Source organism: Cucumis melo, chromosome 9 (genome assembly GCF_025177605.1).
Source record: "Cucumis melo cultivar AY chromosome 9, USDA_Cmelo_AY_1.0, whole genome shotgun sequence".
Classification (NCBI taxonomy): Eukaryota; Viridiplantae; Streptophyta; class Magnoliopsida; order Cucurbitales; family Cucurbitaceae; genus Cucumis; species Cucumis melo.
In genome coordinates, this window is record NC_066865.1 from 20,725,718 (window position 1) to 20,795,847 (window position 70,130).

The 70,130-nt window shown below is 31.3% G+C and overlaps 8 protein-coding genes across 25 annotated transcripts in view; 4 read left to right on the forward strand and 4 right to left on the reverse strand.

Annotated features, from left to right (window-relative positions):
* Positions 1–8,772: 8,772 nt before the first annotated feature.
* Positions 8,773–13,496, forward strand: LOC103504590 (uncharacterized). Of its 10 annotated transcripts, none has more exons than XM_008468952.3 (7): positions 8,773–9,333; positions 9,692–9,840; positions 10,657–10,806; positions 10,882–11,451; positions 11,605–11,678; positions 12,214–13,095; positions 13,217–13,496. In XM_008468952.3, exons 1-6 carry the CDS (start codon positions 9,227–9,229, stop codon positions 13,093–13,095), a joined length of 1,932 nt encoding a protein of 643 aa, XP_008467174.1. In that variant the 5' UTR covers positions 8,773–9,226; the 3' UTR covers positions 13,217–13,496. The 10 variants fall into 10 exon arrangements, with proteins under 10 accessions (XP_008467174.1, XP_008467175.1, XP_008467176.1 ...); XM_008468953.3 differs by having other exon boundaries at positions 10,882–11,442; XM_008468954.3 differs by having other exon boundaries at positions 10,657–10,707.
* Positions 13,497–15,152: 1,656 nt separating this feature from the next.
* LOC103504591 (uncharacterized) lies at positions 15,153–15,823 on the reverse strand. The gene has a single exon (XM_008468959.3). The coding sequence runs from the start codon at positions 15,761–15,763 to the stop codon at positions 15,344–15,346; it is 420 nt and encodes a 139-aa protein (XP_008467181.1). The 5' UTR covers positions 15,764–15,823; the 3' UTR covers positions 15,153–15,343.
* A 4,024-nt stretch (positions 15,824–19,847) lies between these two features.
* LOC103504592 (uncharacterized) lies at positions 19,848–28,358 on the forward strand. 4 transcript variants are annotated; one of them, XR_007823505.1, is made up of 11 exons: positions 19,850–20,290; positions 20,421–20,498; positions 21,784–22,491; positions 22,680–22,782; positions 23,819–23,919; positions 24,094–24,268; positions 26,874–27,044; positions 27,121–27,221; positions 27,350–27,688; positions 27,909–28,088; positions 28,168–28,358. XR_007823505.1 is itself a non-coding variant. In XM_051089727.1 (9 exons), the coding sequence occupies exons 1-9, from the start codon at positions 20,021–20,023 to the stop codon at positions 27,407–27,409; spliced, it is 1,716 nt and encodes a 571-aa protein (XP_050945684.1). In that variant the 5' UTR covers positions 19,848–20,020; the 3' UTR covers positions 27,410–27,849. The 4 variants fall into 4 exon arrangements, 2 of the variants coding, with proteins under 2 accessions (XP_050945684.1, XP_008467182.1); XR_541112.2 differs by having other exon boundaries at positions 27,909–28,358; XM_051089727.1 differs by lacking the exons at positions 27,909–28,088; positions 28,168–28,358 and having other exon boundaries at positions 19,848–20,290; positions 26,925–27,044; positions 27,350–27,849.
* A 1,825-nt stretch (positions 28,359–30,183) lies between these two features.
* LOC103504594 (receptor protein kinase-like protein ZAR1) lies at positions 30,184–33,185 on the reverse strand. The gene is made up of 2 exons (XM_008468961.3): positions 31,422–33,185; positions 30,184–31,296 (listed from the first exon to the last, which is right to left on the reverse strand). The coding sequence occupies exons 1-2, from the start codon at positions 32,887–32,889 to the stop codon at positions 30,614–30,616; spliced, it is 2,151 nt and encodes a 716-aa protein (XP_008467183.1). The 5' UTR covers positions 32,890–33,185; the 3' UTR covers positions 30,184–30,613.
* Positions 33,186–37,474: 4,289 nt separating this feature from the next.
* LOC103504595 (uncharacterized) lies at positions 37,475–43,821 on the forward strand. Of its 3 annotated transcripts, XM_008468962.3 has the most exons (12): positions 37,475–37,828; positions 37,928–38,026; positions 38,908–38,992; positions 39,785–39,854; positions 40,640–40,700; positions 40,795–40,848; positions 41,473–41,629; positions 41,721–41,817; positions 42,080–42,189; positions 42,743–42,849; positions 43,204–43,314; positions 43,429–43,821. In XM_008468962.3, exons 1-12 carry the CDS (start codon positions 37,739–37,741, stop codon positions 43,543–43,545), a joined length of 1,158 nt encoding a protein of 385 aa, XP_008467184.1. In that variant the 5' UTR covers positions 37,475–37,738; the 3' UTR covers positions 43,546–43,821. The 3 variants fall into 3 exon arrangements, with proteins under 3 accessions (XP_008467184.1, XP_050945686.1, XP_050945687.1); XM_051089729.1 differs by lacking the exon at positions 43,429–43,821 and having other exon boundaries at positions 37,660–37,828; positions 43,148–43,312; XM_051089730.1 differs by lacking the exons at positions 37,475–37,828; positions 37,928–38,026; positions 38,908–38,992; positions 39,785–39,854 and adding an exon at positions 39,966–39,986.
* A 4,513-nt stretch (positions 43,822–48,334) lies between these two features.
* On the forward strand, positions 48,335–50,228 carry LOC103504596 (uncharacterized). The gene is made up of 3 exons (XM_008468964.3): positions 48,335–48,579; positions 48,672–48,877; positions 49,658–50,228. The coding sequence occupies exons 1-3, from the start codon at positions 48,487–48,489 to the stop codon at positions 49,965–49,967; spliced, it is 609 nt and encodes a 202-aa protein (XP_008467186.1). The 5' UTR covers positions 48,335–48,486; the 3' UTR covers positions 49,968–50,228.
* A 1,719-nt stretch (positions 50,229–51,947) lies between these two features.
* Positions 51,948–56,711, reverse strand: LOC103504597 (uncharacterized). The gene is made up of 6 exons (XM_008468965.3): positions 55,889–56,711; positions 55,208–55,419; positions 54,402–54,690; positions 54,204–54,289; positions 54,032–54,123; positions 51,948–52,950 (listed from the first exon to the last, which is right to left on the reverse strand). The coding sequence occupies exons 1-6, from the start codon at positions 56,210–56,212 to the stop codon at positions 52,718–52,720; spliced, it is 1,236 nt and encodes a 411-aa protein (XP_008467187.1). The 5' UTR covers positions 56,213–56,711; the 3' UTR covers positions 51,948–52,717.
* A 7,267-nt stretch (positions 56,712–63,978) lies between these two features.
* LOC103504598 (mitochondrial import inner membrane translocase subunit TIM44-2-like) overlaps positions 63,979–70,130 on the reverse strand; it is an 11,124-nt gene continuing 4,972 nt past the window's right edge. For 3 of the 4 annotated variants that reach the window (XM_008468966.3, XM_008468967.3, XM_051089728.1), the window contains 7 exons: positions 67,645–67,709; positions 67,329–67,397; positions 67,168–67,240; positions 66,881–66,985; positions 65,353–65,424; positions 65,199–65,261; positions 63,979–64,345 (listed from right to left, as the gene is read on the reverse strand). In XM_008468966.3, the coding sequence (XP_008467188.1) occupies positions 64,214–64,345; positions 65,199–65,261; positions 65,353–65,424; positions 66,881–66,985; positions 67,168–67,240; positions 67,329–67,397; positions 67,645–67,709 (579 nt within the window). In that variant the 3' untranslated portion in view covers positions 63,979–64,213. The remainder of the gene's footprint in view (positions 64,346–65,198; positions 65,262–65,352; positions 65,425–66,880; positions 66,986–67,167; positions 67,241–67,328; positions 67,398–67,644; positions 67,710–70,130) is intronic. The other variant, XM_008468968.3, reaches the window with a different exon arrangement.

Sequence of the window (70,130 nt, forward strand, 5' to 3'; positions counted from 1 at the left end):
CTTCAGTCCTTAACCTTAACCAGTAATCTTATCGTATTATATATTGTAGATAGTTTTTAAATTGTTATTATTGTACAAAAAAGAAAAAAAAACTAAAATCCTCTCCTATATTTGAATTAAATAAAAAATAGGTAAAATTTAAAAGTGTATGTTTTGGTCTCCGAACTTCCCTATCGTTAGAATTCGAAATGTGGAATGATGTCGTGACTTTCTATATTTTGATGATTAGATTCTAGATTCATCATATTAATTAAATTGATAAATAATCAATAAATTTACTAATTTATTCTATAAATATTTTATGCCAACATAAAAATATAATTAACTCTCTTGATCTAAATAAATGTGATATTTTTAAAAATAGTAAAATATTGAAACTTAAATCTCTCAATCTCCTCCCGATTCCCCAACCTTTGTTTATTTATTTATTTTCCAAATTGAAATCTTGAATCAAATTAGATGAACAACATTGATGTAGAATAAAAAAAAAATAGAATTGACCTATTGATATTTAATATCCATGACAATGACAATGTAAGATAAACTAGAATAATAAAATAATAATTTATAAGACAGTGACTTTTTTAGTTTTCCAATAAAAACATCAAACATTTAACTAAAAATTAAAACCATACATTATTAAAAATATAAAAGTTATCTCACCATTGTTAGAAAGTTACTGAAATTTCCTAAAATAAAACATAAATTAAAACAGATACTTTTAAAAGTTTAGAGATCAAAATAGAACAAGGTACAAAGTCTACCGCTAAAATAAGATTTAAACAAAAAAATAAATTTGGAAGATCCCACCAAAAAAAACTACCTGAAATTTATAAAGAATTGGAAACCTAAATATAATAAATGTAGACTTCAAAATTACTTAATTAGTCCTCTCCTTCTAATTTTAAATGAGCTTATAAACCATATTTATTTATTTTTTTTAATATAATAAATAAATTAAATATTTATAAAATATAATAAATATAAATAGATAGAACTGAAATTTTTAGCCATAAGAATCAACAAAATGTCTTTAAAAGAGTGAAAACCTATAATAATTCAATATGATATGAATTTGCATCATATGTTTTTTTTAGGACAAATAGAATAATTTAGTTCATATTATTATATAGAAAATGGAATATTCATTAGGTGAGGTAAAAAAAGTTAAGAGGAATTTTGAGTGGGGCCCGAAGAAGACCGTGGAAGGTCAGGTTGCGGTTATGGAAGCACTTGTTGATGATGATATCATGTTGCTTCTATTATAAGCTTTTAAAATAGAAAATGGCTTTTTATTTTTATTTCCTTTTATTGAAAGGCTTAAAATACAAGGATTATTTTTCTTGGTGTCGTCAGTTTTTCTTTTTAATATATATATATATATATATATATATATATATATTATTGTAAAAATTATTTTTTACATTTTATTTTTATATTGTAAAAATATACATCCCTAATTAACAAATTTATAACAACAAACTCATTTATTTTGCGAGTTTCCAATATATATATTAGTTTTGTTATTTACTGATATTTTTTAAAAATGTACCTTTCTAGTCAACAATTTTATAAGAACAAATTCATTCATCGCATGAGTTTAGTTTTGATATTTAAAATTTAAAAGAAATAGTTTTAAAGAATACAGTTTTTTTTATAAAAAAGAATCTCTAATTTCATATGGTTTGATGAACCTTATAAAGCTATCTTTAAAATTTTAGAGACTAAAGAAATATATTTAGAAAAATTGAAGATTAAATGAGTATATTCTTATAAAACTTAAGGATACTAAAAAGATATATTTTCAAAACTAAGGGATTAGTGGAATATTTTTAAAAAATATTTTGAGAAGTAAAAATGTAGTTATTGTATTTACTGTTAATTAGAGTAGATTAAGAAATAAGGGAGAGTAGGAAGATAATTGGGAGTTTGATTAGATTAGAGGAGATTTTTGTTGGAGAACAAAATGGAGTTTGCTTATGTATTACAACTTTAACAAACTTGGAATTTTTTTGTTGTTGTTCTCCTATGTTTTCTTATTTTTGTTTAGATCCCACATCTAAATCACACATCAAATTTGTTAGGTGAAATCTCTTTGGTTCATTCAATGATCTCTCATTTTAGGGTACCTTAATTTTGTTTATTTATTTATTATTATTGAATAATTGGCAATTGAATTACTTGGATAGTCAACACATACGGGCGGTCAACAGCCGATGACGAATCACAGAGGTGGCAATCATAAGAAGTTGGAAGGGGATGAGAAAATAGAAAGACTAGGAATATATATATATATATATATATATATATATATATATATTTCTTAGTTCTAATATATATATATACATACACTAAGAAAAATCATATAATAAACGTGTCACTTTAGCTCTTTCATAAGAATTTTTAACCAAAAAAAGAAAAGAAAAGAAAAAGAAAAACTTGTTAATATGTGTTTGAAAAAGGTTTATTATTGGTAGTGTAATGATAACATGTCTGGAAGGATTATAGTGAATAGTGTTATGATTTTTTTTTTAATGTATAGTCAATAAACATATTTAATATATTTAATTTTAATAAACATATTAGGAAGTAATTTCAACCATAAAAAATTATTTTTTTATCTTTTAGTGGGTCTTTAAGTTTTTTGTGCTTAGAAAATTCAGCATTCATTCAGTAACTTTCTATTTTTTAATAAAATTATTTTTTTTACAATTTTTAATAATATTTTATTAAATTTAATACTTATTTTTTTTTCAAACTTTCAACGTTAAATAATATTGAAATTTTTAGTTAAATTTTAATTTTAAAAATGAAAATAACCCTTTAATATATATATATATATATATATATATATATATATATTCTTTTTTTTTTTTTAGTTTTTCAACTTTTGATTAAGTAAAACAATAGTAAGAAGTAATAACAAATTATCAAGCTTGTGTAAGCAAATAATGTTTATTAACTTAAATTTAATTTTAAAAAATAAACAAAAAATCTTAGTTTGTTAATCATTTTACTTTTTGAAATTAAGTCAGGTTTCTTAACTACAATAATGGAATTAATAACTAAAAATTAATAATAATAATAATAACAACAAGTTTTTAAAAATTATATTTTTCTTCAAATTTCAATTTAATTTTTTAAGATATTTGTAAATTAGGTAACTAGTTAATAAAAAACATTCCTAATCTATTTTTTTTTATAAAAAAAAACAAAAGATAAAAACTAAATAATTATAGGTATGAAATGATCTAAATCTTTTACTTCATTTTTATAAATAATGTTATAAAAATTAATTTTCATAAGTTTTTTTTTTTTAATTTTACTGTCCACCTCTACTAATATTTTAAAATACAATACCGAATTAAAAAAATTAAAATTAAACTAAAATTTTAATAATTTTCTAAAGAGGAAAAATAAAATTGTATATCTTTTTTTAATCTTTACAAAATCACACAAATACAAAAGTAATAGAGTTGTAAAAATTTAAGAATAAATACAAAGGGGTATTGCAGAGAGGGTTATGGAAGGTTGAAATGGAATAAGGGGATTACCTAATCCCCGTCTTATGCTAACCCTCCTCCAAACAAGGAGTGGAAGATTGTGATAACTCTAATACTTCATAAACCTCCTCCCAAACAAACCTTCAGAGGGTTAGGGACAAGCAGTGACTTATAATAGTCTGGGTATTATAATTGTCTATAGATTATAATAGTCTGCGTTTGTGGTGCACATTATTATAATCTATGTTTGGGATGCAGACTATTATAGTTTGTATTAATATAAATACTGTGTTTGGGGTAAAGATTATTATAATCTGAGTTTTTCACTATTCTCTTTTCTATATATTATACCTGAAATACACATTTTTCTTCGATTGGTTTTATTAAATTTTGTTAATTATAATGTTCATTTAATAAATTTAATTTCAAAATTAGTTTATTTTTTTATGCTAAATCTTTTCATAAAATAGATTTTGAATGAAAAAATAAAATCGTATTTTTTCTGAAAATTATTCCTTTGATTTATTTAAAAATAAAAGCTAAAAAAACAAAAACAAAAACAAATTTTGATTAAATGGAAACACAATTATAGTTTCATTTTACCCCACCTAATTACCAATATTTATTTTTATTATATTTATTTATTTCTATAGCAAACATTGTCAAAAGTTGATAATCGTCTGGTTTGTTTTTTTTCTTTTTTGAAAACTCGAAATAAATTGATAAAACCGTGGATTACTATTTTTCCTAAGTTTAACACAATTTATTTTTCATATTATGTCTAGGCATTAACCGTTTAACACAATCTTTCTAAATTTTTGCAAATAAATTTTTTCTAAGATATTTTTCTAAATGTATTTTTAAGTAATTTTCACTACGTTATTTTTCAAATATATTTTTCCTAACAAGTCATATTCCTAAGTTATTTTTGCAAAGTAGATTTTTTTTTAATTTATTTTTCCTAACAAAATTCATTAGATGAATTTTTTAGTGGCATAATTAAAATTTGTAAAATATACAATAACCTTTAGAGGAGTGAGAAATAGTGATAAAAAAAGAAATGAGAGAATGAGAAATAGTGTAAGAGAAGAAAATAGAGAAGTGAGGAATAGTGACAGAAGAGAAATAGGGAAATGAGTATAGTAGTTCTATCCTAATCCTCGGGTTATAATTTTCTTTTGCTAAATTAAACTTTTTTTTAATGTTTTTCTAAAAAAAACTTAAAGTTCAAACATTATTATAATTTAACCCTTTTTTTCGAAAGGATAAATTTACATTTTTATTTATACCAAAAAGTAAATACAAAGTGATATAAATTTAAAAAGAGCTTGATAGATAGGTTATGTATTTACCTTTGATAAGATATTTTTATTTATACCAACATGTTAATGTCAAAATTTTGGATAGAGAAATACTAATACTTCTCAGTTTTACGAGCAACAATCGATGGTAAATTTATAGTTTGAGAAGAGGGGACATACAAAACAAAGAAAAATGTTCCGATGCTTAAGTCAACAAGAAAACTAAACAATAAAAAAGAAGTCAGAAGTTATTAGATATCTTATATGAAACTATAACGATAAATTTATAGAGAAAATAATTGACTTAGATTCTTTCTTAAGTTACCTTAGGTTGATTAAATAACTCAACAAGCAAAGGAGTGTTCATGATTTTCTGTTCGGCGGGGGCCGACTTCGACCTTGATTGAGGCTAAGCATCTTCCCCTAGGCCACTTTTTGTTCTCAAAATTATCTCATGGGTTGGGGCATTTGGCGAGGTTGAGCTATGATCGAGGCCCATTTTTTTTCAAGAAAAAGAAAGTTACAATTTCGAAAGCTAGAGAAAAGAAATTCGTGCAAGAGATGTGCTAAAACTTATATGTTTATTATTCTAATAGCAAACATGAGTTCAACATGGTAAATATCAATTATTATCTAAAAAAATCTTTGACCAAACAATTCCAAAAGAGAGTGTGAGGAGAATATTGAACATTTTGTTCTTCTTTTAAATGTTAGCTAGTGACGATGCATATTTTACCCACAAATCATATATTCCTTTTCTTTACATACCTTTTATATGCATTTTCTCAATCTCTCTTTTTTAATTTTAGATTACCTTTCTATTTAAACTAGAAAGAGAAACATAAGCATTAATCCAAAATAGGCTGAAGTTAATAATTCAAACTTCATCATTTAATTCAAATTACTTTATGTTAATTAATTGAATTATATGTGTAGATGGACCTATTTAATTAATTTTTGTATAACAAAATTCTTAAAAAAAAAACAATGGCTCATATTTTACAGTAAATTTGAGGCAAATCATTAATTATAGGATAAAGTATAAACAAGAAAATATTACTAAAAGAATTAATATTAAAATAATTTCTTAGGCTAAGATTAGAAATAAAATAGAATTGAATTTTGGTTTGGTTTTCATTTTCAAAACTGTTTGGTAATGTTAATCCATGTAAGTGGTTGTTGGAATTATTATGCATGTAAAGAGGTTAAGATATCTGCATGAGACAGCTAGCCAAAACTTCATCCATAAATAATTAATCTAAACTGTTATCATTTTCATTCATTAAAAAACAGTCAATATATACATACATGTGTGTGTGTGTGTGTCTATATATATATATATTAATATAAAAGATTCAGTCAGTGGTTGGGCAGTGTATGTTAGTTGCTTGTGATTATTAGAAATATTTTTTCTTTAAAAAAACTTCACTTTTTACCATTAACTTTTTAAAAAAAAAAAAAGTAAAAAAATACCGAAGTGATAAAATATTTACGTTTGGACACAACGTTGAATTTGAAAAAGGTTTTAAAAGAATTACGTAAGAATTAGGAAATTTACATAACATTTGGAAAGCTTGGAATTGATAATTTGGAGGCCGAAAATAAGTTGGTTTTTTATTCATACGTTAGGGTCGAACTTTGAGGGAGCAAACGAATGAGAAAAACTATTCGAATAAGATTTTTGAGAAATGTGCAAATAGTGAAAGATGAAAACGTTTGAAAAGTTATTTATAGCAATCGCCGTAAGTGTGACATAATATCTAAAATTTGTATATTATACTTATTAGGTATATTACAAATTTTTTCAATGACTAAAATGAGTACAACTCAATCGTCATAAAATTTGTATTGTAACTTTAAGATTAGAGATTTGATTCTCCACCATACTTTGTTGAATTATTTTTTAGAAAAAATATCAATTTAAATCATAAATACAGTTATATCGAATTAGTCTCTAACTTTGATAAGTGTCATCGATTTAAATCTTTTAACTTCATAATTATTCAATTTAAATTATAAGAGAGCGAAAGAAAAACAAGAAAAACTCAAATAAGCAAATAGAAACAAAATTCAATTTATATTTTATTTGGATACACTTATAAAATAGATACATTTATAAGAGTTAGAAGCCTAATTTATATAACTATTAATTTGGGATTAAATTAGGTAACCGATAGTTTATAGTTTAAATTAATACTATTACTAGTTTAGGTTTAAATTCATATAACCTAAAGTTTTGCATTCAACTAAAAAACGAAAAACTTTGATTTTCTTGTTTTAAAATTTTTTACACAATTTTGAAAATAGTTTGGAGAGAGGAGAAGTTGAACAAAAATTAGTTGTTAAAACACTGCATTCTCAAAGTAGAAATAACAAATAGCAGAAAATGAAAAAAACATTGTTTTGTTGGATTTTTTTTAAATATAACCATTGATAAAAACTTATCGAAATCTATCGGTATTATCTATTAATGTGTATCATCGATACAAATAAACTAAAAGTTTATTTTTAATTTTATAAATCCTTTTATCGATTTTAACATTTACGATCATTTTTCTTAAATTTTATTGAGGTGAAAAACAAAAAGTTATCTATTTATTCTTTTTAGTTATTTTCCTCTAGGAACAGTGTTCAACCTTCTACTCTTCTTTTTAACGTCTCATCCAAATAAATGCACAATTCTTTTAAACCTAATTTTACAAATAGAAAAACATGTATCATATTTAAAGTACTAAAATTACATCAAAATTATTAAATAAAATTTAATTAATAATTTGATTTTCGGTAGGTTCATATCACGAAGTATATAAAAGTATATGACGTGCATGTAAAGAAAAATACATATTATCTACAAGTATACATCCACTATATATTGGGAGGTGTATATAGAATATATAATTGGCAAATTTGATCAAATTAGTGCAACAATAGTTATTGCGGGGAAAAATTGTGAGTTTGTATTTTAAAGATGTAAAAGACTTGACCAAAAAAAGAGTTATAAAGATATCAACGATAAATAATGAAATCTAACTATGATTTTAAGTATGAAAAAGTGGCTACTAGAACTAAGCAATGGCTATCTTGTCCCTAGATGGACCGTCTGTATCAAAGTTTTTATCATATATTGGTTTTATGAAATATATTTATTGTTTGGCCCTTTCAATATAGAGTTCAACCTTAAAATATAAGTTTAAGTGATTAGTTTTGGCATACAATTAATTTTAAGTTTAGGAACACCAAACTCCTAATTAAAGTGGTGAATTATTCAAACAAACTCATGAAAAGTTAGTTCATCCTTTTAAAACATTCCACATAATTGAAACCCAAAAGCTATTTTAGAAGATTTAAGATAGAAACAAAAAGAATTTAACAATAGATAATCTTGTGAATAAAAGAAAAATTAAACGGAGTAAAACTAAGAGGTTTGTTCTATTATTTGTTATAGTTGCTTTATGATGAAAAAGAAAACTAAAGATATTGAATCAGAAAAAACAATGAAACAACTAAAACTTACAAGAACCTGAAAATAATACCAAAATTCGCAACACACTCAAATGTTGGAAGATCGGATCGATTGTTCCTTGAGATTAACGTTCACGGATATAAAAAAAACTAAAACGTACAATAACTAAGATCTTTTAAACATAATCTATTTATCTAAATTTTTTTAACATAAGACCGTAACCTACGTTTGTTTTTGTTGTTCAAAAGTTTTAAGTTCTATTTAAAAACTATTCTTACTTTGTAATTGTTGTTAAAACAACAAACAAACAGATTCTAAGATGCATATATCTTTATGTATCGAACTTTTCTATTTTAAATAGAAAAGAATTGAAATAGCTTAGAAAAGAATCATATGAAAAATCATGTAGTAAAATGCAATTAAATAATTTGATGGAATATACAAGGATGAACATAGCAGGAAATAGGTTAGTAGTAGAGTTGAAAGGGGTTCAAAATAGACATTCACTAGTTGGATAAAGGATGAGGCTGCTCCCCAAAGGGCTCAAAACTAGAGACAAAGACGGGAAAAATGAGAGAGAGAGAGAGAGGGAAGGAAGTCAAAGTTCGAAAGGAAAAATGCAGTGCATCAGTGCATGTAACGTCTCGGAGATCAGAGAGAGAAAGAAGGAGAAAGAAAACGAATGGTTGGAGGGCAGACCCAGTGGCAGTGGGTGCGTGGAGTGGGGGGTACCCTCTTCTTTCTTCCTCTTCACTGTCCTCTTACAGACATGGCGATTATCATAAAAACTCGGAGCTTGTTCAACTTTATCCATCCAAAAATGGGCAAAATCTGTATTTTCTATTCCTCCACCCACAAACCTAGTGCCCCTCTGTGTCATTTTGCCTCAGATTCGTGTACCCACAAAGCATTCGCCATTGTAACTCATCCCCATTTTGTCATTGCCCTCTACGTGTTTGATGAATGTCCCCTTTGAAGGTTTTGCTCCTGTTAGTGCAATGTGTTGCCTATTCAACCCCCTCTTTTGCCTCCTCCTTGTTCAAATCCCTTTTGGAAGCTACCAAATGTAAGATCGTACTTCCTTTAACTTAATGCTTTTCCATTTACGATTGTTTTTTTTTTCTTCTTTTTTATTGATTGTCTGTTTCTTATGTAAGCTCCTAATTTTATGAAATTACTTGAACCGTTTATATAAATTTGAATTTAGACTAAGATTCTTTCAGCTCAGTCTCTCTTACCCACTGAGCAATTGCCAGCTTCTTTCTTTGTTTAGCCTTGATGAAGCCCCGTTTCATTAAGCACCGTCAATGACTCCCTCCCTCTCTCTCTGTGTTTGTGCATGTTGAGCTTTTAGCTTTGTCTCTTCTCTTTTTGGGGTTCTCTCAGTTTCTCTCACATCTAGCAGTCTAACCTCCACTTTTCAGACTATCTCTGTGGGTAATGGAGGAAATGGGTCATTGGGTCACTGATTCTCTCCCTAGCTTTGCTAAAAATCTTCATGTCTTGCTGGTGGATCATGATCCTTTCTCTCTCAAGCACTTGGCTTCATTGCTTGAGCAACAGTCATACAATGGTACAGTGGATCACAGTATTTCCATTATCTACTTCACCACCCTAATAGCTAATTCTAATGTGTTAAGCAACAGTCTAATGCACTTCTCTTTGTATCTGGGAACTTGTTTTAATGTGCATGTGCAATCTTGAAGAAATCCAGTGCATTTTAGTGGCAGCTTTATGAAGGGGTTTATAGAAAATTGTCATTGATTATTTTTGTGATGGATCTACAAGTACTCAAACTGAAAAAGTAGGGAGATGGAAAGAATTTAACTTAACTTCTTAATTCGTCTTATCTTCCAGTTCCTCTATGTAACGAGAATGTAATTTGTCTGAGCTGCATGGTTTTAATGGTAGTAGGTCCTCCTGATGCTTTTATTTTATACTACGTTTCCATATAAGGATATTTTTTTTAATGATAGAGTGCGATCTCTTTCGTTCAATTTTTTTCTTTTTCTGAATTAGGGTAATTCAGACTTCAGAGAATAAAAGTTCAAGATCTGAATGATTTCCTAGTTTAAGTTTGTAATAATACCTATTCTGTGTGCTTCTGGTCTACATTTATTCTCTTCCTTGAAGTATAATCGTTTTGTTTCGTTCTTTGATTATATTTTATGCGTCTAATTACAGTAATATATTCATTCGGCATTAATTTTTGTTTTCCCTTTTCCATGACTTCGATGTGCATGTCCTCTTTATTTAGTATTATTTATCTGATCCATTTGGGCAATTTTCATAAACAGCTGGGGTTAGTTTTATTTAGAAAAAGGAAAACTCAATCATATGACATGAAAATGTTCTAACTGACTTTTCCCCTCCTTTTACAATTCTTCAGTTACCACCACTCAACTAGCATCTATTGCTCTATCAATGATTCAGGAAAAAGGTGACCGGTTCGACCTTGTCATGGCTAACGTTAGCATGCCTGATATGGACAGTTTTTCGTTTTTGCACGTGCTCCTTAAGATGAATATTGCTGTCATTTGTAAGCTCAATTTTGCATGGTTATATCATCAAATTTTGTGTTTTCATTATTCTCAAGCTCTTTGTTGCCTGGCAGTTATGTCCTCGGGGATGAACTTGAGTGTGGCCACGAAAGCATTGGCAGAAGGAGCATGCTATTTTCTTCAGAAACCTATTTCCAAGGGTGATCTCAAATATATGTGGCAACACGTGTATCGATGGAACAGAAACATAACCAAACAAACCTATAAAGCAAATTGTATAGAAACGGCAAAACCTAGAAAAGAATCTGTTGGTATCCAAATTACGGACGCTGTAGTTTTGTCGCGGTCTGCCGCTGCAGTTAGTTATAACAATAATTGTTGCATTAATTATAAACCTATGAAAAATAAGGAAAAGGATAAGAGTGAGCAAATTGTATCACATGATAGCCTGGTTGGATCTTTCTTTGGGGGAAAGAGATTAAGTGCTGACATAGAAGGATTAAACTTGGAAAAGAGAGTTAAATATTACTCAGAACCTACCAAGTTTGGATTTTCAAGAATTGATGAGGATCATGAAAGAAGGAAGGAATGTTATATTGCCAGTGATAGCAGAACACGTGTCGTTTGGAACGCGGAAAGACGTCGGAAGTTCACAGATGCCCTTAACAAGCTAGGTGATAAATGTAATTTCACCTTTCTCAGGAGATACGTTTTTTTTTTCCCTCAAGTTATTAGTATTGCTTAATGGTTACCATTTCTTAGCAAGTACGTTTACGTTTGAGTTCAAATGATGCATTTTTCTAATTATCCTTTTATGTTTCCCGCTGATTTTGAAGCTCGCCCAAAACTTATACTGAAGATGATGAACGAGCCATGTTTGACCCTGCGCCAGGTTGCAAACCACCTACAGGTATTCTTAAGTTTGCTTACAGTTTGCCTCACATCCAAGAAAAAAATGTTTGCTTACTATGTGCCTTGTCCCAAGAAAAAGTTTGTTTTTAGTTATTAGTTATGAATCAATGAGGAATTTGATCCAGTCACTGTTTCAGCTAGCGCTGTAGACATTGTTGTTCATTTTGGTTCAAGTTTCTACTATTTCCTTGCCTACATAAAATAGAAGTTGGAGTTTAGGTGTTTGAATCTGAATCCCAGTTTTGGTATCCCGAGACTCATTCTTCTCCTCCTAAGTTCAACAAAGAAGTGATCCAAAACCAGCTTTTGTAAATAATCGTATGTAATGCTTATTGTTGCTTATAATTGTTTTCTACGTTTTTTTTCAGTCAAATTAGAAGTTCCTTTTTCCTTCTTAAAAAAAACATTGAAGAAGATCTTCTCAGGATTTCCTTGTTTGAATACAATAATAATTTGTTAAACCTACTCTTATGTATTCCTTATTTTAATTTTTATAGTATATGATTTCTTCTAACAATGTACTATCCCATCAGAAATACAAAGCTCAAGTAGAATGCTTCAAAAGAAGAGAAAGTAAATTACCTTATAGGAGGGAGGCATCCAAATCCAATTTCTCAATCAGGACTCAACTTCCTCCACTGGTGCAGCAGCATCATGAGACGAGTAGATTTACAAATGGAGGTTTGACCTCTATTTTCGGGGGTGAAAGATTCCAACTCATTGCACCTAAAAGTCTGCTTAGTCCTAGACTGCCTGCCAACAACTTCATAAATCATGATCTGACAACGCTTAGCCATAATTTTCAGCACATCGGTTCAAACTATGATTCAGTTTCATATAAGGTCAGTAAGGAAGTTGGATTATGCCCTGATAATGTTCAATCATTTCAAAAGGAAGGGGGTGCTTTCCGCACTGACAATTGTGGAAAGTTTGCTCTGATTGGAGGGGGTGTTCAGACAACTGAGTTGAACTTCTCAAGTGTCTCTAAAATGACTCCAGAGTTAGCTTCGTCTCACGTATTTGATGAAACTCAATTCCCAGACAATCTTCTCGATGGTGTAGTTCAGGAGGTAGATTTGACTGCTTTTAAAATTGAAAACCAAGAAGAGATTCACTCTATGTCGAGGGACATAGCTGTACCTGATTCGTTCAGCTTGGACAATGTTTTTGATGGTGGACAAGAACTTCCTGCAGCTTCTGAAAGTCGAGGAAACCAACAATTAGCAGAATATGCGTATCTCTTAGATGTATTAGAAGAAGATCCATACAACTTCGTCAGTGACTTGAACCTGAGCGATGTTGATAAATACAGTGAATGGCTGAGGAACACTGTACTTGAAAACAGAAGCGGTCCGGACAGTTTTATCAGTGACAATGCAGATGCAGAAAACTCTCCAGTCGAAAACCGTCGATAAGTAAGTAAATTAAATACATCTGTTCGTCTTAGATTCTGTGCAATATGTTTTCACTTCTCTTTTGTTCTGGCTGCCTTGCAAACAAGTATATCACAATTGGTGACGTTTTTGGTACTTACAGAATCATGAGACTCGTTGCTGATGCACTCTCCGGCAATGTGGACAAGAATCAGATAGGAAGTAACCAAACTACAATTATATGTTGGGGAAATGGGAGTTGTATTATACAAGGGGAAGACATACAGAGTTGAGAATTCTGTTGGAAGCGAAGCCTCTTCGCCGTTCCTTTAAACTGTACAGGACTAGAAAAATGCAGAAAGCTAGCATAATAAACTATACATATTTAGCCGTGTTCACAAGTTTAGCGTATGGTGAATTGTGCAGCTCTTCTTTTATGTTAATCTACTTTAGATGAATCAATACTCACAAGTCATAATATTAACCATTTCTTCTGCAATCTACTATATCAACTATTGGACCGCTAAATCAGTGCCAAGCACTGGACAACCCAAGCAAACACAGTGAGGGAAGCAACAACCCGACAACTGTGAAGGTGAGCTTGGCTTGATCACCTTCGTTGAAGGTAAGAAGTTTGTGCTAGTAAAAAAACAAGCAAGCAACTTCAGCAAGAGGTTGCTAGTTTAGAGTGTGGTAATTGGATGCTGGAGAGGGCAATGGAAGAAGGAGAAAAAATGGACAATATTTGTCATTGGAGAACAATATTACAATCGATGTTGAGGTGGGGAGATATCTATCTTAAAGGAAGTCAGTGTCACCCATAAAATATGGTCGGCACATGTGTTGTCACCCTAAACGATGGCAGCACACAAATGCTGCCTGTTTAGTCCTAAACGATTTTTGGCCTCCAACTTTAAGTATAGATCGGATCGAAACAAATTTTCTATCAAACTCCTTTGTTATGAGTTTCCATTGCCAGTTTTTCAATTTATTATGAAATAATAGGATCCACCTTTGAGACGACTCCTATTTCATACGAACAGGTGAATGACATGAGCAGGTTAGATGTGGAGCAGAGGGCTTGTGGTATCAGTATCACCTACTAAAAAGAGAGGTTGTCCTACATGTTCGCAGCATTAGTGTCAGCATATGAACTATACTTGGTCAAGGTGTATACTCTTGGCACTGGCATCAGATGAACTAAGTCAACTAGTCATGTTTGGGGAAGGGTTATCAAAATTCTTCATAACCCTTCCTAATCTTTTCTGTAATTAATCCATTTAAGTTTAACTATTATTTAATCTATTTTTTTTCATTTATAATTTTTATACTTACGAGTATTATTAATTTTAATCTTTTTATTTAAAAAATAAAAAATAATTTTCATAATTCTTCTTCCAAACATCTTATCATAACTCTCTGTAATCCTTCTTACCCAAACGGCCCACAATCCAACCCTATCTTGAAAAAGTAAATAAAAAGCTATTTATTTTTGTCCCTCTGTACGGGGATTTGAGCATAGTCCTATATGCGATGGGTGTAATAAGTTTTTAGTTAAATTAAAAGCCTAGTTGATGAACTAAACGCATTTAGCATATGTTTAAATTTTCGATTTTGTATTCAATGGGTTTCTAATCGATTTTTAACTTTCAAATTGGTATTTAAAGGATCTGATATTAGATTTGAAGTTAAACTTTTTGTTAGATATAGACTTCTAAATTTTGAATTTTGTGTTTCAAACATGTTTGAAAGATCAAAGATCTATTTGCCCCTAAACATTTATTAGAAATTATTTAAAATTCAAGAATCCAAATAAACACAAGTATAAAAGTTCAAATGATTATTAATACACACTTTGTAAGTTTGGGATGCACATAAATAAAGCTGGTTTCTTCTAATCTCAAGGGAAAACCACTTTTTTTTTTCTTTTACCTCGTGGTTGATTAATTATTTCTTCAGTTTCAATCATAATTTTTGTTCCTTTCATTAATTTTTAAAAGTATTTTTTCTTTTACGATTTCGATCGTTAGAAGAGACAAAGTTTTTGTAGTGATATATATATAGAAAAGAATAATTCACTTTGATAGGAGAGTACATCATACAATTGAACTTATTGACTTTGCCTTTTCATTTCCAAGAAAATACTTCTTTTACTGTGTGTGTGGATATAAAGCTTCTAACAAATTCCTTTCTTGTGGGAATGTTAAAAGAAAGACCAACAGAAAAGAAAAAAAAAAAAAAAAAGAAACAACCTTATTTCAATCAAAACTATATATACAATTATACATCATCATAAGTTTATATTAGCATTAGAGCTGTTCTTGGAAGAAGCAAGTTTGTTATAGATTTCCAATACCAATTTAGCATCAATTTGTTCTCCACCAAGAGGAACTTGATTTTGAGGTTTTGGTATCCTCTTCCTATTTCCAAACCCTCCAATGGCATACATATTCCCCACACTATTGGCCAACCTCATCATCATCTCGACATACGCATCGTGAATCTTCGCTACAACTTTCAAAGGCGACGACATTTTCAACCGCAGTTTAGGAGATGCTCGTCGTCTCATGATCATCATCCTTCCGACCCGAAAGCTCCTCAATGATCTTGTGGGGACAGTGTCGTTGCTGCCACTTCGTAACCTTTGGTACGTTCTTCTCCTCCATAGCCTCCTCAAGTTTTGAGCTGATGAAGTTGCAATGATATCCATTTTTTTTTTCTGATAGAGAGAAATGGATAATAAAGATTAGAGGTTTTTTCTGATGGAAAAGAGAGATAAAGGGAAAGGGTTTATATAGAGGTTGATTGGCATAAAATATCCAAAGGGGGATTTTTTATTCAACAAAGACTTGTTCTTTGAGATTATTGAAAACTTTTTTCTTTATTATTATTGTTTTTGTTCTCTTTTTATAACTTCTAAAGGCAAATCATTCAAGACTTTATTGTTTTCTTATATTACATGTTAAGATGGTCTCGAGATTTGTGATATATTCGAATGGTTGTATTCAAACACAAACTTTTTGATCGTATTAACGGTTATGTTTTAAGACGATAATAATTTAGTAGTAAAAGATAAAAGAAATTGAAATACATGTAATTAAACATACCTTAAAATTATCATCGCAAAAAATCCAAGGACTGGTTCTAATTAAAGCTTCAAAGCTGTTTAATAATTAAAAACAAAATGGTGGAGTTTTTTAGGAAGGACTTGGTCAAATAATTTTGTAAATGATGGAGTGAGAGAACTTCAATTCAATTCAATTGAATATATAAATAAATAAGTAAACTAATAAATGTTTTAATCAATTGTTCATTATTTATACTAATTAAAATAATGAGCATAAATGAATTAAAACATTACTTATTTTATTTTACTTTATGATGTTTTGTTTTTAGTCAAATTGGCGGCCTGCATCACATTTTACAAATTTGTGAAAAACCCTCCGTTTGATTCCAAAATATTTTTTCTATTTATGATCAATCAAAAATAAAAATACAATAGTTGGACTTGATCCACAGTATGCAATTTTAGTCCAGAAATTTTTACTCGTGTGAAATTATAAGTATGGTTTGACGATTTTTTAAGTACAATAATTGAGAGTAGAAGGATTCAAACCACAAATCTTGTAGTTACTAATACACTTACATTTTAATTGAACTAAGCTCTTATTTGTAAACTTAGTTCGACGTAAGTTTACGTAAGTTTTAAAATTTATGTTTAATGGGTCATGGACCCATTCAATATAATTTTTTAAAAGTTCACATAGATCTATTAAACACAATAGTAAAAAGTTGGTTGTGTCGAACATGTCTAGATTTAATTATATCTCCTAGTAGATCAATTACTTTTTAGATTTTAATTTTTGTTAATTCAAACGACACAAAATTGAAAGCTTAGTGACTTGTTAAAGATGTTTAAAATTTAGGAACTTATGAGACACAATGAAACATTTTGAGGGCTTGTTAGATATTTTGTATAAAGTTCATAGATAAAATAAACACAAATTTCGAAGTTTAGTGATTGAACTCGTAATTTAACCTATAAATAAGACATATATTTTAATTCATGTCACGTGCGTCACTTCACGTATGACAATTTTGTCTTTAGAAGTTAATGTTATTGTATATTTTTATACACAAATAGGATTAAAAAAACCTTTAGAAGATTGTATATTTTTTACTCTAAATTTTTTTAGTACAAAAGAGGTGGGGAAATCTAAACCTAAAACAACTTCTTGAATCTTGACATACGTTGATGTCAGTTGAGTTTGACTCTTCAACTATTTAAACGGTACCTTTTTAATCTTAATTTTAAAAAGATAAATAATATTTTCAAGAGATTTTAAATTGGGATAATATAATTTGGTAAAAATTAATTATTCTCTCTATCCATTCCCATTTGTTTTCTCCAATCCATCACAAGCCAAGTAGTCTTCTCCCCCTTTGGTAAAAATATTTGTTTGTTTGATTATTTAAAATAACAAAAGAAGTTAGAAATACTATTTTAAATTACAAACCTTCTAAAAATATTTTTAAATATAGCGGAATTTATATCAATTTTTATCTTGATATGTTACTATCCGACGGTAATTTTTTTACTATATTTTATAAAAGAATTTACTCATTTTACTATATTTGAAAACAACTCAAAAAATTATATTCCTTCGAAATATTTTCTTAAAACTTGGAGACTAAAAAGTTAAAACCAAACCCACTTTGTTCTGAGTTAAAACAAGATATTAAATGAGTTATAAGATCTCACTCGTCCAAACTTTCAACTTTAAATTGGAGTGTGACGTTTAAATTTTAGTTTTGAATTGTAACTTGCAACTCACCTCATCATTTTCTTTAGACGACATTTTGAAAGTTCTCAATATCGTTAAAGAAGAAAAAGATTTAATTTTTTTCTTTTTTTTTTTTTCTGAAAGAAACAGAACAGAGAAAGGTTATATTTATTCTTTCAAAATGTTGTAAATCGTAATCATGTACATTTGATTTCATTCATTGATGCCTATAAAAAAAAAAGGAATCATTAATTGGAAATGATTTGGTCAAATCATTTGAATATGCTATGAGATTTAAAAACAATATTAAATGATGATTAAATTAAAGTAAGCTTATCTGATTAAGCTATTATTAAAAGAGAGTGAAATGGATATTATAAATAAATTTAATTTTTCAAATTTTGTAATTGTTGTATATAAAAAACCTAAATTGTATTTCTTTGAAAAATACTTAAAAATTTCTAAGTTTAAAAAACTTTCGACAAAAAAAGGAAGTAAGAAAATATCGAAGTAGAAAGGAAATGCAAATAAGTTTAAAGAACGTAGTTTATGTTTTTCTTTTATCCCTTATCTTGATTGATCTTCAATTTTTGTTTTGGTAATATAAAATTTTAGTTGATGAGTCGATAAGAGTTTAGCTCTATTGACATAACATTTGTATATACTAAAAACTAAAATATCTTATTTTCAAAATTTTTACCCGTGATTATTATTTTTATTTAAAAAACATATCAATATATGTCAAAATGAGATTTGCTTTAGTAAAAAACATATCGATATTAATCAAACTATGGTATCATAGTGTGCTTTGACCCGTTGTCATTTGGATTTTTCTTAATATTTTATTGAAATAAATAAATCCGAAAGAATTGTTTTAGAATAACTCTTAATTTATAAGAAAATATTAAATAGTGTCAAACGATTAGTACGAATTATTCAAAGATAAGAAATAAAATAATAGGTCTAAATTATTCTAAATATCTCAAACCTAAACCTTGTATTTTTATAAACAAAACATAAATTTTCCAACTTTTTCCAAACTAAAAAAAGAAATACATTTAACAAATAAAAATTAATTTGATCCATAGTTTGAGATATTAACTATTGTTTTGTTAACAAAATATCTCAAACTTTTAAAAGTTATAAAAAAAATTCAAAGATACCTTCGTCGTTGTTATATATACCAAAATGTAAACTATTAATTTTTATTTAAAAAATATTATTAACATTCAAAAATTGTATTTCCATTGTTTCAAATAGTAAAATGAACAAAAACAGCAAAATATTCCATTTTTCGTTATATTTTGTTTCTATTTGAAAATATTTTTTTTGATAGTTTTGCCATTTAAAGTCGTTACTCCTTATTCTAACAGAAGAATTCCTAATGTTTTTAAAATAGCTGCTATCTAAAGAGAGAAAATTTTCAAAGCTAAAAAGAAAAAAAGAAAAAAAGAAAAAAAGAATTCAGTTTTAAAAAAGTGTGTTAATTCATAATTATTATGTCTTCTGTTTGGGATGAATTTACTGTTCTAATCTTTCTACTTATTGTATTTTTTCTCTACCCTCCACTACTCCTCAAATCACTATACTTCTACTAATAGACTTTAAAAACTAACCTATTTTTATTATATTAGTAAATTATTTAATATTTGATTATATCTATAAATAATTTGATTTAATTGTTATATTGATAACACTACTTTCAAGAATTAAGTTAATTAACTAAACCTCCCACTTTTGAGCTCAATTGGGGACTTTCATACTATTAAGTTCAAATGCTTTGCATTCATAATACATTCATCAACATTATCCATTATTCGATAATGTTTTTGTTTTTATTTATATATTATGTATAAGGAAGAAATGAAAATTCAATTTCGACATGAGTACTGCGTGTTTGGCTGTGGAGAAGCCACGTGTACAGAGTAGGGAAGTCCACGTAACCATCAACCGGATTCCCAAAACGTGGAAAAGCGAGGCAAAATGCGAGAGTGTGAATGCGGGATCTCTCTCTCTCTCTATCTCTCCCTATATGGTCATAGTATTCCTTTCTTTCTTTCTTTCTTTCTTTCTTTTTCAGTTTTTTTATTTTTTATTCTTTTCTCTCACAAGAAAGTAAAAATAAAATTAGCGCTTTGGTCGGCGACGACGCTCCCCGCTCTTTTCCGCAACTACCTCCGCCGATGGCGACGGTACAATCCGACATTCGCGGTGCTTTTCACATCGCCTCCTCCACTTTCCTTTCCCTCACCCCTAACCTCATGCTCCGGCGAACCGCTTCCCTTTCAGGTAAACTTCTTTTCCCCTCCTTCAAGTTGAGAGCATTCTCCACCGGTGCTGCTGTTAGAGTTCCTGAGAAGCCCTCGATTTGTACCGCCGACGAGCTTCATTATGTCTCTGTACCCAATTCTGACTGGAGACTTGCACTCTGGCGCTACCATCCCTCTCCTCAGGTCATTTCTAATTCCTTCACTACTTTACGAGATTCGAGATGAAAACTTCGTTTTTCTGATTTGCGATATGAGTTTGTAGACGCTTAGGTTTGAATTGTTCTATTTTTCTGCGTGCTACGTTATTGAACAGGCGCCGCCGAGGAATCATCCGCTGTTGTTATTATCTGGAGTTGGAACTAATGCCATTGGTTATGATCTCGCCCCTGGGGTAAGTTTTTTTGTGCTAACAATTGGAGATATAATTATGAGTTTCTGGACAAATGGTTTTGGTTTTTAATGCTTTATAGATTACTATTGATATTATGTCCAAATTTGAAGTGAGTAAAGTTTTGAGAGATTTTATTGTATTTGATTCCGTTTGGAATTATACTGCCTTCTCAACCTAGTGGTTGATGATCTTCTCTATGACAAAATTTGTTTAGGTAAAAATTATAGTAGTGTAATTTATTAATGCTAATATATGATATTGTAGACTAATCCGTTTTAAAATAAGAACCTAAGGTTTGATAATTACCCAAAAAATGAACATAGTTAGAACCAACAAAAAGGATGAGTACTAGTTAATAAAAATCTAAACTTGGAACTTGCTGTACTTCATTTGGCTTTTTTATCGTAAAAAACCTTTCCTGTTCTCCTTGTAGGCCCAAACCTTCAACTTTCACCCTCACTATCGATCTAAAACCATTGCAAAAATTGACCATCTACTTTTAAATGTCTTTCCGGATAATTTTGATACTATCACTGGTTTTTGTATCTTGGATTTGAGTTTATTACATGTTCTCTCTGTTCCACTATTGTCTATTTTGTTTCCCTTAGCTCAGCCACATTGGTCATATTCCCTTGCTATCAAAAGATAAAATTCATTCTTTTTCTTGTTGTGTCGGATAGTCTGTGTTACTGCAATCAAAGATGTGAGGCAGGATGAAGGTTCGATAATTTGTGTAATTTAGTTAATGTTTGTTTAGTCATTAAATTTAAATTAATGAGTGTTTGATTTGTATTTAGGATTTAATAAATTAATTTTCTTATTTTCTTGATGGGCTATGACTAGTCCTTGAGGGTTGTATTTGCAAGCATTTTTTTTTTTTTTATAAGAGACAATTTCATTGATGTATGAAATTACAAAAAAGGAGGGGAAAGAGGCCCCGGTCCGAAGGATTTACAAAAGACATCTCCATTTGGTCAATAGTGAATCAAAACTATAAGAATTGAAATGCTTAGACAATTTACACCAAGAGATAGCAATATTGAACACATGGTCAAGGAGGAGATCAAATTGTTGGGCTTTGTTGTTGAAGAGGTGGTTGTTTCGCTTGAGCCAAATAGACCATCAAAAGGAAATTTAGTATTTGCTAGCATTTTGAATCTTACTGAAATAGCAATGGACTGGCCTAATATCGATCAATTTGACATTATTCAATAAGGGTGCATTTTTTAGGCCTCGTTGGATTAGCTTATGTTCCTTTCTTTATGTACTATTTTCAATTTTGCAGTGTTCTTTTGCGAGGTATATGTCTGGCCAGGGGTTTGATACATGGATTCTTGAAGTTCGAGGTGCAGGATTGAGCTTGCAGGAACCAAATTTAAAAGAAATTGAACATTCATCTAAAGTTAAATCTGACAAAATGGAAGCATCCTCTGAGATCAAAATTAATGGAACTTCAAAAGAGGTTGAAGAGTCAACAAAAGTTTTAAATGACCTTGCAAAATCAGATAGTTGCATCAATGGGAAAGAATACGGTTCTTCTATGGTTGAAGAAGAAGATTTCATAGGAATAACAACAATTTGGGATGAGTCAAGTTTGGTTTCAGAGTTAACAGAAACTTTTATGCGTCTGTCAGAACGGCTTTCTGGCTTTCTAAGTGAAGGTCAATCAAGGATTATGTCTGCTAAACTATTTGATCAAATTTCGAAACTCTTAGTTGATTCCCAATTATCAGAACGTTTTAATGAGGTGAGGGGAAGGCTTTCAAATTTGTTGGAAACAGGGCAGACCTCAGTCATTGCTGGCCAGATCAGGGATTTGAGTCAGAGGCTTGTAGAAATTATTGAAGACGGTCAACGATCCGTTTCACCTCCATTGTTTAATTTGCAAGATCGATTTTCTTCAACAATTGATGATTTTCAGAAACAACTTGATTTAATCGTAAAGTATGACTGGGACTTTGATCATTACCTGCTGGAGGACGTACCTGCTGCGGTGAGGTGACATTTTATCTTGTTGAAATGGCCATATCTACAGTCAGCCAGCCACTAACTGTGGCTGGTTTCTGAACTGAATTTGAACTTGTTAGATCTCACGGATTTCATGTTAGATTTTAGTTAAATTTAAATGGGAAGTTGCTCTATAGTCACTAAGAATTAAAATTTGTTGACTTCCATTTGCAGATTGATTATATCAGGGCTATAAGCAAACCAAGGGATGGTAAATTGCTTGCTATTGGGCACTCAATGGGTGGCATTTTGCTTTATGCAGAACTTTCTCGTTGTGGTAAGTTTGTGTACTTTCTTGTGCACTTCATGTTTCTGTGACTAAAAGTTTTATCTATGCGTCCTTTGTTTTATGGAAATATAGAAGCTCTTCCTCTCCCCCTCTTTCGCAGTCTCTCTATCAAGCATGCTGCGCACTCTAATCTCTCTCCCGTTTTAGCTGGTTATCCTTCTATGTGTTTTGTTAATTACAACTCTGAATAATTTTCATACAAGCCTGCCTGTATGTAATGAAAGACTATAAATTGTTGGCTGAAATGATCGATAAACATTATGTCTATCATACTTAAGATGCTAGCATATGCAGTATCAGTTAGATGTTCAAGTCCTATGAAGCTGACAATGAAAATGCTTAGTCACTCGACAGATCGAACTATTGAAAAGAACCTGTATAAATATTTGTAGCATTTGCATGGTTACAGAAGAAAAGAAGTACCGGAACTTCTTCAAAGAAAACAATGAAATGTGAAGGAAGGTCTTAACAACAGTCGCCCGTATTACATCCCCATTGTGATGAACATGATGAAGATTTTGATCCACTGAACACCTACAAAGTTTAAAGCTTTGTTATTCTATCAAAAAAAATTTTGACACTTTTGACTCTTTGGAGTAGTATTTGCATTACATGTTTGTCGATTCTCTTGCATACAATGAGGAATGAGCTTAGGATGAATGCTTCTCTTATATGCATTATTGAAATTGGTACCATTAAAGTATTCTGTGGTGTTTGTTTGTGAAATTCTTAAACTTACTAGTTGTACAACTTAAGTTTTTGCGGCCAGTTAAGCTGCAAGTTTTTTTTATTGTGTGATCTTATTTTTATTGTTTTTCTAAATGTTAGCATTTGCTAGGTTATTCCTATCCTTTAATAATCCTAAACACAAGTGAGTCTCACTTTTTCTTTCTAAAAAATTATCTTTAATGCTTAACTTGCTTGTGTTAAGTAAAAATTTTCATTTACTATGCATTGCAACCCTACTCTTTTTCTTTCTGTTATATGGATTGAGTGATTTCTTATGCATCTGTTCTCTTGTAAGGTTTTGAAGAAAGAGACCCCGGATTTGCTGCTGTTGTTACTTTGGCGTCTTCCCTAGACTATACTTCTTCAAAATCAGCCCTGAAATTGCTTTTGCCCCTTGTGAGTGAAGCAAGTTCAAATGTTTTCAACTGAGAAATTAGCAAACGTCTTTGACCCAGAAATTTTTATTGTTGGCAAATATCTTGGAGTGCATCTTTGTTCTTATCATTTCAACACTTTAACAAGTCATAAGTTTTTTGATTATGCATTAATATTACTGTACTTGCCTTACAGGCAGACCCTGCACAGGCTCTTAATGTTCCAGTTGTTCCGTTAGGAGCTCTGCTATCAGCTTCATATCCCCTATCATCTCGCTCTCCTATTGTCTTTTCTTGGCTAAATAATCTTATTTCGGCAGAAGATATGATGCATCCTGAAATGTTAAAAAAACTCGTCTTGAACAATTTCTGTAAGTGATCATTCTTAACTTTTTCCCCTTGCTCTGATTATATTAGCTTTTAGTTAAGTGGATTAGTCAAGTCTATGATATCACATGCTCTTCTAATACCAAGGATGCTTTAACAGTTGCTTATGTTGTGTGGTATAGCTTACAACTTACCGGTTTCAACTGGTCTATCAATGTTTCTGCCCTTTCACTTATGGTTTTACTATAAGTGAGAGTCAGCATTGAATTGACTAGGTGCACTATCTGCAAAAAAGAAAAAAGAAAAAAAGATAGATAGGGTAACTTACACATGGTCCTTGTGGGTTTGAATTTGGTATCTATTTAGTTGCTGAGGTTTGTGAAATAGTTCTTCATAGCTCTTGAGTTTAGCTGATTGTTAGGTCAAGATGATGGGGCATTTAAGTTGCTAATTAGGTAATATTGATCTTAGCTTCTGCGTCGGAGTCCATGGGAGGAAGGATAAGAAGAATGATAGAAGACAGAGAAGGGGGAAGGAGATGGAGGAAAGAGAAGGAATAGCTAGCTCAAGGCCAATCAACGAAGGTTGCCACTATAATTAAAACTGCCTCGTTAGCTAGGTTTTTTTTAGGGGGATGGAAGAAACAATTCAGTTAGTTAGTTAGGTTTATCCAATGAGCAACTTAATCATCAAATTATCATTCTATTGAATTCCAGGACTGATGAGAACAATTTCTCCTTGAGTCACATGTACGTGTAGGGAGTATATATTTTTTATTTTTTAAGGAGAAACCAATTTCATCCATTTTTAAGAGGTAAACAAAAATATTTCACTGATGCATGATATAGTTGACAAATGAAATGACCACCAATGGTGGATTACAAGAAGGTAAACCAATTTGATTTCACTGATGCAATGAAATTACGAGAAGGGAGGCCAACTCAAAAAACCCATGCGAAAGTTAGAAAGGGTTTTCCAGTTGGCACATGTAAAAGATGAGCTGTAAGAATTGAAAGGGGCTTAAAAGTTACTCCACGATACACTGGAATTTAGGTGATTAAAGAATTTCCCATAGAACTTGCACTTCTTGTCGAAGACTTATTCCTTTCAAGCCATAGATTGCCCGGTTGGCAACCCTGCCAAGATTAAGTTCAGCCGAAGATTTCCTTCTCTGTGAAAAACAGATGCCCTTCAAGGTACACCAGAGAGTAGGCTTCTCGCTTCTGGAGCTATTTGGGTTTGGAGTGTGCCATTTGAAGAATTGAATAAGGTGATCCTAAAGGTGGGATGCAAAAGTAAAGTGGTTTACAAGAGATGGTCCTGAGTTTAAGCATCCTTTTTACAACTGGAGGGCCAACCGGGTGATAGAGCTACGAAGGTGCTTCTTTTCTTAATGACATCAAGGGTATTGGGTGTTGTTGCAGCTACAGCATAGTTCCCACAGAAATATTCTGACTTTCTTTGGGAACTTCTATAGTTGCTTTTCCAAATCGTGTGGGAGATGTATGGCTTGTTGCACTTATCTTTGTCCACCATTTTTTGTTGACTGAAAAAAAGCAGCAAGAGAAGGACCCAAGTTATTGGCTAGCAAAAGCCACCACCTTTCATATTGTTGAGCATTAAAAGGAAATGGTGAAAATGAATTTCCTTGAATACGGAATCCAGAATGATCCGATGGGCTATTTTATGAGAAGTGTAGTGTCATGCAAGGCAGCCTAGAATTAGATATAAAGAAGTTATCGGAGGAGGGATAGGTAGTTAGGATTTTAGTAGCAATATTTATTAGAAGAAAATTCTTTGGAATTGTAAGGTGTTGCAGTCATGTAAAATAGTCATCCACTGTTCAAGATCTTGGGAGATTTGGAGTAAAGGCTCCTGGCTCGTTTAATTAGAATGGCCACCCCTGTTCCACCTCTTTATCAATAGGATTTCTCCTCAAGTTGTTTCCCCCATGCTTCCAGTCGTGGACCTTATCCCTGCAAAGCCTGAATGCTCCTACTCTTCTTCTGGGGCAAAGCACACACTCTGTGGAACAGGACATACAAACAGGAGCATCTACGAAATAGATTTGGTAGTACAATTTTTCTGATATAGATATTGTTGGTGGGATGTCAATAGTGAGGAAATTAGATAAGGACCAAGGTAATATGAATGATGTAGTTTTTGTCCCTTTTCGTGGGTTAAATAGTCCTTAAGTTCATTTTGAATATTTTATAGTCTTTGAGTTGACGTCTAGGGAATTACTAGTTTATGATAAAGAGGGCGGCATCAGGAGCATCTACAGTCATTCTAAGAGTCTTGCCGATACTTGCATTGAAGATTGAACATGGATTAAGACCATGGAAGTCAATTATTTAAGGATTTATTGTTGTAAGAACCATGACAGTTCCTTGGCCTTCTGGATGTAATTTCTAAATCTGTTTGATACCGAGTAGTTTCTATATTTTCACAGGCAAGTTCAAGTCATGTTAAAAATATTTGGGAAAATATTCCCCGTTTTCATCTATTCATTTGTGGAAAATTTAGTTCACTTGAGAACCAACCAACCAGTCTAGAAAATAACTCCATCTCCCTTATTGGTATTATCATTTTCTCATGCTCACAATATAGTTACCAAGTCACATTGCTCAAGTTCAACTATGAATTCAGGTACCATTCCCGCTAAACTCATCTTACAACTTACGACTGCTTTTCGCGAAGGTGGTTTACGAGACAGAAGTAATACCTTTTTCTACAAGGACCATATTCATAAATGCACCGTCCCAGTCTTAGCAATTGCTGGAGACCAGGATCTAATCTGTCCACCTGTAGCTGTAGAAGGTACATAGCATTCATTTCACCGGTGCAGATTTTTATTTTCTTCTCCCTTTTGCTTATGGTGATTTAAATGAAGCAGAAACGGCAAATCTTATTCCCGAGCACCTTGTTACCTATAAATGTTTTGGAGAACCAGAAGGTCCACACTATGCACATTACGATTTAGTTGGAGGACGGCTGGTATTATTTTCTTTCCCTTCCTTCTACCCACTCGCAAGGAATTCAATAATGAATTCAAGTTATATCTAACGAGAAATTCTTTCCTGTGTTTTCTAAATATATTTGATGTTGCCATTATCGACTTCCAGGCGGTGGAACAGGTGTATCCATGTATCATTGAATTTATTAGCCAGCATGATGCAATTTGATTATGCACCGCCCAACAATCAAATTTTCCTTTAGCTTCGATTTGTTCAAACATCACACCCTAATACTGGTTTCAAGTCGATGTTGGTTACTGTTCCTGCATGGCTGGAGATAAAAAAATTCCTCGCAGAATGAATATTGTAGACTAATGTGCAAAGAGGTTTTTGAAGATTTTGAAGGACTTCTTTGACATGCAAGCTTCATTAACCAGTGCTAAATCCAGGTTTTCTTATTCTGTTTTTAACGAAAAGGATTACTGGAAAAGGTCAAATATAATCAAGGTACCTGTTCCGGATCACACAAAATTATGTTTAGAATAGAGCTTGTAATGTTTATTGTAATATATATATAGATATGTTTTTTCTTTTTCTTCTTTTTTGTACTTAATGTATTATATACATTCATTGCTTGAAGAAACTTGTACTTCTCAGTTCACTTTTTACACCTCTCAAGAATTTGTTAAGTTTCTAGACTTTCTGATTTTCTCTTAATATCCCCCAGTTGGTTTATTGGCGAAATGAGCGTGTTCGCAAAGCATCTTTGATGTGGTTGGTTCAAGCCATGAAAATCGTATGGAACATCATGGAAAAGAAAAGTTCTCCATTTCGAAATATTGTTGCATTGGAAACTATGTTATAGTTAGGGAGGAGTTCGATGCAAAGGAGGTTGCAGTGACTTAGAGTAAGTGCTTGAACCTGAAACACATAACAATTCTTTGGTTTTCTAGTCACTTTTCTAACTTCCCGTATTGTTCGCCAAGCTTGGCAGAAACAGCTGGTTGGTAAGTGATGAGTTACCTAAATTGTGGACGTGCAGCTTTAATCATTATTTCTTATATTGTTTTCTTATGCTAAAATGCTCGGTTACTTGCTGGACGACGTATGATTCTATACCTCCTTTTGGTTGATTGATTTGATACCAAGTGAAAACATTTAACTTTTGCTTGCCTCTTCTGGTCATTGTTCTTGTCTGGAAATTGGAATCGATTCCAAATTACCACATACGTGACCAAAATTTTATTTTGACCACTTATTTTCAAGAACAAACTCATATACTCCATCTTTATTATTACTATTAAATATTTATCTACTCAATCTATGTAACATAGTTGATGATGCGACCCACATTAATGTTGGTCTCTTTATATATTTGAAGGCAACGTGGTGCACAAAATCGTATGCGAGAATTGAAGTATGAATGCATACACAAAAATATCAAAATCTATTAACTCAAAGTTTAAACACAATCAAATTGTTATTTTCTTGTGGATAAACAATATCTAAACATGTTGACACTTATAATAAGAAGAAAAAATAAATTAAATTAATAGACATTGAAATATCAGGAAAAAAACGAAATTGAGAACATGCTCTTATTGGGTGACACTTTTATTGACGATCTGAGAGAAAAATTTAGAGATGCATTAGTTGGAAATTAAAAGAAAAAATCATAGTCGAATACATTTCAATCCTCTAGAAACCCTAATCTAGAAGGAAGCCTACCAATGTATCTCACAATCATGAAGAACTCTAGAATCTCTAATCGAAAACAAATGAGGTTTCCTTGAAGAGAGAGTTTCGCCTACCTACATGAATCGGAGAAAGGTCAAGACTCGTCTCACTTTTTTTTTTTGTAACGTATGACATTTTTTTCAAGTGTATTTGTGGTATTTCTTCCAAATAACAAAATGCCAAAGAGACATTTTTTTACGCTTCTGAAAAAGGCAATGCTCGTTTCTTAAAAACAAATACTAGTAAACATGAGTCCTTCAATTACGGCAGATGGAATAACAGGATAGGCCGAAAATGAATCAATTTTAAAAAAAAATTCCTATTTTAAGAAAGAGACAATCAGTATGAAAAATGAAAAATGATACTCCAAAAATGAAAAGAAATTTATTACAATTTGTATTAGACATGTGGAGAATAAAGCTAAAGCAGAAAAGAACAGAAAAGGGTTTTTGTTTGGAACTTGAAAACAGACAAAGTTGAGCTGTGTGGTTTGGTTGGCAATTGGCATCTCAAAAGAAGTGTCATTTCAGACAATTCAAATTACCGTACTCCAACACTTAATAACAAAAAATATAAAATAATAATATGAAACAAAAAATTTACCCATCCATTTGATTTTAAAATTATAGAACTTTTTGGTTGACATCTCATCTCAGAATCTTTGGTCCATGTTTAGTTTTGAGAAGAATGTAATTAGGTTGGTTTAGTTTTCATTCAGGTGTCAACGATTCAAACTGTTACATATTTAATTTTAAAATTTTGAGATTAGTTTTTACAATTTTAGATTTGAAACTGAAGTTCTGTTTGAATTAGTGTAGCTAGGGAAATTTTACTTATTAGCATTAATGTCTATCAATTAATTTAAGTATGAAATGAAACCAAAAATAGCAAAACTTAATTAACTATAATTCTTTTAATATTTTAGAGTCAATTAATATAAGAGGTGAATATTTAATAAAAAAATCGAATTTGAAATCGTAAATATTGAAAATTTGGGATATTTAAAATAAAACCTAATATGGTAAGACCTACTGAAACCAAACTTAAATTTAAGGACTAAATCATGTATCATTTTAAAATCAAAGGACTAAACAAAAACTATAAGATTTTGGATAAAAGAAAATTATTTCTCATGTAGCATGATATAATGCCATTGCATTCTTGGTATGATTAGCTTAAAGTATCCTAATGCATGCTTTTGAATTATTACTGCCATTACTACTAGCATCTAAAAAAAATAGAATAACAGTAAAGTAAGATTGAGCTTAAAATAACATAGAAATAATTTCATTGAATTGGAAAGAAGCAAAAAAAAAAACCCAAGAAGGATTCCATAGGTCTGCAAAAAGAGCAAAAGAGAAGATGACAGCTTCTCCCCATAATCTGAACGCTATTAATTAAATCTATAAAACAGCATGCTCTTGGGGCAGACCACACCCTACTTTCTTCCTAAACTCTATTCAAAATCACGTCTAACAAGAAGAATCTTACAAACATCAAAATAAAGTCATTACCATCATTTTCTTTTCTTTATACTCTCGCAGTGGTCAGTTTTCGCGTATCTCAACTAATCTCAAGGGACATGTATGTGTCAAAGAAACTTTAGGAAGGTCATTATCATCTTTCATCTTACCTTAATTAATACATAAACTTCCCTATCGCTTTTGATTCCTCTTTTCTGTGTGGTGTGCGTTTTTAGTTCCTCGATGATGATGAAGACGATAGCCTTTCAATGGCGTCAGAAACGTGTCTCATTGTAGGTCTCCTTTCGGGGCTTCCGTGAGCACAAGACATAGCAATTTTGAGAATAGAGATGAACTCTTCTTCTTTATCTGCATCTTGAACTAGATATGGATCTATTACTTCTGAAAGTGGCTTCTGTTCTTCAATGCATAGTTGAATCCAATGAACAAGATCCATTTCAGAGGAAGAACTCACTTGGATTAATGGGAATCTTCCTGTGATCATTTCAAGTAAGATCACACCATATGAGTAAACATCCCATTTTTGGGATGGTTTTAACACTTTGAGTGATTCAGGGGCTTGATAACAAGTTCCTGTGTTGGAAGATGAACTACAAATGATCTCGGATGTTACAGTTTTCGGTTGTTTTGGATCTAACGGTTTCTCGGATGCCACTCGACTTGATTGTAAGGTTGGGGTTCCTCCAGCAATATTCGCAAGTCGAGCAAGGCCAAAGTCAGAAATTTTGGCTTCCATGTTTTCACTGAGCAGTATGTTGTTGGGTTTCAAATCTCCATGAACATACTTCTTGGGGCTGAATTCATGGAGAAAGACAATTCCTTTAGCAATTCCTTCCATGATCTTTAATCTCGCAGACCAGGATAATGGCGTAAAAGATACTGATCCTGGCTTTCCTGTCGATATCGTAAATAAAGAAACAAACAAAGTATATAAGTAAAGGAGTTGGATAAAGACATCATGATAACTAAATGAAGCTTCATGTATAATTTTTGTGCACAAAAGAGTTGTGAAATTGTACCATGAATGGCAGTTGCAAGGTTTCCATTGGGTATGAAATCATAAATGAGCAGTTTCTCATCAACAGACCAATAATAGGCTCTAAGAGTGACAAGATTGGAATGCCTTAGCTTTCCTATTGCTTCTACTTCTGTTTGAAATTCTTTAAACCTTTGTGAACCGCCTTCGCCCAATCGTCGTATGGCCAACGTAACTCCATCTTCAAGTACCACTTTGTATACTATACCAATCCCACTTTTGCCAATAACAAAGGCCGATGCCTTGAGAAGTTCATCAAGATCAAATCCTACTTGTGCATCCAATGGCACAAGATCATACTGCTCCACATTCTGTGAAACCGACTCAGATTCATCCTTCCTGAAGCATAAACACTCATTTCTTCCTTTCTCCTTATCAGAATTATGCCCGATCTTGTCTTTGCTCCTTGGATAACATACTCTAGAATAACAATATGAGAACAATAGCCCAACTAAACATATACCAATCACATCGCCAAGTACTATTGCAATCACAGCACTCTTACTCAATCCCCTGTTCTTCTCAGCATGGTCGCCAGAAATCCCTGGCGAGTGATCGTCTGGGAGAAACGGAAGCAAGGACGGTGAGCTTGCACTCAGAGTTCCTGAAGAACATGCGCTCTTCAATGGGGAACCACAGAGCCCAGGATTACCAATAAAAGCAGTGGGTCCTCTATTCATCAGAGCACCATTTTGGGGTATCGGACCACTCAAATTGTTATGGCTGAGATCAATGTAAACCTTTTCAGGTAGGTTGCCAAGGCTAGATGGAATTGAACCAGAAAAAAGATTATGAGACAAGTCAAAAGTGCCTTGTAAACTAGACAAGTTTCCCAAATCACTAGGAAGGGAACCATCAAATGTGTTAAATGAAAGATCCAGTTTCTCCAAAGAACTAAAACTAGTTCCAAATCCATGTGGTAGTGAACCAGTGAAGTTATTGTGACTAACATCAAGGGTTTTAAGTCTATTGCATTGTATAATTGAAGCCGGTAATGACCCATTGAAGAAATTTTGAGATAAATCCAAAGTTTGAAGGTATTTAAGCTTCCCAATCCCATTTGGAACAAATCCAGAAAAGGAATTCCCATAAAGAACCAAGCTCTGTAGGGCTTGAGCAGAGAAGAGCTGAAAAGGCAAGCTCCCAAAAAGCCTATTGTTTCTTAAATTCAAATGGCGAAGCCCAGAAAGAGCACCAAGAGAAGAAGGAAGAAATCCATACAAATTTCTCTTAGGAATGGTAACAGAAACAACAATTTCGTTTATACAACCAACCCCATTCCAAGAACAAGGGGTTTCATTAGAAGAATCCCAATTGCTGAAAGCCCCATCTGGGTCTAGAGAAATGGACTGTTTAAGTGTTAAAAGCACAAACCCTTCATCATTCAAAGAGCTCACAAGAAGAAGACAATCAGAACAGCATAAAAGAATGAGAAACAGACCCACAAGCATTTCCAAGAACTAAAAAAGAAAGGAAAAAAAACTTACAATTACCTTTTTGTTCTAACAGAGAGCTTTGGGAAAGACAATGGGGGAGATTTTGAAGGAGTTTACAGTGATGTGATAAAGAATTTGAAAGGGATTGTGAAGGGGTAAGGTTGAAAAGAGTGGAGAGGAAAAATAAAGGGAAAAAAAAGAGGGAATTAGAGAGAATTGTCATTTCATTTTCATTTGTGATTTGTAACAGAAAAGGTTTTGAATAACGAAGCCATGCAATGCTGCAGTCTCCATCGTTTTTATCGCGACATTTTGCAGAAAACCATTCGAAAAGCAGCTCTTGAGTGAGGAGAAGAGATAAAAGAACGATCCCCACCAACTTTTGCCAACATAATTTTGAATAATGGGATTACCGTACATATGAGAGATGTTGAGAGCATAACAAGTAAGAGTGAAAGGAAAATGAGATTGCAAATGGTGAAACGAACTTCGGATTGAATGGATTGGATTGGGTTAATATGACTTATACAATGTTTAGGTACGAAATTCTTTCCTATATCATAATTCACATTCAAAACTATTTCAAAATTCTCGAGAAAGTGTTACGGTACTTGACACGAGGGTGTTCACAGTAAATTTCTTTATATGGTATTTTTTTCAATTTTAAAGTTTTTCATCTAAAATCTCGTATCATGCTTTTGTTATTATATTATAATTTCTCGACTATTTCTTCTTTGTTCAATATTGAAAACGAAAAGTTTTTCTCAGCGTTTGAATTATACACATGGAACATTTTAATTATATATATATATATATATATATATATATATATATATATATATATATATATATATATATATATATTTATACTTTGGTACTTGAGAATTTTATTGGGGTATTAATCATTTATATTTGATTTTTTCCACAAAGTGGTATAATTAGTATAAACAATGGTAGTTTATTATTATAATATAATGATTTTGACTTTATCCTTTGGTACATTTCAAAGCATACAAATAAGTTTTCAAACTCCCAAGAAAGAGGAACACAAATGTTATTGAGAAACAAAAATAATTTGATAAGTGAGAAAGCCAATGCATTTACATATATATAATCGAATACTTAACATTATCATATCCTCTGTTGCTTGATAATCATAATTAATTATTACTGTCACCGAACAAATACAACACTCAATGTTTCAACTCGTTGAATCTAAACCTAACTCGTTTGATCCTACATCTACAACTTTACATTGATTATATTAATCAAATCTTATTTTAAAATGAGTTATTTTCGATTATGACAAAATATTACTGGTTGTAGTGATGATGGCCTCAATACTCTCCTATAGTATGAGAGAAATTCTTAGGTCACCTAACAAATGATAATTTCAAGCTAAATAGAGGCTTGATGACTAAATTAGAAAAAAAGGAAGTTGCAACTTATTGGTATAAGCAGTTTTTAAGTATCTTTTAATCATACCTTCGTGTCATCAAAATCCATCTTATTCATATGTGATGTTAGTTTAATTCATGTCTCCCTCCTAAAGTTTATGCATTACGTAGAAAGTGATAGCTCCAAAATGTCTTTTTGGTAGACAATGACATTTTCATATATTTGAAAAAAAATCCAACCGTTTTTCCATTTTAAAGAACTATCCTTTTAAAATCTCTTTACATTGAATTAAAGAAAGTTTTGTATTTTTAAATCTTTTTATTGAACAAACTACGTAAAGTGAGTTTGGCTCAACAGTAATTAACATGACATTTGATTTCCAAGTTTGTAGTAAACAAAACATATCTTTGTCTTTTAATCTATTTGTTTAAGCTTTAGTTTTGGAATTATATTAGATTTCAAGTCATTTAAAATTTAAAAAAACAATCGAAAAATTTTTAAGACATAAGAATTTCTTTTTTTTTTTAAATCAATGTAAGCTAACTCAATTGCTAATTAAGATGTTTCTGTTTGTCCAATATAACATGGTTTGGGTCTTCAAGTCAATCTATAATCAAATATTCTAAAAAATGATTCATTCTTCTAAACTAATAGGGATTAATTAAGGAAACAAAACACTAAAATACAGCTAAAATATTATTTAACTGCATTGGTTTTTCTTAAACTTTTTAGTTTTTAGTGGAAATTAAAATATGTTTAGGTTGATTGTTTAGGCAGCTAGTTTTAGTTGACATTAAAATCATTGTAATTATATTCTTAAAACATTTGTTTTACCGTATATATACATATGTTATTGCCGCAGAAACTAGGTTTAAATTCTATTTTAGCCCCTAAACTTTGTATCTTGTTTTATTTTGGTTACTAAATTTTTAAAACGTATGTTTTAGTTCTTAAATTTTTAAAAATTGCATACGTTCGTCTCTATAGTTAGGATTCCATATAATTGTTTAATGAAATAATGAGATGACTTCTACATGTAAATGACTAAGCTATCAAATAAGATTATCATCCTTGAAAATCTAGATATTTAATTTTTAATTAGAGGTTAGACGGTAAATTGTCTTTCTATCGGAGAATTCAAAAAATTGCTTTGTCTTCAAGATTTTGATCGTCGCCAATTTGGTGCATTAACATTCTATGTCACTATAGGAATATTTGTTTATAACTTCATAAAGTTTGCTTTATATATGAGTTGCACTTATTTTATTTATTTTATCTTGTCATGGATGTTAACACCAATGTGTCAAATCTATTTTATTTTATTCTACTCAATGTTCTTCTGATTTGCTTCAAAAATCCAATTTTAAAAAAGATAATAAAGGGTTGGGAGAGTCGAGCAGATACGAGAGATTTGAGTTTCAAAGAAAGAAAATAACAAAATTAGTTTTTAGGTTTATTTGATAAATGTGTTGATTATGTTTCTATATTGGTATAAAATAGTTATATAGAATAAATTAACAAAATTTCTTGGTTATTTATTAATTCAGGTAATATTATGAATCAATCCTAATCATCTAAAATAAGCATTTTTCTAATCCAAAGATTAAAATATATGTTTTAAAAATTTTATGGATCAAAATAAAATAAATACAAAATATAATGACTAAAATAGGATTTAAATCGATAAGCTATTACTCATTATCTCGTAAAGAAAGAAAGAAAGAAAGAAAGAAAGAAAGAAAGAAAAAGAAAAACTAAAAGTCATGTGACGATATAATAAAAGGAGATGAAATGCGGTAAATTGTCACGTGAAGAAAGTAGCCGTTTGTGATGATAAGTGATTGGGCGAATGGCGATTGGTTTATTTGGAAGGGGTTAAATACATAAAATAAGGAAGTTTTGAAGGGCTGATTTGTAAAATAGGAGAAGTAGCGGTGCAGTTGCTGAAAACTTGAGATTATAGGAAGGGAAGGGAAGAATTTGGAGGCTTCTCCCTTGTCCCCAAATACCCTCACCTACTTTCTTTCTTTAGGTGGAGTGCATTAGTACTTAGTAGACTCAATTTAGTTTTGGATATAGTTTAAAAAGATTGCTATTCTTTTATTCTATCATCATGTTTTTCGATTTGTAATGAAATTGGTGTTTTCGTAAAGAAATTTTATTCATACATCAATTGTAATTGACTGTTGATTGTGTTTATCTAAGACCAAGGATTTTGTAAGATTTATCATTATGGTTTAGTTTGGGTTTAGGTTAACCCAACCCGTAACGATAACAATAAATGTGACTGGATTTATAGATTAACAATAATGGTAACCATAATTTAGACTCAAACTCAAATCATAACGGTAATGCTAATAGTACAACGTAATTTTCAAATGCAATAAAATTGATCATATTCTGCTCGTCAATGGAACTGTGGCTTTTGCTTATAGATTTAGACATGGGTCCCATGTGTCACTGCATTACAAAATAAACAACATACGTAATCAAATAGAATCCACTTTTTTTAAATTACCATTGACTTATTCTCATTGGATTGGTAAACATGGCGTAAGATTAGAAAATTCTTATATTTTTGTCTCCACTTATAGAGTTTTAGCATACCTTATATGAGTTTTGGGACCAACTTTTTAGCTTGAGCTTAATTTAGATTTATTTAAATTTGGTCCAATCCATTTCAATCAGAGGCTGTTTAGCCCACTCCCTGTTTGATCATAGTATTATACTTGTTCTCACTTCCCTTTTTCCTCTTTGTCACACCCCCTCTCACTAACCTCCAAATATTTAAACGGAAATCCTAGTAACAACCACCACAAAAGGAAGTAATGCAAACAAAATTGAGGTAATAGTCAGCATTTTGCAAACGCAGAATATTATAATCTATAGACTATTATAACCCACGTACTACTATAAGTCACTCCTCGTTCCAAATATCCCAAAAAGTCTCGACTAATTTAGGTTTTCGTGAAATGGAACCATTTGGTTGGACTAGTTGATATTGTTCCACGAATAATCATTTGATTTGTCAACTTTTGCATCTCTTTACTTTACTGAGAAAAAAGAAAAAAAAAAAAAAAAAAAAAGGAAGATAAGACTATCAAAAATAACTTTCTAAGTGTTGCCTTTGGATAACTCATTGGAATAATTATTCTTGTTCATTCTCGACCATAAGATTCAAATATAAATTTGATTTCTTTCCGTCTTTAATAACATCGTAATTATTCGATTCATTTTTGTTTTCCAAATTAGGCAATATTTGGTAATATCTTAAAATTTCTTGAGAGCTAATCCAACTGGTAATGAAGATTTATTTAGGAGGTCATTTAGGATAAAAACGTAACTTCCCGCTTCAAGAACTCAAAAAGAACAAAATTGGTTCATTTATCCAAAATACTAAAATGGGCCATTTTTTACAATAACGCCCGAAAGAGAGTGGTGATCGGTGGAAGAAGGAGAAGAACCGATGGCGGATACGTGGGCCAGAGCTGCCGCCGATGCCATTCATTTGACTCCTACTCAGGCCGTTCTCTACCTTTCCGGTGGCGCTTCTCAGGTCTCCATACAATTCTTTATTTCACACTCTTCTGTCTTTTGATTTCCGATCATCACTCTCTTTTTACTCGCATTCGGATTGTTACTTGTGAACAATTAGGCCATTGGATGGTTGCTCTCTGTTCCTGGAGCTTCCGGCACAGTCCTCGAAGCTCTGGTGCCTTACTCCAGGAATTCCATGATCCAGTTACTCGGCAAGGTCGAACACGACACCTTAACAAATTCTTTATTTACGCTTATGTTTTCGTAATTAATTTTGCGATTAATGAAAATGTTTCATTGATTGGAACCAAATCTCAGATTAACAGCGAGAACTGGTGACTGAAATTAGCCTTGGCGGTAGTATTGTTGTGGAGTAGTTAATGTCGATTTAACTGATTTTAGTTGTACCGGAGGACAGACTGAATAAAATCGACGATAAATTGATATTTCAATTATGCATTCTTACTTAATGTTCCTGAAATTTTAGAGTGAACTTTGAGTCCATGCATGTCTTTCTGGATATTTGAGCTGCAATGGAGTTCAGGACAGTAGTGGAATTTGATTCTCATGGATGAAGTATCCAGTATAAGGGTAGTCCTGGTGCTTATAGTAGAGTTTATAATTTCTGTTTCATTTTTGAGGTTTTTTAGGAGTTGGGAAATGAGATTTTTTTTACAAGTTTTTTTTAAGAAAGAAAATATGATGTAGAAAGCAGAAACAAATAGGATTGGCAATTCGATGGCTTAATGTTTTCTGGAGATTGTTGATTGTTCGATGACTGTACTCGAACATGTTACCAACAGAAGGAGAGAAAAATCGGTAGCTCTCTACTAAAACATCCTTACAAATTGTAGACTACATGCATATATACAAAATTTACCGAACGTCCTTGCCTAAGGTTTTTGTGAATTGAAACAATCACCTACGAACATCTTTGAACTTGGATAACTTTGCTTTGAAGCACAGTTTCATGCTATTCAACTTTTTGTCTAGCATATCTATAGCTGTCAAAATCTTAATGGAAGAATCCCCATTAACAGTGTTAAATATAGCTAAAGGCCTAAAGTTAATGCTGATACTTTTCTTTCTTTGCTGCAGGTCCCTTCTCAGTTCTGCAGCCGTAGAACTGCAGAAGAGATGGCTTTGCTAGCTTATAATCGTGCTCTGAAGCTATCTAGGCCAGGTTTGTAAATTGTAACTTTTATTGTATCTCTACGGTATCTTGGTACAGTAAAATTAATAAATAACACTTCCCTTATAGAAAGTATGGAATTTTTTTCAACATGATGAAAACATGGTTCAATTTCATATCAACTGCTTTCAAAGGCTATTTATGGTATACTCATTTAATTTTTTTTAAAGGTTGGTACATAAAAATTCCAACATTTCTTACACTATTTTATTTATTAATTTTTAATAAGTTGACATACACGATTCAACAATCAACTGGGCATAGGACATCATTGCTATTTAATTGCCCGACACTTGCTTGAATGCATGATTTGGAATTTCATTTGTTTACTTGTTTCTGTTATTTGTCTTGATTATTTTCAAATTTCATGTGTTTCTTTTTAAGTTTTGATGTTTTTATTCTGTATTGTTTTAATCATTTTGAAAATAAGATACGTCAAATCACATGTTAGATACATTAACATAAAAACATATTTGTCAAATTGCGTGTCAAATACATATCTGAAGAGTATCTGGAAGTATCAGTATCTGATACACATTCTTTGTATATCATTATATTCTTTCATTTTTATCTCAATGTAAGTCGTCATTTCTATTATAAAAGTAAATAAATAAAGAAGGTCCTGAGTTTCAAAATCGAAAATTGGGGCATGTGTAATGTAGTAAAAGCTGCTATGAGTTGACAGTATCAGAGTTTAATATGTATTTTATGCCAAATATGTGTAACCGAATTCTGTCACTGTGTTCCAATGAGCTTGCATTTATCCAGTTATCTGATGGACAGGTTATCCTGTTCTTGGTGTCAGTTTTACTGGTTCTTTGGCTACCACTCATCCAAAACTTGGTGATCACAGGTAATTTGTCAAAGTTTATACTGAACTGGATGCTTTCCTGCTAGATGTGGGTAGGAATATCATTACGAGGTCGTTTGGTTCAAGGTTTTATAAATGCTTGGGAATATAAGATGTTCGGGAACGTAATGTGTGGTAATTAAAGATAACTGTGTTTGGTTTTACATGATAATTGTATTGAACTTATGAAATTAAGTTTGACAATCTTATATAATAGTAAAAAATTGATTGATTAAAGAATAAATATCATTCGAAATAATGATAAAAGACGATGAATAATCTATTATAATTTTACTTGTAAATATCTGAAAGTTGCATAATTTATAATTAAAACTAACAAAATTAATATATTTAATAGAATATCAAATTAATTCTATTCTAATTTTAATTTTAATTAAATAATGTAAGAAAGTATATTTTTGTAAAATTATATTATTAAAAAAATAAAATAAGAAAATGGCGAGTAAGAGAAAAAGTTAAAATAATAACAATAAAATAAAAAGATGTTTGCATGAGGGAAAATTCAAAAGATTGAAAGGAATCTACCATTTTGCAAGTAAAGCAAATCTGATGGTGGAAAGTAATAAAGTTGCCTAGGCAAGTGATATTCGCACAAAAATGGTCAAAACCCATCAAACGAACATGGGCTTCAAATGCTCCAACCAAACGGGGCCTAAGGTTGAAGTTAGGAAACTCATGCAGCATGCTAACAATCTCTTCTTACAATCATCTGTTTCCCTTAAAGTTTTGTTCACTGGCTCTCTGAGACTCTCTTGTATTTTGTGTAGGATGCATATGTCAACAAGATCGTCTAACCGACATTGGGTTTCCACAATCACACTATCAAAAGTAATTTTCTGAGTGGGAAGAGAATCTAATTCATTATCCTTGGCTTTTAGGTCAAACATCTGATCCTATGTTAGCTTTTACTTGATTAATTTAGGGTTTACGTACTCGGGAGCAAGAGGAGATACTTTCTGGTCATCTTTTGCTTAAGGTATGTTCAAGGACTTAAATGGGATTGTTAACGTAAAGTATCTCAACAGCTTATACGCTCATCTATTATCGTAGCTGAAATATTGTTCATAAGAAAATTTTAACTGTAAGTTGATGAAGAGAGTAAAAAAGATGATGATGTAAAACCGAGTTGGGAGATGTAGCTAGAAGGTTAGGTAGTCACCTCGCTATGTATGAAACAATGAGAGAGAATCGAAATTTGAAGGGGATAGGAGGTAGGAGGTGATAGACCTCATATATAAATATAAGTTGATTATTAATATCACTAAACGTTCTGTCAGACAGGCTGTAATTGATGGCGAAATCTAATCATAACAGGAAATTCTAATAAATTGGCCCTATAAATTTGGGAATACCCTAGTCATTAGGGCGCTTTGAAGCAACTATAAATTCAAAATACTGTAATTGCCCGACTGATGCCTGAAGCTATGCTGTATCAGATTTACTTCATCCAATTTCTCATATAGACTTCTTGGATGGTAATTTATGCCAACATGGAAATTTTTGTTTTTATGCTTGTTATTTTTCTGAAATTTGACGTTTGGTTTGGTTTCTTGGTACCATCATTAACATCTTAGACAGCTTTTCTATTTTATGGTCTTAGGCAATTGCTAATGCTTGTAAAGTTCCTGGAACCTTTGTTTCGGATTTGACTCAATCTGATTTAGTAGAAGAATGTGAAACACTATTCACCGAGGATGAAGAACTAGAGCAACTAATAAAGGGGGAAGTCTGCTTTAAGGTCTATCCATTTTTAAGTGGTATGATATCTATTGACTAGAATCAGTCTTAATTTCTATATATGGTGGCGACTAAAAGTTTCAAGGTTCTCATACCAATGATTTTTTGCAGAGACCTTAACATCAGATGCAGAAAAGAAAATAATACTTTCTGGTTCTTTTAATCCGTTACATGATGGTCACATCAAGCTTTTGGAAGTTGCAACCAGGTAAGCAGTGTTGTTTAATATATATATATTTTTTAAATTACGATAATTCTCTATGTCTAGACTCACTCTTGAGTCTTGACCAACATCCAGTATCTCTGGGAAGCTTCATAAACCAAATTAAATTTACCAGATATTGAAGGAGAGAATTAAGAGAATAGGGACCGGATATAATGATGCTTATGGTCTCTCTAAAGAACCCCTCTCTTCCATATCTTAACTCAATAATTTCTCTCGATGTCTGAACTTTCTTATCTTTGTACAGCATTTGTAGTGATGGGTATCCTTGTTTTGAATTATCAGCCGTGAATGCTGATAAACCACCCCTGTCCGTATCACAGATCAAAGATCGTGTCGAGCAATTTAAAAAAATTGGTGCGTCTTGTTTCTTAAATGTTTTCTATTATGCTACATTTAGGTTAAATTATACAATTACTCTTTTACTTCTGCACGAGTTTCAATCATGTCCCTCCTGTTAAATTGATGTATAGAAATTGATGCATTAGCAATGTATTAAAATTGAAAGGCATGCGTGACTACAACTCATTTTTAACGATATAAAAGATTATTGTTATTCATCTAAACTCTAAATATGTCATGATTTAGAAAATCAAGAGCTTATATGCAATGTAAATGATGTCACATATACTTTCCAATTTTTACACACCAACAATCAGGTCAATTTATTTCTATCATTCTAATAGAAAAACTCTTGTTTTTTTAAAAAACAGTCTCAAAGTTTAAAGAGTTAAAGCGATAGTCTAGGACTCTAGAGGTACAATTGAAATCCATCTCAAAGTTAAAAGGATATATTGCGTAATTTACCCTATAATTTCTGTGATTTGTACAGTTGTACTAGATCTGATTCTCTTTTCTTTTTCCCCCTTCTATTTATCTATTTATCTTTCAATTTTCATCTGCATGACAGGAAAGTCGGTGATCATTTCTAACCAGCCCTACTTTTACAAGAAAGCCGAACTCTTTCCTGGTAGTGCTTTTGTAATTGGTGCTGACACTGCAGTAAGGTTAATAGATGTAAGTTTTGACTTGTGGAACTATTCTCGTTCTACCATTATCCGATTTAACATATTACGGGTATAACTTTACTTTCTTTCCTCCAAATGTGAACTTCTATTTGGTGCTTCTTTTTCCCATCTGTTTTATCTTAATTCTTCGGTGGACATTTTTTGCTTTTCAAAATTTGGCAAAACGTTTCTTTAAATTAAAATTAGAACCAAAAGAAACACTTTACTAAACAAGTATGATTTTGAAAACAGCAGATAAAAGACCTCTGAATCTCACTTCACATAATCGTCCATTTCTCTACTTGCAGCTAGCAAATCTGATGCAATTCAACGTTGCTTACATGTTTTTTCCATCGATCTGCAGCCTAAATACTATGATGGGGATTATAAGAAGATGCTGGAAATTTTGATCCGAATCAAAAACACAGAGGTCACGTTCCTTGTCGCTGGCCGTGACATCAACGGTGTTTTCAAAGTACATAAGCTTAAGCCATTTATACAAAGTTTATACACCTCTTGTTTCCTTTGGAGAATTAATCTTGATGCTCTTTCTTCAACACCATTATTTTTAATGGTTTTGATCATTCAGGTTCTTGAAGATATTGACATTCCACAAGAGCTAAGAGACATGTTTATCCCAATACCTGCAGACAAATTTCGTATGGACATTTCCTCCACACAAATAAGAAAACAACTAGGAATTTAAACTTGTAGATGATTTATTCTTGCTGCCAGATCTTGGAAGTGTCTTACAATGCCGCATCTTGATTAGGTAAGTATGATTAATGTTTCAAATAAAATAAAATACTCTTTATTTTATAGGACGTACAGGTTGGTGAAATATATTTTTACATTCTTGGTGCTATAGAAGGCATTTTAGGGGGTCTGACCCAATTACTAGTGAAGTGATTAATGAATTGTTTAAATTTGTTTTGATGCTTAAGTGCCCTAATTTTAGCACTTGAACAGTGTTCGACTTTAATCTTTACTGTTCCTTTATTATTTGTTGATTGAGTTTCAGTTTGGCTTGAAAATTAGAGCAGGATTGTATTGATTAGAAAAAATAATACTTTTCAGAAAAGACATTTTTTTTATAAAAAAAAAAATCTCCTATTTAAAATAGACTTTCAAAATGTTTCAAAAGTCGTTAGATATTTCAATTTTTTTAACACTTAAACCCAATACAGCTTTCTTTCATTTAGGTTATTTTTGTTAATTTACATGTTTGATTTGTTAAATAGTGATCGGATTGGGTAGGGAAAAAATATTTTACAATAAAACTCATTTTATTTGAACTGTTTTGATTAAAAGAAATTGTTTAAAATAAAATTTAAAAGTGTACCAGAATATTTTAAGTGATTCATTTTTTTTTTAATGACTTATTTTTAAAATTTTACATTTGAATAAAGATAAACCAAACAAACAGCATTTGAGTTTGTATGCTTTTCATCTATAGGTTGAATAAACAGGGATAATTCAATAGCAATAGAAAAGCCTTATAATTAGACATTTTAACACAAAATCAAATCAATAAAAATCTTAAATTCTCACTCAGAAATAGTGGCAAAAATGAAACAAGACTTCAAATCTTAAAATCAATTTCCAACCTGATATGAATAAATATAAATATTAAATAAGGCTTTCCTCTTGAAGAAAATGTCAAATAACTAAAATCTTGTAGGCTAAACATTTTGTTTTTTTTTTTTTTTTTTTTGTTTTTTTTTTTATGATTAAAATGACTTATATCTTCCTTTAATATATTTTTGAAAGATTGATCTTTAGTTTTCAAAATTTGGCTCCGAAGGGAAAAGTTTTATAAGTTTAATTTTCATCTCACTAACCACCGTGTGTCTGATTGTATTTGTCATCCAACGGATAATACTATTAAGTACTATTTGATGTCAAATGTGATAAAACTTAATCTCCATCCGTGTCTCATTAATAGAATGTCTTCCTGTCAAACGCAAAACAATTGTATTATCTAATTTAACAATCAAAGACATTTGGACCATCAAACTCAACCCCTGTAATCCTCAAGCACCCAACAAACACCACCCATAATATGTATTTTAAAGTTCGTGTGAAAATATCCTCTTTTTTTTTTTTTTTTTTGGTTGTAGGATCCTATCACGATATATATTTTAAAGATTTTCAAATAAAGTGTATTACTTTGTGATTATTATTGTCTCTTTCTATATAAATGAAGAGGAAAAAGTGTCCTTAAATTGTTTAATATTTTTATTTCATGAATTGATTCTTATTTAATAAGACATTGATTGATATGATAATAATGATCATATCAATTTTCCTAAATAACACTTATTGAATAATGAACATAGCTAAAGTGTTAAATGAGACACAAATAATTTTCTGACCTTATTTGTCTAAACAAGACTGCCTATGATTTAGCCTACTTGGGTTATGTTTTGCATATTACTAGTCTCTAAACATTATTTGAGATATTAATGTTTAAATACACGAATTTTAGTTTCAGGATAAAAATAACTAAGACATAATTAGGGAAAGATTTTTCTAATAAAAAAAGTAATATGTAGGATGGAAAGATCAAACCTCATATCATAATAGGATGTTCATAACTTCGACTGAGTCAAAATATTATTTTATCTTCGACATTACAACTTGCACCTTAAGTCTCACTAATCCATTATTCAACAATTGGTTTAAGGTCCAATCCATAAACCAAATCTCTCTCGGGCCAATGAGAGGGTAGTTCTCTTGTTCACGACCTGGATTTAGTCCTTAATGGAAGAACCTATTTACTAAGCCTATAATGGGTAGGAATGAATTTCATCTTACACTTTATGCCCCCAACTATCCACCTAATTTTATCCCTGATGTGGGAGGTTTATTGGGCCAACAATGTTAAGTTGTCCTCACTTATGTAGATCCAAGGATAGTTTCGTGTGAACAAGAGTTCATAGTTAGCTCAAGATTAAGATTAAGCTACCTAGGTTATCAATAACTGAAATAGTCATTTCTATATGGTGCTATAACGTAGAAGTGATTATTTCATGATTCCAATATTATCTAAACTTTTTACATAGAATACCTCTCTTCATGTTTTCACATGAACGATATAATCATATTGTTTTAACTAACTACAAAGCGGGTTGCATCCATGTTGTCTCCAAAATAAGGCGTCCAACCTTATACATATTCTATGGACTGTTTAAGCTACGCACTCGAATTTGATCCATGTTTAACCTTATACATGAAGCTACGCACTTCATGTTTCCACATGAACGATATAATCATATCGTTTTAACTAACTACAAAGCGGGTTGCATCCCTGTTGTCTCCAAAATAAGACGTCCAACCTTATACATATACTATGGAATGTTTAAGCTACGCACTCGAATTTGATCCATGTTTATATCTCCATGTAAAGTTCAAGTTTATTCATGATAGCATCAGGACCTTTGTTTATTTAATTAAATATTATAATATTCAATTTCAATAATAATTTTTCAATAACAATTTCATTATATAGAATTTGATTTAACATTACAAACTATGAGTTTTATAACATAAATTTCAACAAAAAAAATACATGTAAACTTTCAAAAGTTTAAAAAATGTTCTTATCATTAACAGTTAAAGTTTTGTTTCAAAAATACCCTTGAACTACTGAAAAATTTTATAAATACCCATTTACCTTTGAAAAAGTTCAAAAAATTCATTGATCCCAATCTTACTCCAAATTTCTCATCTACCAAAATTCTAAGCTAAAACCATTGTTTCAAACTTATTTTATTATTAACACAGAATGATAAATCACGAACACAAACCACTCTCAATAGTTATTTTGATAGATCTATCAATATGAGATATTTTTATTCGAGTAATTATTGTTTTAGCATGTTTTAAGAAAAAGATCTATTTTGAAATTTTTTGAGATTCCATGGAATTTTATGTTTTAAGCAAGGTTTTAAATATTGATGTTGAGAGAGGTACCGAAGTCTTAATTTTACAAAAATTATAAAAAAAATAAAAAATTATATTTAAATTAGTTAATAAATATTTTATTATTTTTAATAAGTAAGCATGTCTATTTTTTATATTATATTTATATTAGTGTCATTTTGATGCTTATTTTTGTGATTCGTGGATTTTTCTACGATGTAATGGAAATATCGACTCACTCATTTTATTGATATTAAATAAATGAAAATGTGAAAATATCGACATGTCGATGTAATTTTTTACTATGATTTTAACTTAAATTCTTTTTTTATTTGGATGGTGAGAAATTTGGTGTACAAATTAGATAAATTAGATTAATGAGAATGTTTTTAAAAACCTTTCTTAAGTTGGTATTAATAAAACTGTACAATAGTTGAGGGTATTTTTAAAAAGTTTAATTGTTTAGGGACATATTTGAATAGGTTTTGGATGGAAATTGAAACTCGATGTTAATACTTGTTTTAATTTGAAATTAGAAAATTAAAATAAGATTAAGACCTTTGTTGTATTAAAAAAATGATTTATTTTAAATAATAAATTTTTCAAAAAATATTAAAAATATAGCTAAATATTATAATTTATCTAGGATATATTAAAATAGACTACTATCTATTTTATCATGATATTTTATAAATATTCATTTTATTATATTTAAAATAGTCCTAATTTAAAAGTAATTAATTAAGTAAAATATTTTCTTATACAAATTTAATTAAGGATGACTTCCTTTAAATATTTTTTATCCCACGTGTCTTTTAGAAAAATATTTTTTTTTTAGTTTTTAGATTTTTGGTCCTTTTATTTTGTCCTATGTTTAATTTTCAAATTTTGAATTTGGTTTCGGTTTTAATTTTAAAATAGAAATTTGTTTCAATTTAATCTTTAGGTTTCAAGACTTTTACTTTTAATCTTAATTTTTTACTAAATATTTATTTTAGTTATAAATATTAATTACGGTAATAAAGTGAGTTTTTAATGAGACATTGACAAATGTAAAATTTTACAACCTAAGAAATAGTTTAAAACAAGGTTTAAATTAATGACTAAAATGGTAACATTTTAAAATTTATGTTCTAATTTGAAACTAAATTAAAATCTTAAATAATAATTAATTTAAAACTAGTTGGGCGGTAGTCATTGATGTGACCTTACACAAAGTGAAGAGATTCATTGAAAAATAATTATGCGATCGTTTAAATTAGTCTTTAAATTTCTCTCTTTGTTATATATATTCTTTTTGTTAATAATTTAAAAATTAAACAAAAAATTTGAAAACTGGAAAACAAAAGTTTAGGTTTTTGTTTTTGGAATTTGGTTAAGAATTGGAGTACAATCCGATAATGGAATAATTTCAATAAATAAATGAAGCCAAAATGATTGAGGGTTTGAATGATTGTTTTGTTTTTTTTCAATAAAAATTGAAAACTTGAAGAACAGTGATTATATGAAAGTGGATTTACTCCTCAATACAAAAAATAAAATTGAAAAAAAGAAAGAAAAAGTAGAATATAGAAAATAAAATAAAAACAAAAAGCATCTAAACCGAAGATATTATTTCTTGAAAAACCGACGACGAAAGAACGAACCACGAAGAAAAAAAGGACGACTGGCAGCGGCCGCGCCCCAGATCGGAAACTTCACCGGAGCTGAATCAGTTACAATAATGGCTACTAATTTGTTTGTAATAGTCATAATCGCCTCTCTGCATCTAATTGCTTTTGTTTTCGCCATCGGAGCTGAAATGCGCCGGAGCACGGTATCCCTTTCCCTCTTTTTCTGATTTTTCTGAAAATTGAGACTGCTGAGACCTTCTAAGTTTTTGTTTCTGTGCGTTTATGGACTGAAAAGGCAGAGGTAGTGCCGGATAAGTACGACGAGACTACTTATTGCGTTTACGATTCCGATGCGTCGACGGTGTACGGTCTTGTAGCGTTTGGTTTGTTACTGATTAGCCAGACAGTGCTTATGGTAGTTACAAGGTGTCTCTGCTGTGGTAAAGGCTTGAAAAGCGGAGGATCTACTGTTTGTGCAGTCATCTTCTTCATCATTTCTTGGTATTTTCCTATTCTTAAATCACTATATAGAATTGGATAGAATATTAGTGATGGATCTGTTTATCTTGATTTTGCCTAGTTTCTGTATCTTGTTGTGTGAATGAATCATTTGGCCTTGAAGTTTGAAGTGTTTTGAGTAAAATGCTGCAGATTGGAGGATTTGTGTATATGTCTATATTACTAAAAAGTAAAATCATGGAGTGATTGAATCCCTTTCAGAGGAACTTCAAACAATTTAGCTCAGATCATATGGAAATGAAAAGCACTATAATTCAAGTAAAATTTGTTTGGCCAAATTATATATCTTTGGTTAATGTGTTTGTTTAATTGTTATCACAAAATGTTTGTATGAGGACGTGATTGAGATAAAGTTATTCTCATTCTCTGGTTTGGAAATATGAACTAATACTAAGACTTTATCTACTAAGCATTAAATCACTATTAAAAATCCAAATCCTCTAGTTTGTAAACCATTTGGTGTTTGGTTTTTTAATTTTGAAAAGCAAGGACATGAACACGATTTTCTTATCTAATTTTTACCCATGTTTTAACAAACTTAGTTAAATTTTAAAACTTGTTTTTGTTTTTTTAGAATTTGTCTACAAATTCAACTCTATTATCTGAAAAAACGTCAACCATCATAAGAAATTGAGAAGTAGATATAGACTTAATTTTCAAAACCGGATGGTTACCAAAACAAGACTTCAGTTGAATCATTAGGGTAAATCAAATTTCTTTTTATATGTTCCTTTGACACTAATTTTTGAAAAATGAAACTAGGCATCTCTTCTTAGGAGCTGAGTCCTTATTGCTGGCTGGGTCTGTGAGGAATGCCTACCACACCAAGTACAGATCATCATTGCCTCTCAATAACTTGTCGTGTGCCATGCTTCGCCGTGGGGTGTTCGCCGCTGCAGCGGCTTTGACATTTCTGTCATTGGTGTTTTCAATCCTTTACTACTCGATGCACTCGAGAGCCGACACCGGAGGCTGGCAAAAGCATCAGAATGAAGGCATTGGCATGGGGCCTTCTAATTTACCACAACAAGAGCTGCACGAGCGGAGAGCAGAAGAATTCGAAAAGGTTTAGCTATAACAGGATTTAATCATTTGATTTTATGCTGGGAAAGACAGGTATAACAAAAATATCAACTTGTTGCTAAATTATGAATATGTAAAGTGGTAGCTGATCTATATCATATATGTTTTGGTTTTAACCTGTGGACTCCAAGATTCATTGCTTAGTGAATTTTGGACCATTCATCTACACATAAACTCCCAATATATTATTGTTGTTATTATTATTATTATTATTTGGGTATATAAGGTTTGGTATGCTTTTTAGTTTGTTTATGGAGCTTTCAACATTCTATCTGAGGCATTGAAAAATCACTTTCCTTCCCTATCACTTCTTTTGTAATAAATTATTTAATGAGACTTTATCTAAGACCAGTACTTAATGTGTTTAAGAGTAACACTTGGTAAGTATGAACATGATTGACCGACCAAACAGAAGATGGTTGGTCGGATAAGAGAAGGGACAAGGCTCGACGTTGGTTTGGGAAAAACTCAAATCGATAATTAAAGCATTAAATTGATTGACGGACTTCCTTAGCAGTCGAGATCGGTCTAAATATTTATTAAACTGACCATAGTTGGTTTAGCGGTGGTTGGTCAGAAAACCTACTTTGACCAACCATTACATAACTCTAATACATGAGTGAGCTTAAGTTGCACACATCCTTCTACAAGTGCATCTAATTATAGAGAATTTTGTTACGTGGTAAACTATGAAATCTTTGATGGACAATATTTGAAGTTTAAAATGTATTGATAAAGATTTATTTTTTATGCTAAGTTTAAAATGTAAATAACTTATTTAGAAATTAAGAAACTTGGAGTTGGTTTGGTAATATTATTAGTTTTTGTTTTCAAAATTTGGAAATAGAAGTGAGTTTGGATCACAAACAAATCAATATTTTTGTTTTAGAATTCCCTCAAAATCTAAAATTTGAATATATTTTATAAACATTTTCAAAGATTTTGCTATTTACGGTAATTTTTCATTTTTGTTTATGCATTGAGTTTTTTCCTAAACATAAATAAGTAAATCTTATCTAATGTTCTTATCCTATCTGATGTTCTTGCTTCTAAAATGCATGATAAACTATCTAAAAGTAAACACAAACGTGAACTTTCTTTATATTTAATTTTTTAAAAATTATTTTCATGTAACACTTTTCATTTGTAATTTAAAATTCTAGAGAACAAGAAAAAAAATAGTTACCACCTTACTAAACATGTTTACGTTAAAAAAAACAAAGTCAAAATACAATTTTTGTTCTTTATTATAATAAAGTTGAACAAAAAAAAAGGCAAACAAGAAATAAAATAGAGATTTTATTAAACAAACAATCAAACTAAACATTTGGAAGTTTAATAAAAATTAAATATGTGTAAAAAGGAATTCAAAACCTTACCATAATTTTATTAGGAAAAAACATTTTCCTTTTGTTTACTTTTTATAGATGATTTCAAAAAAAAATTTTGTGCCCTTATTTTTCAAAGGTTGAAATTTAACTTCAAAGTTTTGGAAACATATGAATTTAAGACAATGAAAAACAACAATTCATTTTTAGTTTTTCTGTAACACGATTCTGGAGTTTGTATCTATTTAGTTCTTAAAAAATCTAATAGGTATTTGAATTTATGCTTAAGAAGTCTTTAAAAATTTCAAAATTTTTTAAAATTACAATATTTAGTAGAAATAAATTTAACTTTTATGTTTAATGGAACTATAGATGTACACATTCATATCTAGTAGATCAATACATTTTACAAAATTTAAAAAATCAAGAATTAATAGTAACTTTAAAGGTTAAGAGACTAAATAGGCACAAGTTCTAAAATTCGTGGATTGAAATTGTAATTTAGTATTCTTCCCTCCTTAGGATATGTATAATGTGAGAATAGTTCCTATGGTACAACCTTATGATTCAAGAAACTTTATGAAATGTGTTTCAAAATGCAAAATAAATAGCAAGGAGAGCCAATATATGATGCAGATCTCTAAACAATGTATCAATGAAAGCTACATAGAGATTCAGCCCTCCCCATTCAAACAAAGAGGGAACACAATGATAGAGAGCTTGAATGATGGTTCATTAATAACAAAGCTCTTCATAACAAATTATACAGTTTTCATCAAAAGCAACTAAGAAGCATAAACATTCAAATACATTGGGGGGGGGGGGGGGGGGGGGGGGGGGGATCCATAGCTTACTCCTAACATAACCTTCCTATCAAAAATCCCCTCTCCATTAGTTTACATTCTAAACATCATCAGGACAGTAAAAAGGGCCTGTTTTTCTTTCTTTTGGGGTTTTTGCTTTTTCTTTTTCTTTCCTTTCATTTCACCTAATGTTAATAACTTATAGGAAAAAAAAAACTTTCAGTAATTAAAGAGAAAAAAAGAAAGGACCTGCTGTATGCAGCTCAAGCAGCAGCAAGTAAACCAACTTTGGGCAATGTTTTTGCTAAAACTTCTACATCTTCACCCAACTGTATTTCAGCTTTTTCTTTATGGCCACCCCTTTTGACCTTTGTTTTTGATCAAGTCGCCATCCACCAACCTCACCACCATCCCCATCACAAACTTTTCTTTTCCTTCTTTTTCCTTTTTTTTTTTCCTTTTTCTTTTTTTCTTTTTTTGTTCTTTTCCTTTTTCCTTTCCATTTTCTGAAAGTTGAACAGCGGCACAAAGAGCAAATTACGACATCATACTGAACGATGATATTGTTTCCAGCTTTAGGTTTAGGCATTGAAGATGTTGCAAGGATTTCACCTTCGGCTGAAGAAGATGAAGTCAGGGTGATTTACTTGACGTTCTCTTAACCAATCCTCAGCATCGTGCAAAAGTGAATTTGCCAATTGCCACTCGTATCCACCATTTGGAGTCCATAAAGACCCTCTGAACTTGTATGAAGCTAGACCAAAAACTGGTAGAGACATCTTAGGGATACCATCTATCTCACTAGGATACGTTACTACAGGACATTGAACACTACGTGCTCCTGTAAATAAAATATATAAAGGATCAGTATCAAAGGATTTAAAATGTAAATCAACGTCGAGAGACAAATCATTTCATTTAATCAGAATCTGGATACAACTTGTCCGGATGCAAATATGTTTGTGCATTTACTAATTTGTATCGATGGACCACAAGAACTTGACACAAAGGTACAACCATGAGAAGACACTAGAAAGTTACAACCATGAGAAGACACTAGAACTTATCATAAAGTTACAACACTTACAACCATGAGGAGACAACTACCACATATTTGACAGTTTACTACAAATGAATTGGAAATAAATTAACAGCCGAGATACAGATAAAAATCAGAACCTGACGGCTGTTTTTGGTCAAAGCAGTTCCAATAAGCAGCCTAAATCTTTATACAGAATTATCTTTTGTATAGATAAAACGTCATTTTCGTTGAGAAAAATGGAAGAATACAAGAGCGTACAAAAAATCAGCCCACAAAAAAAGAACCCACAACAAAAGGGACTCCAACTATGCAAAATAACATCTAAAAAATAGTTACAAAAAGCCTTCAAATTTGAAGCCCACAACAAAACATGATAACGCACAAGGGACCAAATCTCATGGTGGTTCCTCTACACACCTCTAAAAACCCTATTTAAATTCCATATAGAATTATATAAAATGCAAGCCATCGGTATTTCCATTCTTATGCCAAGTCATCTAGAATACTTGTATGTAGAGCACCAAGTTCATAAATGAAAGCATTTGAACAAAAAGTCGGAAACAAATTTCAACTCAAGTTGGAGTAAATGACAAAGAAAAACATAATTTAGTAATGAAAATTGTAATCCTTATCAAACAGTTCTATTGCAAAAAAAGATTAAACTGGAGTTGAGAAACATAATAGAGCTTGCTATTTAAATCTCCAACTCCAAGCATAGTCGTAGTGTTTGAAGGTGCCATCAACCTCAGTTAAAACAGATGACTAGATGAGCAGAGACAGGTAAAAAGAATGACATAGCGCAAAATAAAGTACAGAGTTAAAAAAATAATAATAAAACACAAAAAAATTGGACGTTTAAGAAGAAGACATTTTCAATTACCTCCAGTTGGCGAAGACAAATAGTGAAAGGTGAGGAAGCAGGCATCCAGATCCTTTAATGTTGGTCCAGTTGGAATCCTGTAAATTGGATACCTACAAATGAACCACCAAAGCACAATAAGTGATACGTGCATGTATAAAAATGTCAAACTAAGCTCAAGGCTTGATAGTACCATGCCACAGAAAACCAGCTTGAAGGCAATAGATCACAACTTCGTATCGTCTTGAGCTTAGGGAACTGAAAAGCAAGATCTGATATCTGAACAAAATATCAAAACTAGATTAAGGTTACGAGAAATGAAAGGAAAGGATTAGGCATTTTTTTTTCTGATCTCAATAGAGAGAGGGAGGTGCACAACGCATTAACTTGCCTTATCTGCCAAAGGTTCGCGACTATAAGGCAAATCACGTTCAAGATGCTCGAATAGTAGCTGCCCTTGAGAATTAAGAGATTCGGCCTCATCACTAGAACAGTCTTCTTGAAGTCCAATTAGCTGGTCCCGAAAAGATATATTATCCATTCTACGAGAAAGCTCAGATGATAAATGGTGATGATTGAGTTGCTTCCCCATGTATTTTAGTGCTCGTTCAGGTTCTGAATCACTACTACCATCACTACTAGAATCTCTGAAGTCACTATCACTGTCCTCACCAGGTTGCCTACAACATATTATGTACCAATTCAATGTTAAACTTAAAACACTTAGGCAACTCATTTGGTAAATCAAAGTACACAATCCTTAAAATTGGAGCAGTGAACTTATGCAAGGCTCTAATTGGATATTTCTAACACAAAATAAAAAATAATTCATCATAATCTGTCAATATGACAATGTTTGCCTTGGCTCTTTTTTGCCCCTTTCACCAGGTTGCTTACTTACCAACGATAACAAGGCTGAAACAAATATTATTATTAGCTATCGACTACAATAGTTCTTTTGACCAAGAAAAATCCTTGAACAATTTAATAAGCATTCTAGTTATTACATATGGTTAACCAAGAAACACACACTCACGCACACACAATTTATGTATGTATATAGGACAGAGAAACTGACCCTCACTTGAACATTCGATTATATTTCCCCAATAAATCATACTAACAGCATATCAATATTAAATTTTACAAAATGCAAGGATACTATAGACAGAGTTTATTTGCAGTGGACGACAATACCTTGACTTTGCAGAGGACTTCGAGGATTCACCATATATCTGTATACCAGATAAATATGGTACATAATATTGGACAACGCTGTCACTGTCGTTTAATACAAGAGGCACACCTGCGCCATAAGCACTCCATTCCTTAAAAGACTCCCACAAATCACCTAGGACAAAGTACGGTTGAAATTCCATATCACAGGTTCTCCAACCCTTCATCGTTGTCTGCAATGAAAGACAATTGGAGACAAAATCAGGGTAGATTTTTATTATTGGAAACATTGATTGAGGCATTAATGTTGATCCTAGCTATGGAAAACAACCCCTCAACACTGATCATTGATGAACTTGAGGTGATAGATAAGACAGTAAGTGGCAAAAAAAAAAAAAAAAAAAAAAAAGGAAAGCAATTAAAATCTCTACTGAAATCTGTATTTATCTCCCACAGAAACTCCCACAATCAAGCTGGTTTTCTTCTCCACATAATTTTTGGCTCAAAAATGTAACAGTGAGAACTTAAACATCAATCAGTAAAACAGATTGTGGCCGCAGATTAGAGCTAGGAGGTCCATATTGAGAATCCAAAAGGTAAAAACGAAAAATATTTGGAAATCTACATTTTGATACTAAAGAACACAAATCCAAGAAAAAAAAAAAAAAAAAAAAAGAAACCCAAATTCCAGTAGTTTCAAACCTTTGAGAGATACTGTGCAGGTACAGATGGTGCGATAGACTGCAAGAACCGCTCGAGATTACTCAGCGACGACACCACCGGCTCAAAACCCGACATCGCAATAGATTTAGGGAGCTCTTCACACCCTTCCCCGCATTCGGTTTCTCTAATAACCGAGGACACCGCGCTCGGTTTAACGACAAGGGATTGACCAGCCGAAACATCGCTCTGAGCTCTCCGGAGCTGATCCTTTTGACGGCCCTGATGCACCCTACGAGCTTTCGTCGGATTATAAAACCTACCGTCACCACAACCACGTCCAAACTGCAATCCTGCACCTAACATTATAATTTTTGTTCCAAAACCAAACGAGAAAAAGAAAAAGAAAAAAAAAGATGGGTCTGGAAAATGGGAATCGGCTAATCAATCCTGAATAAAAGTCAACGAAAAATGGGAAAAGCAAGAATCTGTGGGTTGAGAGTAATGGGATTAAAATGAAAATCCCGAAGAAGAAGAAGAAGAAGAAGAAGAGAGACCGATTGATTGCGAAATAGAATTAGACAAACAATCGGGGGTGTGGCAGAATGTGAGAGAGGAAAAACAGAGCGGTGTCCTGTGCGGGCTCGTTGAAAAGGAAGAAAGGAAAAAATGGGAGAAGATGAATTGGATCTAATACAGAGAAGGAGGGTTTCAATGGCGTCGAAAGAGAGAGAGAGAGAGAGAGAGAGAGAGAGAGAGAGAGAGAGAGAGAGAGGTAAGGGAAGAGAAAAAGGAAGCGATTTGAAGAAGAGAGAAATGGAGAGAGATGGAGGAGAAGAAGAGTACGCCGGTTTTTTCAAGGAAGAAAATAGCCACTGATTCCTTTTTTACTTTTATTCTTATTTTTAACATTAATTTTTATTTATATATTAATTAATTGTATTATAATTCGCCATTACTAAAAACTATGTTTTAATAATTAAATTAGGATTTGGACGGCTTTGCTTTATAACATGAAAGCACAGTTATATCCTTTCCATTACACCTTTTCTACTTCCCCCCCCCCCCCCCCCCTCTCTTCCTTTTATACAAAAATTACTTCTTATAATGTTTATACTAAATAATGTTTTAATGGACGGTTTGTTTTTTCTTTTTTTTTTTGAGATGTAGATAATCCAGTCCAATCTTTTTTTATATATCTAAAATATTTTCATTATTACCTTTCTATTCTTTTAGGGTTTTTTTAGCCGAAAATGTCTTAAATTTATATAATATTTCAAAAATGATCTACAATCATTTACTAATTTATAATTAATTTGGTATAATTTGAACTTCTATGACACATTGTTATCCATTTGAATTTTTTCTTAAATTAGTACAATTCATATTGTTTTTATACGTTATTTATCATAATTTAATATTTTTTATAAATAAATATTAATTTAATTTGAGTATGTTGTTAAAAAATAAAAATTACAATATAATAAAGGATTCTAGATATGGTGACATGTAACAATACTATAAAACAGACACGGTAATTTATGTACCCACTCCACAAGAGTCTAAGATGTCTTCTTGAAACAAATTTAGTATCGTTATTATTAGTTATGGATTAAATTGATTAAATAAAGTTGTTAATGTTTTTCTAGAATTCTTTATTTAATATAATTACGTAATTTTACCTTTTAAAATTTTAAATTTAGAGTCTAAATGTAACAAATTTTTAGAACAGAATTCAAAGAGTCAAACATTAGTTCATGTGATTTTTTCTTATCAATTTATAGCTTTATTTTCGTTAAGATTTCAACTAATTAACCGTTTATACCATTTGTTCGAACAAAACACGTTTATATTCTCATATTCTCATATTTAGTTTCAATATAGTTTTTTTTTCTTTTTGGAATAAATTTCAATATTGTTTTTCAAATCAAAATACATAATTGTTTTTTTTTTACCTCAAAATATTTATTATTCTCAAAGCAGAAATAAATTCACTATTGGTCATTAAAACATTAAACTTTGTTTTTTTTTAAGTAATAACTCCTCTATTTAAAAATGCATATTTTCATGGTGCTATTTATGTAAACACCTTTCTAAAACTATGGAATGATTTAAATAGATGTTAAATTATTATTTTGATCCGTTGAACATTACTCTTTTGTTTTAGTCATTTTATTATTGTATTTTCATATGTCTAAATTTAGTTCTAACAAATCTTTAAATATTACCAACATTAAGTAAATGTCAACTAACACATTCCTTCATAGATATTTATAATCGAGGATGATGAACTTAGAACATTTTCTAATTAAACGAGAAATAAACATTAATGTTTGACAAAGTTAAGTAAAAATTATCTTCTAATAACTACTTTCGAAAGATTGGTTTTAATTATTTAAAACTATATACATCTAAGTTTAGACATTTTAATTATAAATTAGGGAACAAATAACAAAATTATAGTGACCAAAATTGACATAATAATCTCAATAAATACTTCCTTTTTTTTTCTAAAAAAACAATATAGATTGGATAACTATTTACAGTTTTTATCTTTATGGTTTATTGGATATTATTACCATTCTTGAAAACTTAATTATCTGTTTTGTTGATATTTTTAAAACTACAAATTAGGAAAAGTATTTTAAAAAAAAAAATATTTTTAAGAGTTTGTTGAGAATTTAAATAATTCTTAAAAAGAAAGAAATGGTATGAAACTACGACATTAAACAAAAAAAAAAAAGGAAAATAAATCAAAATATTATTTGGTCTCCAATTTTTTTAAGTTTGTTAATTTAAATTTCTATATTTTTTATCAACTAATTTTAATTCTTATCTTTGTCTAACAAATCTTAAATTGTAGTCTCTTAAAGTTAAATTTTACCAAAATTTATTAAATATTAATAATGTTTTCATGCAAACAAAAAAATCAAACACGTCTTCAAATTTATAGTAAAAAGGCTACAAATAACAAAAAAAATTAAATTAAACAATAACATTGAACTAAATGTAAGAAAGTATAAAGAATAAAATAGAATAAAAAACATGGAGACCTCTTTAAAAAGAATTATCGAAGATGGCAAAGTCAGAAAAAATTAAAACATTGTTGTTTATTAGTGATCTTTTTGTGATAAATTGTAAATATTCTTAGAAAATTCTCTGTCAAGCAATAAAAAATAACCCAAAAATAATAATAATAATAAAAAAAATTATTTACAATTCATGAAAAAAACAACCACTAAAAATTTATATATATATATATATATATATATATATATATATATGAATGGTAAATATTTGGTCCTAAATTTCCTTAAAAGAAAAGAAAGTATAATAATTTAGGGTTAAATAATATAATAGGGTGGAGGGAGGGTAATTTGGTGAATAAAGGGTAAAGATGAATGAAAAAGAGAGTAGAAAAAGAGTGGGTCCCAAAGAGTGAGAACCGTCTAATCGGGAAAATATCTAAACCCATAATAAAGAAGGAATATGATTGGTCAGATTTAGGTAAATGGAGGATTAGTTAATATGTCACCTTGAGACACGTGGGTTATCCTTTCTTCGACACGTGTACAAATAGATATGAACCTTTTTTTTGGAAATTTCTCTAATCTTATCTCATTCCATTATTTCTACTATTATTATTATTGTTGTTATTTATCCAAAGTGACACGCCCCAATTTAAGAATTTGGAAAATTGAAAATGTTTTTATATAAAAATATATTTTTCATAAATATAACAAATAAATTATTTATGATTTATTGAATTTTTTTTTAAATATTCTAAATTTGACTTTTTTTTTCTCAACTGTTGTATTGAAGATGTGAAAGAATCGTTCTTTAAAAAAGTCCATTTGACAAATATAAACGATCCTAGCTTGTGGATATTGGTACACGTCCAAATTTAAACGACCATCGTGTATCGAAACATTCTTTATATTTTTTATCGGGTTTGTGAGTTTTTTCCGTTTTCGAAAAAATCGTGGTAAATAATTTCACATTTAATTTTTTTAAAAAAACCTTTTTTTTAGTTTCGATTTTACTTCTAATATCTTTTAGTTGTGAAATTTTAACAACTTCAAAATTTGAAATTATATTCGATTATTATTAGTAGTAGAAAAAACTTAAGAAGGAAGGGAAAGGGGAAAGGAGGAAATGACAGAGTGCATTTCGGTAATTGGCATCTTTGGTTAGATTTCATATTCAGGAGAAATATATTAAGAGAGAAATGTAAAGATATAGTTTTGTTTTAGGTTGAAAATCACATGGGTATGCTACAAAAGTAAGATACTAATATAATGGATCTAAGGTAGATTGATTAATAGAGTAATAATTAATAATTAAATTGTTGGAAATGAGCCTACTGAGCCAAATAATTAAAGTGGTCACGTGCCTTACAAAAATTAATATATGTATGTATATAACAATTGTTATGCTTTATTTATTCATTTATTTACATATTGTCGGCCATTATCTTTTGGAAAAATATATATATGGGTTTTTATTTTTTTTTAATAAATTTTGAGTTTGAGAGATTGTTTGTTATAGATTTTGCCTTTTCTTTCATTCCTCTCTCTCTCTTCCAATTTTCCTTTTCTTTCCATTCTCTTTTCCTCTCTTCTTCTCCAATTTTTTTTTTTTTTTTTTATATTTTTTTGTAATGATGATATTTATTTTCGATCAATATATATATTTTTTAAATATTACTTGGTTCAGGATGTACCAAACATAAAAAATTATTGAAAAAATTAATTCGATATTGGATTTGAAATTTGTTTAGACAAATATAAATGATTAGATACAAAGAATATTTTTTTAAAAAAAAAATGGTTTGGATTTGGGACAATCGTTTAGCCCGATCTACATGTAGAAAAATTGGTACATGATCGTTTAGATTTGAATAATGTACCAAATATATTATGCGTGAGTGGTCAGATAATTGCATGAGTGGTCAAATAATTGCGCATTTTTTTATATTTTCCATTGGGTCTGTCATCTTTTTTTCGTTTTCGAAATTGTCTATACAGTGTAATTATTTGTTTGGTTTGTTATATTTTGGAAAAAAAAACCCTTTACTAAAACTATTTTTTAGAAAAATAATTTAGTTATGATCGAGGTTGTTTTCTTCTTACAAATGTTACCGTTTAGGATCAATCATTCCTAGTATCTATAACGATAATTTAAATGCGATAGATTCACAACTCCTATTGTGTGATTGTAACAATAACAATATCTCAAGACAAAAATTGAAATTTTGTTCAAAAATATCTAAAGGAAGTAAATGAGTTTCACGAAATTAAAACAATTGGTTGTAAGTCTTATATTAATTATGATTACGGAACACAGGTAAACAATAACAATGTAGAGGGACCTTCAATTGAAAAATTAACACAATTGGTTGGGATTGGTTATTTATGTTCAATAAGGTCTCTTTGCTAAGATAAGTGTCATACATATTGTTTTGACTGTTTGTTCAATGAAATTTTGAGAAGGATAAATTTTTTTTTTTTTTTTTTTTTTTTTTGCAGACTACGTTCTTTGAGTGTGGCGACAAATTTTAGAGATTGAATTGGTTCCATGATATAGTACAATGTTTAGGGTGAGTCTAAAGTCGATTCAATTGAGAAGGATTTTTCATCCCTAAGAGGAGCTTAAAGTCCATTTTTGTGTGAAGAGTCCACAAATAAAAGAAAGATTCAATCTAGTGAAAATAGGGTCTCACAAGTTTAAGGGGAGCCTAAGTTAGAAAGAAAATCGATTCTCGCATTTGGATTGTCATTGTAATATTTAGTGTATACAAATAAATACAACATTGTAATTGCTTAACTCAATCATATTAACGGATTATTTTTCCTCGACACATTACCCCCAGACGTAGGTGTTGTATATCACCAAACTAGGTTACCAACTATTATGTTACTCTTGTTTGTCTTTCTATTGATTTGTTATTGTCTCTGTGATTACTAGGACTTGTTGTACGACATCTTTAATCTCAAATTTTTAATATAATTTTCATTACACATTTAAATTTTTATATATGTATTTAATACTCAGATTAAATAAAAGAAGAAAAAAAAGTTCCCTCCTTTCTATATTGATAACATTTTTTTTTCTTTTTTAAGAATAATAAATCAAATGAAGGTTATGGTTGGTGTGCTCATTAATGAGCTGTACTTTTATAGAATTTGATTTTGAAAAACGTAATAAAGGATTGGTGTGATTTTCTTCTTTTTTCTTTTTTTCTTATTTATTTAGCCGTTTGGAATTCTCTATATATATTTTTTTACTGTAAATCTTTTTAGTAAATATTAGGAGTGGAAGATTTAAACTACAAAAAACTTATGATCTTCGACACATTTAAATGTTGATTAAATTAAATTTTTGTTAGCTTTTTAAATGCTGATTATATTTGTGTTTATAAAAAAAAATTCAATTTGATATTGTTTTTACCAAAATCTGAATAAAGTAAAATGGATCCTATCTTGGATGGCAACAACCTTGAATTTAATAATTCAAAGGAAGACACAACCTGCAAAGCAAAAGATTTGAACAATTTGACGTTGTGTTTGCCACGTAGGCGTTCCATACCTAAGTTTACAGAAACAATCCATGTAGTAAATAAGAAAACTCGGGTGCATCCCAGGGCAATTCACCTAATCATTATAAAGAATTTGAACGTTAAAGTTTGACTTAACTTCTCTTATGGAGTTCATCACGTATTTATAGTCTTTGTTGATTCAAGACCCTTCCTTTAGGATTTTCAAAAGGTTGACCTTGACATAGTCTTAGGATCATGCCACGTCCTTTTCTAAACCCCAATTTATTTAAGGTTTTCTCTTTTTAGTTCAAATCTTTATTGCTCCCTTGTTCTTTCATTCTTCAATGAGATCAATGTCCCCCTCGGTCCAAAACTAACTACGATGGATATAATGTCACTTTATAGTTCCTCATTTTCTTTTGCTAGATCCATATTGCTAAATGCATTTTCTTTAGTGAGAGTTGCAAGTATCACAACTAAATTTAAAATATTAACATATATAATAACATTTTTTTAAAAAATACAATTATTGCAGAGTTTATCAATAATAAAAGTTTATCATTAATAAATTATATTACACGTATCGGTCTCACTGATATACCATAAAAATCTTATCACATCCATTAAAAGACCACAATGATAAGCTTCCATTGTTTAAAAACTTTATTATATTTTCAATTTCTTAAAAATGTTATACACTTACTTATTACCAATCATAATTACCATTTTCTTGAGTTGTATTTGTTCCATTACAAGCACTCCTCACCTTGCCTCTGGAGAAACCATGTATCACCATATTTTTAAGAGTACCATTTTCTAAGAAAAAATGATGAAGTATATAATATCATTTTTAAAAAAAGGGAAGCAATCCTAAACATCAATGAAAAAATTCCATATAATGTACAAACTACCATTTTTGCCGCTAAACCCTTGAGTCCACCTGATGATGTGAAGCTTGGTGGTGGAAAATGGAAATTTATTTAAAATTTTTTGAAATGGTAAAAAGGGTTACCATTGAAATTGAAACCAAATGAAAAGGGGGCATATAATAAAGTTGGGTACCCCAATTTGTCCCCCACATTTATGAGGTTTTGATGAATTGAACCTTCTCGCATCCATATCCCCATTCTCCCATCCACATGATTTAATTCCTTTTAGATCATTTCCTCCACATTTATATGAATTAATTAAACTCTACCATTCCTCGCAATCATAGGAATTTCTTTTTGACAGACCATAAAAATTTTACTTTTCAGAAACTGTTATGATCAAACAACGCAGAATTTTTCGAAGATGAATTTCTTAGGACCAAGAAAGTATTTAGTGACCCCTAAATTAGTTTCCTAGTTCTAAGAAATTCAACTTTTACGATGCAAATCACAATCACAAACTGACTAAATTAAACTTGAAAATTGAAGGTTTAGAATAAGACTTCCAATTATCAAAATCTTCAAATCCCAAAACGTAACATACTGAGTTTTGAAATTTTCACCTCCACGTCTCCAGTAATTTACTCTAGAAAAAAGGAACCATTGGTGAAATTGATGAAAGCGGTAGTAAAGATAATGAGATGGTTCACAAGTCCCAAAGGCCATTTAGGAAATGAAAATTTGTTATAGAATTGGGAATGATTTGCTTCAATTCCTATAGAAAATTTGACTAATTCCCCAATTTTATGAATCAAAAATGATAAAAAGAAAGAAAGGGAAAACTAGTACTCTGGAAGCTAACAAAAACCAGAGGAAATATTAGAGAAGAAATAATGATGGATGGATGGATGAAGTTGGGAGTTTTGAGAAGGAAACAAAAGAGGGAGGCAGGCAGGCAACTTAGATGAGCGCTTGAACACCAAATTGCTGCATTTCCCTAACCCTCCAAATAGCATGTAAAGCTCCCTCTCCAACTTCTTCAGGATCCAACATTTGCATTGCCCATGCATAATATACAGTGTGGATAGTGTCCTGCCAATAACAATACACAAAGAATTTAATACAAAAAATATGAAAAACCTAAGTCAATGGAAGCATCCATCGATCACAAATGGGGTGGTGTTTGAATCTCCAACTTGTCTTGGGTGGCTTGGGCTTTCATAAGGAACTCAAACTATTTGAAAATACTCAGATGTAATTTAGTAGTCGTCTTCTCTCCTCATTTGTGATTAGATTAAATGGTCTTACATCACAATCTATTATAACCCACAAAATATAACTCAAGCACCTCAAATAACCGGTAAAACTTTTATGATTACCCTTGGCCTTCACCCACAGTAAATAAAAATTTCCTCCCTCCAGGAATCACTGAAACCTTGGACAAAAAGAAATTGGAAAGTCTCACGTCTCACTCTTAGAACTTGTTGATGGGTTCAAATGTCATGCATAGTTAAATGACTATAGCGTAGTTTAGGACAGATTTAAATGAAACCCTTGGCTAGAACCCTAATCCGGGATCATCTCTTATGTAATCTAGAAGGTCTGCAAAAATTGAACCGTATCTGGCCTTAAATTTGAGAGCAATCTACCCAGAATGTAAGAAAATATGGTTTTCTTCCCCGCTTGGATTCTACTATTCTTTTTTTCTCTCCAATTTTCCTTATAGATCCCGCACTGATAAATTTATTTTGACGATGATTTCAAGCTATCAATAACATCAAATTGATCCTCTTGCACTTTGTTCTTTTATCCAAAAGGTTTTTGGAGATCAGAAGTTCCATATTTCTTCAGGATGATTTTCATTCTGATTGTCTTCTATTCAACTCTAATTACATAAGGTGAATTAGTGTAAGCAGAGTTGAAAACAGGAGGAAACATAACCCACCTTACCACCTTCTCTAATTGATCCATTTGCATCACGTACGCAGTAGACCTGCTGTGTTTGGAACTGTCGAAATTCAATAAAAAGAAGGCGTTAGCATCATCTCATCCTACAAAACAAAATCCAGAACTATAGAACAGAGACTGTCAGAGCCTACAGCTACAATGATGATGGGAGTGCTTCCCATCATCTTGGTCTCCCGCACCTCAACCTCTGAAATGTGCAGAATCTGTTCAACAGAACAGAAATAATTACTTTTAAGTCATAGAAGAAAGCCTTACATTGATTACAATACCATCCACCTATCAAGACGTGTACAGACCTCAAATAATAACCAAAGCATAAGGGGTGTGTTTACGGGTGCTTGTAGCACAAGAACTGCAATTATGAACACTTTAATATAAAAAATGATTAATAATAAAATACTCTGATGTTTTCTTTTACTCTCGTACTATTGTTTAAGTGCTTCTTGGTCAAGCAGCTAGACCAAAATGCACTATCTATGAGTGTTTTCTACCTTCTACAAAAGAAATACTCTTATGGGTGGTCATGCTAGAAACTGAAACGGTCATAGATAACTATGAGATGATTTCCTTCCTAATGGGATAAGATAATACTTACTATTATTCAGTATTCTCTCTTTTATTTAATTAAAGAAATAATTGGAAAATAAAACAGCAAGTACAAAAATGAGTAATAACCCCTGGTACGATTCAATTCAACATTTTGTTTGGTCTCTCAACATGATGATAATTTTACCTAGAGTGCTTCTAGGCCACAATGCAATTATTAACACATGTGACAGAGTACCCATATATGACTTTATTCTCTCATTGTTGCGCAATATGTAAAGCTGCCGATGAAACACCCAGCCAGTTCATCAGTTGCCATTTTGCTGAAAAATTTAGGAAGCAAATCTCTCTCTCCTTTGGTTGATCTGCCACCTTACCAAAGACTATGAACCTCCGTTTATGCACCCTGACTGGCACACTTCACTGACGGAAAAAGAATTATGTGGATGCATCTTATTCGGAAATTTTTACAGATTCACATGGAAGGAACAGGAACAATCGCCTCCTTAGTGAGAAGGCAGGCCGTAAGGAAGGTTTTCTTTTTTTCTTTTTTAAATATAATCTATCCTGCTATGACTTAGTGCAATTTTTAATGTTTGCTCTTCCGATCTCTATTCTCACATCTCTTCTGACCGATTGGAGAAATCTCTTGTAAACTCTATTGGTGTGGGTGTTCTGCCAAACCTTTTGTAAATTTCATACATCAATGAAATTATTTCTTATCAAAAAAATAAGGGGAAGAAACTAAGATGGCTCTAAAGCGCACACAAAAACTCTCCATCTCACTCTCTATCTGTCCTGTTTCCAATTTAATCCAGCATTCATTTGGGGTATTGTAGGTTCATATTAAGAAATAGTCATTCATGTTGTGATGCAAAAGCTCTTTTATGTATCTAAAACTAAAATCACGAAAATCATCGTGGAGATGCAGCACTACAAACTGAATTTCCACGGGAAAGCCTGTGCTGAGAAAATGGTAGACGATAATTACTCAAACAAGAGAGGACTATAATTAATTAACAGAAGTACAAATCAATATAGGTCCACAACCACCAAGCCCCAAACAAAAGGAAGAATAAACTTCAATAACAATAGTATTAGGACTATTCTTACCTTGTTATCGAAGAAGATACCTTGGCTCTGGTAAGCCCGATGCTCTGCTTTACAACGTTCAATTACCTCAGCACTGCAGTGTTTCTTCAAAGTTTCGGAATCTCCCTGAAACATAAATATGTATTACAACTTGAAAACCTCCATGTCAGAAACTTTAATTTAATTATCAAACCAGATGCTATGCAAGAATTAGTTAGAAGAAATGCAACATTAACAGTAATGATATTCTCTGGGGAGGGGATAAAAGCATCTTTCATCTTAGAAATAAGCTTGCAGTTAGCACTAACCTTTATATAAGAAGTTAACACCGGTTTGATTACTTCTTGAACTTCAGCTACGAAATCTGGTAAAGAGAAAGACCTAATCCATAAAGTTAAAGAGGAAAAGACCAAGTCAGATTCCTTTATTCAAACAGGTTAGTATCACAGCTCCAAAGTAAAAAACTTACGGATCTCTACGACGAATTTCCTTGAATGATGTGGCAGCATCAGATTCTTGAAACACATTTTCATTTATGCTGTGAAAAATAAGATCAATAAATAAAACTTTTGGCTACAATTAGCTACAGAAACATAAAGCCATGACAGGAAGACAAAAGCTAACAGATAATTAACTGTACAGTTTGTAGGCAAAATACCAAATAGCCTAATCAAGATCACAACTCAAGCAGACAATAATGTGTGGTTTATCATTTCCAACCAAGTAATTCAATAATAAGTAAGGTCCAATGGACAAATAATATGGCCTTTCACATAAATACTTACTCCTGAATTTTTTGAATGATAACATTATCACTTGTCTCCCACCTTTCACGCATGTCCTCAGCTATCTGCCAATTCCAATATAAGAAAATTCGTTTACATACTATAATAACCATTAAAAATTAGCTAAAAGTTAAGTTTTCAGCCTTGGAACCAACCAACCATTGACTACTGTCAGAATTTCCTCAAACTTGTCCATCTCCCAAATTGATTTTTCCCCTATATCCAGTTACCCCAGCTCCTGCTTAACCTTAAGCAACTGAAGTCCAAAGTTGACGTTTGTAAATTATTATGTATTCAATGTCCCAATCCCCAACCTCAATTTTAAAAATTATCCCGAAACCTTGGCAGGATGTTCCATGAGAGACACTCAAGGATACTTAGAAAACAAGACAAAATCAAACCCGACTTGACCTCAACCCTAGGTTATTATTGTGCATTCCATATTGTTAACATGGTCCTAGCTCTAACCTTGATCCAAAGCTCAGGCCTTACGTTTTTCAATTATTATGTTATTTCTTGTTCAGCCTGAATCCTATTACTAACCCTGAACTTTTAGAAATGCTCTTGTAAAAATATATTATGTAATTATCCATTCCATCCATGTTGTTATATCGCCATACTGATCCTAAACCCTAACCCAAACCTCAACCCTTGTTTTTTTTCCTGAACTTTCATTGAGAAAAAAAATAAAATACAAGAGCATCCATAAAATAAAAAAAGCCCACAAAAGAGAAAACCCACATAAAGAGAGGGACTCCGATCAGAACAATAACAAAAACCCTTCATTGGCAAGGCCTAGCGAAGAAGCATAACACCAAACATTGCCAGAGTTCCATTTCTATCCATCTAAACGTCCTATTATTTCTCACCCCACAACACAGTACAAACCCTGCTCGAAAACTTGCCCTTCTCCTAAACAGGCAGATGGAAAAGAAATTCCCCGATCATCTGTATAGTCTCCATGCTGTAAGCCATAAAAAATGCAACAAAACGATCCAATCAAATAAGACATCTTTCATCAAAGCCTACCTAGAGTGCTGCTAACTCTTCCCTGGTGGGCCCAAAAGAAACATTAATTGTTCTTCGGAAATCTCACCATCCACAGAGGGAAAACAAATTTCCTTTAGAGTAGTTGTGTCGAGAGTCAGGATACCAACGAGCATCTTGACAAATGGGATAAGGTTCTCTTCTCCTTCCAATTGATAAGGGTGACTTGAGCCTCCATAGTATAAAAGACAACCCCAGATCTATTATCCAAGTGGTTATGGTCTTGTCAGAAAGAGAGAGGCTTTATGGTGGTTGACTATCAATGCTAAATTTGGCACACTAAGTCCTCTTAAAAACCTCCCAAGAAGTTTCGCTCTTTGCACTTCTTAAGGAGCTTGGAAAAATTGGCAGTAGGTAAAAGTGCTTCAACCAATGTTTTGGCATGATAGTTGACCAGACAACCTTTAGCCCTATGCTTTTCCAAGGTGTTCTTGGTCTCTACCAAAAAAACGGGCTCAATAAAAAATTGTTAGTATGAGTTGGCCTGGTGGTAAAAAAAAGAGAAATAATCACAATAACTAACTAAAAGGTCATGGGATCAATCCATGGTGGCCACCCACCTATGAATTAATTTCCCACGAGTTTTCTTGACACCCAAATGTTGTAGAGTAAAACAGATTACCCGATAGATTAGCCGAGGTGCAAGTAAGTTGGCCTAGACATTCACGGATATAAAAAAAAAAAAAGAGAAAGAATCAGCTCTCTAAAACTTCGATTTCTTTAGACCTTTGAAAGGTGACGTATCAGTATGGACTGGGCTGATTTAAGCATTCGTTGATGAGCACCCACATAGATTCCAACGAATAATCCAAGGGTGACCTCAAGAGACCAATGGAGATCTTTTTTTCTACCAAATCCCTATTCCCGCAGCTTAGCCTTGATCCATTGGCTGTGAGCAACCCTCATATCTGTGCTAATGTGGCTTAGCATGATAAATACAGAAAGAAGGTAAAATTCTTCATTTAGGAGCTAACTCAATCTCACAATAGGCTCCAAAAGGTGTCTCCCCTACATGGCCCCCTCATTCCAAACTGGTGCACCCTTTGCAAAAATAGGTGAGACAGTCCCACATCATCATACACTGCCCTCTTGCCAAAAGTATCTTGATTGCTCTTCAGAATCCTTTCATCTGGTCGGTAGTTCAACCACATTCTCTTCTTAATCACCTTCCATTGGGCCACCCTTCAAGAGCAAGAAAGAGCTCCTATTGAAGAACCTCATTTGAACATTTTGTGGACAGTTCGACTTGAAAGAAACAGCAGGACTTTCAATAAGAAGGAAGCAGGATACCCAGTTTTTGTGAACTTCTGTTTTTCTTTTTTGTGTTGCTTTAACTTGCTGTAAATTGGAGATGTTTTCTATAACTACTTTGGCTTGGAGCTCTCTCTCTACTCCTTATGTAATTTCAAGAAATTGTTGATTGTTTCTTAAAATAAAAA

Excerpts from the sequence above, each read along its gene's own strand:
- LOC103504590 (XM_008468952.3), top strand. The coding sequence starts at position 9,227 with ATGAATGTCCCCTTTGAAGGTTTTGCTCCTGTTAGTGCAATGTGTTGC. Across the intron at positions 9,334-9,691 it reads CCTTTTGGAAGCTACCAAAT|ACTATCTCTGTGGGTAATGG; the intron begins GTAAGATCGTAC and ends TCCACTTTTCAG. Across the intron at positions 9,841-10,656 it reads TGAGCAACAGTCATACAATG|TTACCACCACTCAACTAGCA; the intron begins GTACAGTGGATC and ends ACAATTCTTCAG.
- LOC103504591 (XM_008468959.3), bottom strand. The coding sequence starts at position 15,763 with ATGGATATCATTGCAACTTCATCAGCTCAAAACTTGAGGAGGCTATGG.
- LOC103504592 (XM_008468960.3), top strand. The coding sequence starts at position 20,021 with ATGGCGACGGTACAATCCGACATTCGCGGTGCTTTTCACATCGCCTCC. Across the intron at positions 20,499-21,783 it reads GTTATGATCTCGCCCCTGGG|TGTTCTTTTGCGAGGTATAT; the intron begins GTAAGTTTTTTT and ends TCAATTTTGCAG. Across the intron at positions 27,045-27,120 it reads TCCACCTGTAGCTGTAGAAG|AAACGGCAAATCTTATTCCC; the intron begins GTACATAGCATT and ends TAAATGAAGCAG.
- LOC103504594 (XM_008468961.3), bottom strand. The coding sequence starts at position 32,889 with ATGCTTGTGGGTCTGTTTCTCATTCTTTTATGCTGTTCTGATTGTCTT. Across the intron at positions 31,297-31,421 it reads CCTTGCAACTGCCATTCATG|GAAAGCCAGGATCAGTATCT; the intron begins GTACAATTTCAC and ends CGATATCGACAG.
- LOC103504595 (XM_008468962.3), top strand. The coding sequence starts at position 37,739 with ATGGCGGATACGTGGGCCAGAGCTGCCGCCGATGCCATTCATTTGACT. Across the intron at positions 38,027-38,907 it reads TGATCCAGTTACTCGGCAAG|GTCCCTTCTCAGTTCTGCAG; the intron begins GTCGAACACGAC and ends TCTTTGCTGCAG. Across the intron at positions 42,190-42,742 it reads CGAGCAATTTAAAAAAATTG|GAAAGTCGGTGATCATTTCT; the intron begins GTGCGTCTTGTT and ends TCTGCATGACAG.
- LOC103504596 (XM_008468964.3), top strand. The coding sequence starts at position 48,487 with ATGGCTACTAATTTGTTTGTAATAGTCATAATCGCCTCTCTGCATCTA. Across the intron at positions 48,580-48,671 it reads CTGAAATGCGCCGGAGCACG|GCAGAGGTAGTGCCGGATAA; the intron begins GTATCCCTTTCC and ends TGGACTGAAAAG. Across the intron at positions 48,878-49,657 it reads ATCTTCTTCATCATTTCTTG|GCATCTCTTCTTAGGAGCTG; the intron begins GTATTTTCCTAT and ends AAATGAAACTAG.
- LOC103504597 (XM_008468965.3), bottom strand. The coding sequence starts at position 56,212 with ATGTTAGGTGCAGGATTGCAGTTTGGACGTGGTTGTGGTGACGGTAGG. Across the intron at positions 54,691-55,207 it reads AAGTCCTCTGCAAAGTCAAG|GCAACCTGGTGAGGACAGTG; the intron begins GTATTGTCGTCC and ends AATATGTTGTAG. Across the intron at positions 54,124-54,203 it reads AGCTGGTTTTCTGTGGCATG|GTATCCAATTTACAGGATTC; the intron begins GTACTATCAAGC and ends GTTCATTTGTAG.